The following is a 72,089-nucleotide window of genomic DNA, read 5'->3' on the forward strand; positions in this document are numbered from 1 at the left end:
ATTACCCAATCCTAACATGGGGAGGTAGTGACAATAAATAACAATACTAGGCTCTATGACTCATGTAATTGAAATGAGTACAATCTAAATCCCTTAACAAAGATCCATATGAGGGCAAGTCTTATGCCAACAAGCATAGTAATTCTAGCTCCAATAGCATATATTTAAGTTGTTGCAGGAAAAAAGTTCTTAGTTGGAACTAAGGTTGGGTCATTGTTACATCTCATGGTGAACATCAATCTACTTGTCCCTACTACAAATGATGCCCTCATGGCCTTGACTAGCCAAGTCATTCCTCTAACGTTGTTCCTTTGAAGAAATTAGAGTGCTTAAAGCAAGCCTACACTTTTATACATTAGCATGGGATAACATTATAGCATTTAGGTCCTATTATGTTGGCTCTCAGGATCAGAGTAATGATTAACATGGACAATTGAGAGCATTCATTTTTCATAGTTAGAGGTGGAATTATTTGATTTATGAAAGATGAATAACTATGAAAGCATTTGCCAAGGATGTTTTCATTAATTAAGAACGAATGTTAGGGGCTTGAAGATGATTAGATGCCATTCTAGTCTTTACCATAAATGATGCTGACCAGGGATCGAAGGATGTTATTTTTAGGACTCCACTAGCACCTTATGAGAAATCAAAGTCTTTAGGTTTTGAGGGTATGGTCCCAAGGTTGAAACTTAAAAGAATTAACTAAAGGGCACCACCAACAGTGGAGCATGTAGCTTAATTTGACTCAACATAAGGAAACTTACTAGGTCTAGACATAATAAGTATTAACTAATTGAGAGCTCTTTCTTGAATCTATGGGTGGTGGTGCATGGCCATTCTTAGTTGGTGGAGTGATTTGTCTAGTTAATTCTGTTAATGAACAAGACCTTAGCCTGCTAACTAGCTATGCAAAGGTGATCTTTCATGGCTAGCTTCTTAGAGGGACTATGACCACTTAGGCCAAGGAAGTTTGAGGCAATAACAAGTCTGTTACGCCCTTAGATGTTCTAGGCCGCAAGTATGCTACACTAATGTATTCAACTAGTCTATAGCCTTAGCAGACAGGCCTAGGTAATCTTTAAAATTTTATCATGATGGGGATAGATCATTACAATTGTTGATCTTCAACGAGGAATTCCAAGCAAGTGTGAGTCATTAGCTTGTGTTGACTAAGTCCCTGCCTTTTGTACACACTGCTTGTCACTTCTACTGATTGAATGGTCTGATAAAGTGTTTGGATCATAATGATGTGGACAATTTACTGCTTGTAACAACACAAAAAGTCCACTAAACCTTATCATTTAGAGGAAGGAAAAGTCGTAATAAGGTTTCTATAAGTGACCCTAAAGAAGGATCATTGTTGAAACCTATTTAATGAACAACTTGTGAATACATTAATGAAACATCAAAGGGGTGAGGCTACTTCTGTGCTCGAAGTCCCTTTTAGCCCTAGACGTGTATGATGGTTAATTTGTTTTGCCTTTTAGGTAGGTGAAATGATCGATATCATTTTCCATGACTGAATAATGAACCCTCGGCATGAATCGTGCAAAGGAACCAATACGTGCCATGACCATCCCATTTATGGTGCATTCATAAGTGTTGCCATGACTCTTTTTATGGTAAAAAACCAAAATGACTCTCGGCAAATGATATCTTGGCTCTCGTATCAATGAAAAACATAGCGAAATGTGATACTTGGTGTGAATTGCAAAATCTCATGAACCATCGCGTCTTTGAATGTAAGTTGCACCCCAAGCCATTAGGCCGAAGGCATGCCTGCCTAGGTGTCATGCTTTATCACCCCCTCTAACTCCCCACCCATCAGGCTTTGGGTGAGAAGGCAAAAGATGGCCTCCCGTGATCTCATCGATTTTGGTTGGCCCAAAAGTGAGTCCTCGACAATGATAGTGCCATGATAGTTGGTGGTAAAGCTTTTGACATGCCTCATCTTTGGTGATGCACATTCATCATCCATCCAGACCCTATCAGACCCTTTGATGCTTGTATTATAACCCTAGGTCAGGTGAGATTACCTATTGAGTTTAAGCATAATGATAAGCCAAGAAAAAGAAACTTACTAGGATTCCCTTAGTAACGATGAATGAACTAAGTAAAGCCTAGCTTAAGTATCAAGCACCCATGGCATTTGAATTGTAGTTGGAGAAGCATCCTCAGTAGTAGACTAGGTTGAACTCCTTAGAAAGGGGCACTAAGAGGGTGAGAGTCGCATTGTGCGGAGACCTTATCACACCACGACGCATTGTCTATGAGTCGGGTTGTTTAAAAATATAGCCCTAATCGGGCTATAAATTTTGTATGAGGCTAAATACACTCGAGAGATCGATAGTGAACAAGTACCATAAGTGAAAGATGAAAAGGACTTTGTAAAGAGAGTCAAAGAGTGCTTGAAATTGTAAAGAGATGGGTGCTTGAAGACACCCTAAGAATCATGTGTTAATTATGTTGATGGGAGGTGGGTTCCTCCCTACTAAGTTTGAAAATGTTGCACATGACCTTACAGGGTTCAAGCCAAGAAGGGATCACGAGTATGCAGCTTGTAAGATAAAAAATGATCTATCCATGGAGAACTAGACTCGAGAAAGACTAACCTTGACTAAGAGTAGTCTTAGCGCCACACAGATATGTGGTTTCAATCTAAAGAATGTGTAGCCCATGACAACCAGATTGCAAACCATGATACATGCACATGCCTTGACCACCATCAATATTGAATGACCCTTGATGCATGTGTCATGGTCCACAAGCTAGTCCAAGCCCAAAAGTTCTCTTTAAATCAAGTGATAGTTCCAGTTCTAGTATGATAGAGTTTGACAACCAAGAATACTAGACCCAAAGGCACATTAGAGTTCCAAGTCATAGGGAGTTAGCCTAAAATAATGGGGTGGGCAATGATCAAGACTCTAGAGGCTTAAGAAAGGTTTTCAGGTTTAGCAAGATTAAGCTAGACCTAGTAGCTGGCATTGGTGAGCAATGCATGGGCCCAATTGGACCCAAGCAAGAGCACTAATGATCATGGTGCAAGCACATATCAGGCCTAGGTGCAGGCATGCTAGGACACGAAAGAGTCCATTCCAATGTCCTAGACCCACACAAGCTTAGAGCTTGAGTCTCGACTCGTGACAAGTGATATCAGAGCCGAGTTTAGGGAAACCTTTAGAGTAGGTGTTAGAACCAAATACCAAGGGTTATTAGAGCCTAGATTAGACCAAAGGTGGTGACTAGAGCCTTGGTTTAAAGTGTGCAGTAGATCCCTGATCATGAAAAATGGAGCCAAAGTTGCCATGAGAGCTAAAGTTGGTGTGGGGAGCCAAAGTTTGCATTAGTATAGGTCTAGGGACTTACATACATGTATCCTAGTGTGGTATACGGGCATTATGGTGAGTTGTGCATGCATTCTACTGTGTGTGAAGACATTCAACTGTGTGGTGTAGGTAGTTTGTTGCTTGGTGTGTGCATCCTAGAAGGGCTACTATGTTCGTGTGCTAGTGAAACACTCTTAATGTGCTAGGTACGGGCATGTTAGAATGTAGGACAAGTGCTCGACAAGTTGTTGTTGTGTGTTATAGGTGTACTATGTAGATGTGTTGTACTGGTGTGCAGGCATGCACACTAGTGCCTAACCAAGAGGCTTATGTGTTGAGCTATTGTGTAGACTAGTGCCCAATAGTGTGTGCTATGTTGGTGTGCCATGTTGACAAATTGGTGTGCTAGCTTACGAGAACCAAAATTGGATTGCTTGAGTGCCTACTATAGTGGAGATAATATTTTGGTTTGTGCATTCATGATCTAATAGTTTGTATGTTTTGTGTTGTGGCTTGGCTAGGAAAAACTAGAGAGGGGGCCAAAGGGAGGTGCTCAAGGAACGCCTACCTATAGACAAGTGGGTGAATGCTTTAGCTAGATATGTGCCAAGAAGCACTTGATTAGCGAAGTGTGAGAAAACCATTCTTTAAATAACAGACTAGTTTAGAGACATTGAGGGATCTTTAAATAGGGCAATGGAAAAGCTCATGTAGCATAATGAGGCATTAGAATCCATGGTGACAACTTTATGAGAGGAGCTAGCCAGGCTCAAGGTTGACCATGCTGTATGACGAGTTATTATGGTTGTTGGTGCAGGCTTAGGACCGAGAGTGGAGGTGCCTAAGCATTTCATTCATGGACTAAAGCCGTAGGTAAAGGCCAAGCTACAATAAAGTGGTGTGCAAGAGTCAAGTTGGGATAGTAATGTTATAGAATCATTGACTCAAGTTAAGTGCACCAAGTCTCCAAGGCTGATGGGAAAAAGCCAAAGTGGGGGAGAGATCGATATTTGTTCCTTAGCGGAGGAAAGGGCTACAGGGAAGCCCAAATTTTACAAGACCAACAAAGATGCCAGTAAGGGCAAGGGGCCCTTGAGTTGTTATTTTTATGCCAATCCACATTAGGTCAAATAATGCCAGAAGCTTTCAACCATCAAGTAGGCAAAGGGGCTATCTGAAAGTAGGAGTGGCAATGGTAAATAGCATTAAAAAGAATCTAAAAAAGAATGGCTAGGTGTTAGTCAAGACTGTTGAAGGGTTTGAAACTATTGAGGAGCTAATGAGAGGAAACTAGTGGTAGCAGAGTACCATGTTATAAGTACCACATTATAAGTCCCATAGTGCAGCCAAAATCCTCACAAGAGAATGTGTCATAGAAAACTTAGAGGAAGCACAAGAAACATTAGCAGCACGGGTGGAACGAACCATTGTAACAGAATTCTGAGGAACATAAGATCAATAATAGTAGAAGGCAATAGAGTACATGTTCGAGCATGGGATCGAAATGTTGGATAATTGGTTTGTGAGGCAAGAGTCAAAACCAGCATGTAAGGTGGGTGCATCATCCCCCTAGCAATGAGGGCATTATAAGAATGAGTGGGGAGATTGTCATGCTCTGCAAGCTGGCCCAGGCCTAGTGGTTCTCTCCAAGTCAAGTGATAGTTTCAGTTTTAGTGGGATAGAGTCTGACAGCCATGAAGACTAGGCCTTCAGGCACACTGGAGGTCTAGGTCACGGGGAACTAACCCAGAACAGTAGGGTGGGTGGTGATTAAGACTCCAAAGGCTTAGGGAAGGTGTTCAGGTTCAGCAGGATTAAGTCAAGCCCAGGGATGGGCAAGCACTAATGATTGAGGTGCAAGCACATGGTCAAGCCTAGGTATAAGCACACTTGAACACACACATGGGAGGATCACATTTGGGGGCTTCCAAAAAGCTTGCTACTTAGCGTGATTTCAAGTCAAAGATTGCGCAGTAGCACCAAATCCCCTGGAATTAAGGATTATAACTTAGCTTCTAGAATCAAGGGATTGTAATCTCTAGAGTTTAGAAATGTATCTTAGGTACTAAATGTAAGGGGGGCTCAGCTCTAAATAGAGAGTCCCCCACCTCATTGTACATACAGCAAAACTATAGAGTAATAACATCCTTACTCTTGCCTTAAAACTTTTTATTATTCTTCTATTAGCATTTTGTCTAGCATTTGCTATGCCCTTTCATTTTACAGTGTACAGGGTGGCCAAGTCCTGTAATCTAGAGTATCCATGGACTATTTCTTATGTTAGGCTGATCTAGGATGCGAAAAAGTTCATTCTTGTGCCTTGGAGCTGTGCGAGGTAAAAGGTTGAGCTTGGCCCGTGACAAGTGGTGTTGTCTCTAAGTCGAGTGACAATTCTAGTTCTAGTGAGATAGAGTCTGATAGCTAAGGGTACTAGGCCCTAAGGTGCACTAGAGGTCCAAGTCACAGGGAACTAGCCCGAAACAATGAGGTGGGTAGTAATCAAGACCCCAGAGGCTTAGGGAAGGTGTTCAAGTTGAACAGGATTGAGTAAGGCCTGGGCCATGCATTAGAGACCAATGTGTGGGCACCATCTCAGACCTAAGTGGGAGCATTGATGATCAAGGTATGGTGCAAGGTCAGACCTAGGTATAGGCATGTTTGAACACAGTCTTGGAAGGATCAGATTTTGAGGCTTCTAGAAAGCCTAGTTCTTAGCATGATTTCAGCAAGTCAAGGATTGTGTAGCAACAATAAGTCCCCTAGGATCAGGGATTGTATCTTAGCTCCTAGAATTAAGGGATTGTAGTCTCTAGAGTTTAAAATTGTATCTCAGACACTAAATGTAAGGGAGACTCAGCTAAAAATAAAGAGTCTCGCACCCTCATTGTACACACACTAGAACCATTGAGTAATAACATCCTTACTCTTGCTTTAAACCTTTATGTTGTTTTTTCTTAGCCTTTTTTCTAGCTCTTGTTGTGCCTTTTCATTTTGTAGCATTTTATAGTGTACTAAGGGCCAAGCCTTGTAGTCTAGAATGTCCATGCACCATTTCTTGTGTTAGGCTAATCTAGTATGTGAAAGAGTCCATTCCCGTGTCTTGGAGCCATGTGAGCTTAGAGCTTGAGTATTAACCAGTGACACATGCACATGCCTTGACCACTATTAAGACTTGTTGTCCTTTTATCTTAGCACATGCTTTGACCACCATTAGCACATGCTAGCCATTGTATGGATAGTTCCCTTGAACATCATGCTAGGTTGCACACCACGTGTAGGTATCCTAGGCCTAAGCCATGCGCCATTCGCACCACAACTGGGTAGTAGGTGTGTTAAGGCACATCTTTATATTTTTGCCATGCTATGCCATTTTTGTGGTTTGTAAATTCATATAATGGTCCATTAAGCCTTCATGTGAAGTTTCTTGACAACATGACTCGTTTTCTATTTTTCATGATTTTCAAAATTTTTTATGATTCAAATTTTTTGAAAATGTTTTAGGAGTTTTGGCAAAATCTGGACTTGGTGCAGACACATTCCTCAATCAGCATTGGTAGAAGATGTCATTTGGTGTAGGTAGTTGCCTCGAACACAATTGGCACATGGTGGGTGTCACAGGCCATGAGATCCTTAGACCAAAACCACGCACTCGTGCTGCACCAAGACTACTCTTATTCGATGTCTGCCTTTCTGAGTCAAATCATTTTTAATCTTTCAAGCCACATACTCAGGAGCCTTTCTTGGCAGGAACCCCATAGGGTTGCACGCAACATTCTCAAACTCAGTAGGGAGGAACCCAACCCTCATCATCTTAATCAACCCATGATTTTTAGGGTGGCCCTGAGCACCCATCTCTACCCACAAGCATCAAGGTCTCGATTTCTGACCCACTTAGCTTATAAGGGGCCATAGCCTTAGTTCTCATGATATTATCTCATTCTGGTATGGGAAGAACCCAACACCATGCCCAGTTGGATCATACACAAGATCTTATGCCTTGAACTCAGAGGCACAACATAAAAGTTGGTCAGCAACCAATCCGAAGCCACTTTAGGCTTGTCTTATCCCACAAAACTTATATCTTAGGGCCTCAAGCCTTAGCCTCATTCCAGGCTGCTCGCATGCATGATGGACACTCTACATCATGCCTGTCCCACTTCGAGGACCTCAAGTGTGCTTCCCCAGCCATAGCGCACCTTTATTGATTGGACACAAAGGTTTAATAGCATGCTTGCTTGCTAGCTAGCTCATCCCTCAGACTTAATGGTGCCCCCATATACAATCACTGTCTCATGATCCTTGGTTACTCACTCATTGATCCAGCCCATAGTGGAAAAATTGAGGGGCATAGCAAATGCTACTATCTAACCTCATGGTTGAATGCAAAGGCATGATATAAGGCCCATTGGCCCCAACCATCCCTAGGTTTACTATGACTAGAGGAAACAATGTGCCATACTCATGACATGATGATGCCTATTCACCTAGACACTACGTGTGCCTAGGAGTAGCTTACTTCAGACAAGATAGGCCCCCTTGCCCACTAACCAAAAAGGTGGTGGAGAGCTGATACCAGTCATCCCATATAAAAGCATTAGAGATTCATCAGCCATCATACCAGGAACTGTACGAATGTCTAAAATGGGGACAGTTTTCTCCCCAGCCACTTCAAGGCCTTTCTTCAACTAACTTAGGGCCAAGTGACCTATCTCTTGGCCACCATAATTCTAACATTCCACTCGTTGCTCCACCAATCCACTTAAGGGTGCCTATGCATGGCTTAAAATTGGCATCTGACTAGCTACCCGGTTCTAGGGCCTTTGCCCACTAGCTCACACTTGCCCGCACATCTTGGGGCCTAAAGCTCACACTGCCCTCGCACACTATCAGCAACATGTTTTCAAGCTTACTCTGCCAGTGCACACTATGAGCAACATGTTCTCAGGCTTACACTGCTTGCGCACAACTTTAGGACCACTGTCCCAACCATAAGGCCTCGTCCGTTGCTCAACTCAAGGTTTGTCATGGTAGGACCAAGGCACACCTGGGCTTAACCATGACACTCTCCCCTAGTTATTATGTCACTGCCCTCATCCATGCTAAGAGCACACCTAACGCTCTTGTTGCACATAGTTGACATTTTTTCATATGTCTCACACTTGTGCCCTCGAGGATTGAGTCGTGATCTTATCAAATGAGGCATTACCGTGATTTTATCAAATGAGGCATTACCCATAGTACTCGTCCATTGTTGATGTTGATGGATCATCGTAGCTGCATTGCACCTCTATGCTATCTCCAAATCTCACCACCAGACCCTATCTCAATTACTCATGTGCCATTGCATGGCTTTTTCCATGATCTCATAACTTTGTGACTTTGAGTTACCCTTGTCAATCATGACCCTCAATTGAGTGAATGTCCACCTATTTTACCACACATTGGTATGCCCCTTTGGATGTGGTGCTTAGGTCAACTGCACTCATATGGCATCACCCACAATAGACGCTAGCATGGTGACAATCAAACACTTTGGTCATTTCACAACTTGGGTCCTCTCGGCCCCTCCAAGGTTACTGCTGTAGGTGCGGCCCTCTAGCCAACAACCCTCGTAATAACACCTTAATGCATGCTATCTTGAAGTCAATCACATACTCAATAAACTCGTAAGCTCCACTGCCTTGGCTTAGTTCCATAGGAAATCTCAAGTCTTCCCCACTTTTACTCAAACTCAACTCGACTCTACATGCAACCATGTCTCCATGATGGTTCCATAACTCGTCTGCCTTCATTTTGGTATAACTCAAAGGGCAACTCAAAGCCCACACAAATCTCAAGGACCCACCGATCCATTCAATCACATTGTTCACTAACTATTTAATCATAGGATTTACCAACCCACTCTATACTCATGGTCCACTAACCTACTCAAACTCATGGCCATCCTATTGGCCAGCATCTACTTAAAAAGGTTCCATATTTGGCTCAATTTTGCCTTGCTAAAACTCATCCAATCCACTAACCAGATCCATTTGAACACCAATACCATTAGATTACTCAATCCAATTAGTCCTTTGCCCATAAAACTCAAGGCCTTGTGTGCTTCCATGAAATGCACACTATTGTGGTATGCTAACCACCACATCTCATAAGGCCTTCTCTCTCGACCAACACAAGCACGATCCACTAACCGGCACATTCTCATGATCCTTTGACCACTAGAACTCATGGTCAGCTAACCATTATAAACTCATAGCTTCAATCCTCAGCCAACTCAAACTCATCTGCCTCTGTAGAATGGCTCTATGCTAGGAGCCCAAATACTTTGGTCATACCCCTACTAGGGCACCTGCACCACCTTGCAAGCACCCATATATTAGTAACTAATCTAAAAAAGCTTAACTCATGCCCCTAAGGGCCACACACATCTTAGCCCATAAGGCTTTGCTCAAACACCATTTCATGGTGTAGCCCCTTTCGCATTATGGTCTCAACATGGTTTTTTCCCATCGTAAAGGCATCACATACATGCACGCACCATTATCTTTTGCAAGGTAAGGGATGACTCCCATGTCTTTTTGATTGGCATCCAAAATCCACTCTAAGGCCTTCCACCTAGGCTAATTGTTACCATGTATTGCCTCGATGGCTCATTTTCGAGCCTACTTAGCCATTGTAACACTTTCTAGTCTTAATAGCCCTCTCAAAGCTTAGCACCACCTCATTTTCATGTTATCATGCCCATACCTAGGGCTGCATTAGTCTCACCACTAAGCCAACCATGGCTCTGACACCAAATGTCATAAGCTGTGAGATCCTTAGATCGAAAGCACGTGCTTGTGTAGTATCAAGACTATTCTTAGTTGAGGTTAGGTTTTCTTGAGTCCATTTCTCCATGGGTAGATCATTTTTTATTCTTTAAGCTGCATACTCGTGAGCTTTTCTTGGCTTGAACTATAAGGTCACACGCAACATTTTCAAACTCGATAGAGAGGAACTCATCTCCTATTATCTTAATCAATCTATGATTCTTAAGGTGGCCCTAAGCACTCATATCTGTTCGCAAGCATCATGATCCTAAGCTTTGACTCACCTGGCTTATATAGGTGCACAACCTTGGCTCTTGTGACACTACTCATTATGGCATGAAGAGAACCCAACACCTTGCCCACCTTGATCATACGTAAGCTTTCATGCCTTGAACCTAAAGACATAACACAAAAGCTAGTCAACAGCCAGCCCGAAGCCACTTTAGGCTCATCTCATCCCATGAAACTCATATTTTAAGGTATAAGCTACATTTTATGCTGCCCACATGCATGATGAATAGTCAACATCATACTCATCCTACCTTAAGGAACTCGGGTATGGCACCCCAACTATAGCACACCTCTATCGATTGGCCACATTTTTCTCTCTAACCACATTGAGGCCTTTCTTTAACCAATTAAGGGCCAGTGACCTATCTCTTGGCCACCATAATTCTGACATTCCACTCATTGCTCCACCAACTCATTTAAGGATGCCCACACATATCTTCCACTAATAGCACCTAACTGGTTACCTAGCTCCAGTGTACCACCCACTGGCTTGCACTTACCTATGCATCCTAAGGCCTAGGGCTTACGCCACCCACACACACTATCAGTAACATGTTCTTAGGCTTACTATGCCTGTGTAAAGTTTTAAAACCATTGGCTTGACTACAAGGTCTTATCCACTACTTAGCTAAGGGTCAGTCATGGTAGGACTAAGGCACACTAGGGCCTGACCATGACAGTGGGCCTTGGTATGGCCACATGCCTTGACTACCATTGAAACTTGCAAACCCTCGATGTGGGATTTTCCTATTTGTAAAAGGTGTCCACATTTTAGACACTTTAATGTCTACTGCTAGCATATTTGTAAAATCTTTCTTGCTCTTTAGAGGGTGGTTATCCAAGCTCTCCTTTCCCACCACAGTAGGAGTAGGTGTGCATGATGGGCTTGTCATTGCATACATCCATGGTAGTGTCCCTGGAGCAAAATCCAAGCCATGCATGCCTTCTAGCCATGTTGTTCGACAATTGGTTGCTTTGGTGACCCCTAGCACCTATGGCCTTGATCAGTGAGCATGTACGTAGAAAAGAGGCTCAACTGTGTCAAGCTCAAGCCTGTGTATCATAGGTTAGGCATTCTTTAGACTAAAACCATGCGTCTGTGCAGCAGTAAGGCTACTTTTAGTCATGGTCAACCTTTCTCAAGTCCATTTCTCTATGGATAGATCATTTTTGATCCTTCAAGCTATATACTCATAAGCTTTTCCTGGCTTTAACCCTATAGGGTCATACATTCCCAAACTCAATAGAGAGGAAACCAACTCCCATCAACTTAGTAGCCCATGACTATTAGGGTGGCCTTGAGCACCCATCTCTGCCCACAGACATTAATGTCTCGAGCACTAACCCACCTTGCTCATAAGGACACATAGCCCTAATTCTCATAATATTATCTCATTCTAGCATGATGAGAACCAAACACCATGCCTACCTATATCATCTGCAAGCTATCATGGCTAGATTATAAAGGTACAACATAGATGCTAGTTAGCAGCTAGCCTAAAGCCACACTAGGCTCATCTCATCCCATGAAACTCATAGTTGCAAATAGGGGTTTGGGACCTAGGGTGAAGGTGCCTAAGCCAAAGTCATTCACAGGGAAATCACTTGGCCAAAAAAGTTGACAACTTTGTATAAGGCATGGAGTAGTAATTTCAAGTGGTTGGTACAGCAAAGGAAGCCAAGGTAAGCACCACTGCCATGTACTTAGTTGATATGGCCCTATTATGGTGGCATCGAAGGTGCAAAGACATGCAGCAAGGGAGACTACAATCACCATATGGGATCAATTTGTGAGGGAACTAATAAGAAAATTTAAGCAAGAGTATGAAAAAAAAAAAGCTTAGGAAAAGCTTCGCTAGCTCACTTAAAGGGGAAGAGTGAAAGACTATTGTTGAGAGTTCTCAAAATTATCACTTATGGTTCCTAGCATTTGCAAGCAAGAAGCCTTGTTCTACTTCTTTGATGGGTTAAAGTCGTGGGCAAGAATCGAGTTGAAGTGGCATAGGGTCTAAGAATTGGGTCAGGCAATTGTGATTGTTGAATCGTTGGTCGAGTATGATCGCACTAAGTCTCTCAAGCCTAGGGACAATGCTTGAGTAGGGGACATAAGAGTAGTAGGTCTTTATCAAAAGATGAAGATGAAAAGAAGCCTTAGCATAGCAAGGCAAAGGCCAAGAAGCTTGACAAGGACAACGGTAAGAAAGACATTACATTTAACTACTTCTTATGTTTAGGATCACATAGGCCCAATGATTGCCCTTAATGAAAGAAGCTTATAGCCATTGTGAAAACTTATGAAGAGTCCAATGGCAAGAATAATGGTAGCAATTAGCACTTTGAAGACTCTAATGGTGTGTTGAGGCTTGGTGCTATTTGGTCAAGGTCTAAGGAATGAACCTCTCAAGTTCTTGATGAAGGTGATAATGGTGTGACCGTGAAGAGCCACCAATTAAGCAAACCAAATTAGTAGAGTATGGCCATGAAAAGCCACCAGTCAAACTAAAGAGATTAGCCAGATCCCTCACGTCAAAGTAGGCAACAAGTAATTTTAAGAAGGAAGTTGGTTTAGCAACAAACATATTGACATCAAAGCAAGAGAAAAGAACAACCATATAAGTGTGCAAAGGACCATCGAGATGAGGGACAGACATCGATCTAGCATGCATGTGTGGTGAAAAATCAACATTCCCATAGCCACAAAGGTGTTGCTAGCATGAAAAAGGGAGGATGTTATAGACTGTGCATAAGTTCAAGACCAAGAAGGTCATATGATGTGACTTGCTTGAGATGGTATGGCCAATAAACTGGAATGATCGAAACTAAAGCCCTAAAGGCACATAGTTAACCCAAGTGTGCATGTTAAGGCAAGAATACAAGAGTACACTCGAGGTAAGTTACATAGTGCCAGGGATAAGGACTGCTCATTAGAAGAAAGCCCCAGGATGTGGCATAGGTAGTCAAGCATAGAAAGGCCTAAAACCAGGCATGGGGGAATGAAAGCTTCTAGATCAGCTTGTAGATAGGCTAGGTGGGTGGGCACGGAAGGGTTTAGAGATGTCTAAAGGTAGGTCAGGTGCACAAGTATTGAAGGTTCCAGAAGGGCTAGGTATAGGTATAGTGATGGGCATTGTAGCACCCAGATGAAGAAGCCTTTAGGAAGACCCTAGCTATAGGTAGAGTGGCACCTAGATGGAGAAGGCTTTGGAACCTACTAGGCACAAGCACTCAGCAAAAGTGCCCAAACATTTCCATACTCAAAGCTCGACAGAGAGCCTAAAATCAGTAGAATTCTAGAAAGGTCTTAACTGACCTTATTAGAGCCTGGGCATCTTAAAACTATCTAAAATGCATATATTAGCCATACACTTGCATTCATTGTAACCACAAGTACTAAGGGGCTCACGTATAAATAAAAGAGCCTCCCCTTCATTTGTATATAAGCAATAATCCATAACCAAATGACAATATAGAAAAGCAAGAGTGTGAGCATTAAAGGCTTAGGCCATAAGAGCCTTTGTAGAGAAAACATAGGGACTGTGTTCTAAGGGCAAGTGGACATACCCTATCAAGTAAATAAACTACTCTTGCCTTAAGCATTTCTTTCATAGCTTTCTTCTAAACTCCTATAACGTTGGTCAAGTTCTAGCATAAGTGCATGTTATAGTTACTTAGTGTTTGGCACAAAGTCAATTTAAAGGTTGACTTAGGCATACAGATGGTAATTTTCTACCTAAGGTCGCATGGTAGCTAGGCTTAAGCTCTTGACCTATGACACCTACCCTAAACCAAGTCCATGAAACAAGCAACAGCTCCTTAGGGTGGTACAAGTAGAAGCTATGATCATGGGCATGGTTTAGCCTAGTCTCTCAAGTATATGGTAGTCTCGTGATCCCATCTTATCGACCATAAAAATGCCTCGATTTGGTCAAGCTCGTGTATGTGTCACACCCCATGTAAGCACCAATGAGGCTAAGTCTTGAGCACCAACGCATGGAGGCAAGACCCTAACTCAAGCACCAGGCCACAAGAATAAGTCCCTACATGAGTTACCTAATGCTAAGTTTGAGAACCATTTGGGAAAAGTTTCTAGAAAGCCCTTGAAAGGTGGTGAGGGTACTGTAGGTGTAAAGGCTTTAGATATGCCTAGACATAGGCCAAACAAGTAGGTGTAGAACTTTTTAGAAGAGCCAAACACGAAAATAGGTATGGTTACTATAGCACCAGGTAGGAAAGCTTTCTAAAGGCCCAAGGCATGAGCACTTTATGAGAGAGCTTGGAACTTTTTGGATTTAATGCATCGCAGAGTGTTTGAAACTACTTTTTACAAATTCCCTAATCGATCTTGTATATGTCTAGAGGCCTAGGAACCCTTTAGAATGTATATAAGAGCCACACACTTGGTGCATTGGTGACCACCTAGGCTATAGGGGCTCAAGTATAAAAAAAGGTGCCCCCTTTCTAATAGGTCCAACTTATGAGCTAGTGAACTTGTGAACCCACAAAGCTACTCAAGCACATTTATACATAAGCCATATTATTTTAGTAATAGAAAGGATCTTGTATTCTTTTACCAGTGCCTTCTTATTGTGTTATAGTGTTTAATTGTCTTAAGGGTTCGACTAGTCCTTGGTGAGTGGCACACTCATTCAACCTGGTTAAAGGCTAACATAGGCATACATGAATAGTAGTTTCCTGCCTAAGGTCGCTCGATTGCAAGCATAAGAACAAAGCCCATGATAGTTGGCATTAGAGTATGGTTTAGTGCGTAACCCTGATCCAAGACAATGTCTACTTCTAAAATAAGCCACTAGCATGTTGAGAGGCAATAGACTAATGAAACATGCACTACTAGAAAAGGCAAGAAAGGCACTGGTAGGGACATGATTTCAGCCTTTGATTCCTAGTTGGCCAAGGTGGAGTTGGCTATAGCTAAAATGTTGGACAACTATAAAGACCAAATGAAAGAAATGGTCTCGACTGAAAAAAAAATCATGGAAGAGTTAAGGCAAACTCTTTCCAAAAAAATTAAAAGCTTTACCTATAAGAACTATACCCTAGAGGCACTAGTTGAGGCTATGAGGCAGGAAATGAAGTAACTCAAGAGGAGGCTCTTCGAATGTGAAATAGATATAGGGGGAGGCATACTTGTAATAGCTCTTAAGACAAGGGTGGAGGTTCCCATGATAAAGAAGTTTAAGGGGACACAATTTGGAAAAGACGTAGACAACTTCTTATAAGGCTTGGAATAGTATTTCCATGTAATAGGAATTGAAGAGAATGCTACTAAGGTAAGCATCGCCTCTATGTATCTTGTAAACATCGCACTTTTATGGTAGTGTCATAGCTCTAAAGAGGCCATGTCTGAAGGTGCTATCATTGGAACATGGGAAGAGTTCCAAAGGGAGTTTAGGTAGAAGTTTTACCCATAGTACACCACGAAAGAGGCACACGCCAAGCTCTGATGGCTCACCCAATGTGGAAAGATGCAAAACTATGTCTGAGAGTTCTCAAAACTAATGCTCTAAATTGCTAACCTTGGGGAGGATAAGGCCCTTTTCACATTTATGGATGGTTCAAGCCATGGGTGAAAAAAAAGGTAAGAAGGATACTGAGCCATGACTACTACTAAATCTTTAGTGGAATTCAAGAAAAAGGATAAAGTCTAAGTTTTTTAAGCCCAAAAGCAAGGGCAAAAGTGGGGGAGACAAAGACAAGAGTAGTAGTAAGACACCAATGCATAAATGGATCTCCTCTAAAGAGGGAGACAAAAAAAAGGACAAATGCTCAGTGATTAAAGATGGACCCGTGACCTATTTTCTATGTGACAGTCAACATCGAGCCAGAGACTATCCTAATATTACCAAACTTATGGCCATTTTTAATAGGTATGAGAAGTAACACGAGAAAGAGGGACTAAAGCTTGGTTCGATCATGTTAAGATCAATATTAGCAAAGAAAGGGCACAAGAGAAAAGGGTTCATGTTCATCAAAATCTTTGTTGCAAATAAGCGCTTAAACACCTTAGTGGATATAGGTGCATCTGATCTCTTTATGTCTGAAAGAGTGGCCAAGAGACTAGGGTTCAAGGTTGAGATTAGGGTGGGATGGATCAAGATCGTCAACTCCAAATAGGTTTTAATTGTGGGCATGGCATAAGGAGTCGAGTTACAACTTATAGCATGGAAAAGTAAAGAATCCATTAAGCTTATCCCTTTTGATGACTATGACTTAGTTATTAGTGTAGATTTCAATGATAGGATCAATGCACTATTTGTTCCCTTCTTTAACTACATTTGCATTTTAGACCATTGGTGCCAATGGATTATCCTAGTGAAATGAGAGCAAAGGATTGGAACTAAGGCAATATTTGCCATTTAGCTCACCAAGGGCATACGAAAGGAAGAGCCCACTTTCTTGGTAGCCTTAAAGGAGGATGAGCCTCAGGAATTGAAGGACAATACCCCTTTTAAGGTGTTAGAGGTGTTAGAGTCCTTCAAGGGTGTCATGCCCATAGAACTACATAAGAGACTACGACCCAAGAGAAAGGTAAACCACAAGATTGAACTGGTGCTCGATGCCTAATCACCAACCCAAGCCTCATATAGGGTGTCACCTTCAAAGCTAAAGGAGTTAAAGAGATAGCTCAAGAAGCTTCTAGATGTAGTTTCACTCTATATGGTGAACTGGTCTTATTTCAGCAGAAGCACAATGGGTCTTTATGGATATGCATTAACTACTAGGCACTAAACAAGCTTATGGTGAAGAACAAGTATCTTATTCCCCTTATTGCCAACTTATTCAACTAGCTAGAGAAAGCACGATAGTTTACTAAGCTAGATTTAAGATTGAGATACTATCAAGTGAGGTTAGCTAAAGGTGATGAACTGAAGATGGCATGTGTGACTCATTATGCAATGAACGAGTTCTTAGTATTGCCTTTTGGTTTGACAAATTCTTTCGCATCATTTTGCAAGCTAATGAACAAGGTACTACAACCTTTGCTTAATGAATTTCTAGTAGTGTACCTTAATGATATTGTTATCTATAGTCGATTACTTGAGGAACATGTGGATCACTTGCAGTAAGTGTTCCAAGTACTAAGGGAGAATGAACTATATGTAAAGAAAAAGAAACATTCATTCACCTAGCATGAGGTCTCATTCTTAGGCCATATTAAAAGGAATGGTCATATTTGGATGAATGGTAACAAGGTCCATGACAACCAAGAATGGGAATTGCCAACCAATGTCATAAAGTTACAGTCATTCCTTGGTCTAGCAAACTGCTATCGACACTTTATAAAGGGGCATTCAATCATTACAACAGTCTTAACTAACATGCTAAAGAAGGGACGAGTTTGGGAATAGAGTCTTAAGAGCTAGGAGGCCTTCGATTGTCGAAAGCAAGCTGTTATAAAGGATTCAATCCTAGCTCTCCCCAACTACACCAAGCCTTATAAGGTACACACCGATGCATTCGACTTTGTTATTGAAGGTGTGGTGATGATAGACTAACGTGTAATTACCTTTGAAAGTGAAAAGCTTTTAAGACTGAGCTTTGATATACAATCCAAGAGAAAGAGATGACCACTGTGGTGTATTGCTTGCACATGTAGAGGCATTACTTGTTAGGAAGTAAGTTTGTGGTGATAACCGACAACATGGCAACTAGCTACTTCTAAAGTTAGAAGAAGCTTACTCCCAAACAAGCCCATTGGCCAAACTTCCTAGTCGAGTTTGATTTTACCATAAAGTACAAGCCAAGAAAGGCTAACATCATGGTAGATGCACTAAGCTATAAGGCTAAACTAGCAATGATTAATAGGCTAAAAGGTTTCCTGGTTACATGTATCAAAAATGGATTGATCCAAGATCCTATAGCCAAAACTTTGATCGAGTATGCAAAGCAAAAGAAGACTAGATGGTTTTAGCTTGAGGGTGATCCACTCTACTCCAAGGGAAACTGACTCTTTTTCTTATAGTTTGACAAGTTATGAAATAAAGTCATGAAGGAGTGTCATGACTCAAAATGGGTAGGCTATCTAGGTGTGCACTGCACCTTAGCCCTTATTAAAGACTGATATTATTAGCCTAGAATGAAAGACGATGTGGATACCTATGTCATAACTTGTCTTGTGTGCCAACAAGACAACATAGAGTAAAAGTTGCTAACTAGCCTCTTAAAACCACTATCAGTTCTTGAACACCCATGGAAGACTGTCTTTATGGACTTTATTATTAGACTACCTAATGTGGAATGGTATGGCAGCATGTTCATAATGGTGGATCGATTCTCCAAGTATAGAACCTTCATTCTAGCAACTAAGGAATTCCCAATGAAGAAAGTAACCTTATTATTCTTCAAGAATGTAGTCAAGTACTAAGGTGTTCCTCAATCCATCATTAGCGATCGAGATGGTCCATCTTTGGGCAAGTTTTAGAGTGAACTATTCAGGTTCCTTAGGTCAAAGTTAAAGTTCTCCACCACTGTGCACCCTCAAATAAAATGGACAGATCGAGAGGGTGAATACCTTATTAGAAGGGTACTTTTGGCACTATGTTAGTGCCTCTCAATGAGACTAGCCCAAACTATTGGACATAGCTTAGTTCTCATACAATATTTATCAGAGTGAGGCTATGAATCAAAGTTCCTTTGAGATTGTGATCAAACCCAGTAACTTACAAATTTGCCAACGCATGGCAAGAACAAGCTAATCTAATCAAATATGTCTACATAAGTCAATAAAGTGATCAAAAAATTGGGCTAATCCATAGTAAAGGGATATGTAGTATCAAGGAGAGGATTTGGTACTAGTCAAGTTACACTTGGTGCTATGATATCTGAGGATCACAAAGCATTTACTCATAGGTACGAAGGTCCTTTCAAAGTTTTTAAACAAGTAGGCAAGACCGTATATGAGCTTAAACTACCCTTATGGCTCAAGGTTCATCCAATATTCCTTGTAAGTATGCTCAAACCCTAGCATGAAGACTCAAATGATCCTTCTTAAGGCCAATCAAGGAGAGCATTAGTGGGCATTAAGGCCAAAGAGAGCATTAGTGGGCATTAAGGCTTTTTATGATTGAGAGGTTGAGCACATCATAGCAGACCACATGGTATTGCAAAAGTAACACATGCTTAGGCATAAGTACTTAGTATAATGGAAAGGCTAGTCGGATAGTGAGATAAGTTAGGAGCCAACTGAGGCATTGTGGTAATTTTAAGATCAGAATGATAGGTTTCATAAAAAAAGGTGACGAGGGTGTTAATGGAACAAGTAGGGGACAATGTCACACCCCATGCGAGCACCATCATGGCCAAGGCCTGAATGTCAGTGCACTAAGGCTAGACCTTCACTCAAGCACCAAGCCATAAGAATGAGTCCCTGTGAGAGTTAGTTGATGCTGAGCCTGAAGACCATTTGGGAGAACCTTCTAAAAAGCCTTAAAAAGGTGGCATGGGCATTGTAGGTGCAAAGGCTCTAGATAAGCCTAGACATAAGCCAGGCACATGTGTATAAAACCCTCTAGAAGAGCCAGATAAGAAAATAGGTATGGTTACTGTAGCATTAGGCATGAAAGCTTTTGGAAGGCCTGAGGTGCAAGCACTTTGTGAGAGAGCCTAGAGCCTTCTTGACTCGGTGTGCCATAGAGTGTCTGAAACTAGTTTTTTTCTAAAAATTTCCTAACTAACCTTGTATGTGCCTAGGGGCCTTAAAACCCTCTCGAATGTATATAAGAGCCACACATTTGGCTCTTTGGTTACCACCTAGGCCATGAGGGCTCAAGTATAAATAGAGGTGCCCCTTCTCTAATAAGACTAACTTATAAGCTAGTGAACTTATGAACCCACAAAGCTACTTAAGCACATTTATACATAAGCGACATTGTTCAAGCAATAGAAAGGATCTTGTATTCTTTTACCAGTGCCTTCTTAGTGTGCTATAGTGTTCGATTATCTTAAGGGTCTGACTAGTCTTTAGTGAATGGCACACTCACTCAACTTAGTTAAAGGCTAACTTAGTCATATGTGAATGGTAGTTTCCTACCTAAGGTTGTACGTGTCCCAAATGTGCCCCATGTCCTAAGTGTGCCATCCAAACCTTCGTGGCATATTGGTTCACTTGTGTTCAATTGTGCTCTTAGATGCAGAATATTTTATAGGCATAAGCTCTCAGCCCTTTTTCATCTAATGCTATGCATTTTACATGTTCGACGTGCATGATGCCTGTGTTTCATATTAGTTTTTTTTGTTGCTTAGTCTGTGCATTGAGGCCTATGTAGTGCTAATGTCCCGAAGGAATGCTACCTGGTTGATCTTGCCAGTAGTCATATGCATGTCTCAAAAATTAAGCCATGTATGTGTAAGTATGAACTAATTCAAACTATGAAACTATAAATGGCTTATTAAATCAGATATAGTTTGTTTGATGGTATCTACTACTTGAATAACCATAGTAACTCTATAGCTAATACATGCAACAAACCTTGACTTATGGAATAGATGCATTTAGGTCAATGCTGACTTTACCTATTGCTCTGATGATTCATGATAACTTGACGAATCATACTACCTTTGTGCCAGTGACACATCATTCAAATTTTTATCTTATCAACTTTTGATGGTAGGCTAGTGGCCTACTATGGTGGTAAAAGGTGATCGAAAATTAGGATTTGATTCTAGAAAGAGAGCCTAAGAAATGGCTACCACATCCAAGGAAGGCAATAGGCGCATAAATTACCCAATCTTGACATGAAAAGGTAGTGACAATAAATAATAATACTAGGCTCTATGAGTTTGGTAATTGGAATTAGTATAATCTAAATCCCTTAACAATGATCCACTGAAAGGTAAGTTTGTTGCCTGTAGCTATAGTAATTCCAACTCTAGTAGCGTATATTTAAGTTGTTACAATTCAAAAACTCATAGTTGGAACTAAGGTTGGGTTATTCGATATGCCTCACAATCAACATCAGTCTATTCGTACCTACTATCGACATTGCACTCCTAGCCTTATCTGGCCCGATTGGTTTTTTGGCCTTGTTGGTATCTTAGGCCATGCACCATGTGTGGGTATCCTAGGCTTGAACTATGCACCATGCACACCATGATCGAGCTGTAGGTGGGTCTAGGCAGATATTCTTACTTTTGCCATGCCAATGCCATTTTTATGGCTCGTAAATTCATATAATGGTCCCCTAAGCCTTCATGAGAAGTTTCATGGCAAGATGACTTGTTTTCTATTTTTCATGATTTTTAAAATTTTTCATGGTTTGGGATTTTTATAAAAATTTTTTAGAAGGAATTTTGGCCCCAAATTTGGTATACATGATCCTTCTATTTTTGTTGGCATCCACAAAAAAATTTAGCCAAAAAATCAAAGTGTAGAAGATTTTGTGGCCCTTTGAAAAAAGTGACACCATTTCATATACTTGCATGGCTTTTGGTTGCAAAACTGTATAACTTATCGTGCTTTTTAAGGAGGTGTGAGTTGTCAAGGTTCCTTGGAGGATAGGGGGCCAATATAAAGGCCAAGGACTAGCACTTATTGCACATTATGTGCACACACCCTTAAGCCCCCACCCTTGATTATCGAAACCCCTAATACCACATGCTAGGTTATTCAGCAACAATGCCCTAGGCAAAAAATTATGGCACCAGCACATGCTTAAGCCTAGCATATTCACTTAGCCTAGAATTGTACTTCAACCAAGGCTTCAACCATCAATGGCACATGCTGGTACATGGTGTAGGCACATGCCTCGACCATCATCGACACAATTTGGCCTTTGGTATGAGCACTTACCTCGACCACCATCAGCACAAGTTGGCCCTTGGTACAGGTACTTACCTCAACCACTATTGGCACATGCCTCGATCAACATAGGACCAGCACCTATAATACATCATGTGTGCACACCCCTTAGCCTTTCACCCCCAATGTCATATTTTAGGTTCTTTAGCAATAGAGCCTTAGGCAAAAAAATGAGGCACCAACACATATTTGAGCCCAACATGTGCACCATGGCCTATAATTGAACTTTAACCAAGGCCTCGACCATCAATGGTACATGCTAGCACATGTTACGAGCACATGCCTCAACCATCATTGGCGCAAGCTAGCTTTTGGTATGAGCACTTGCCTCAACCACTAATAGCACATGTTGGCCCCTGGTGTAGGCACATGTCTTGATCAGCATCAGCAGAAGATGGTTTTTGGTGCCAGCAATTGCTTCAAACATCATCAGCACATGTTGGCCCTATTGCGAGCACTTGCCTTGAACACCATTCGCACATGCTGGGCATTGGTATGTGCACATGCCTTGACCACCATTGATAATTGTGACCCTTTGTACAGGACATGCCTATTTGAAAAAAGTGTCCCCATTTCAAACACTTTAATGTCTACTGCTAGCATATCTATAAAATCTCTTATGCATTTTAGGGGATGGTTGTCTAGGCCCTTATCTTCCTTGATGAATAGGTGTAGTGATAGGCCTATCATTGCATACATCCACAGTAACATCCGTAAGCAAAATCTATGCTATGCATGCCATGTTGTTTGGTGACTTGTTGCTCTGGTGACTTATTGCTTTGGTGACTCACAGGCACCCATGGCCTTGAACGATTGGTATGTATGTAGCAAAGTCTAATGCTTGTGTCACAATCCATCCGTAAGTCCTAAGCTAAGAGGGTCAAGAGACATAACTTGTTTGAGATGGTATGGGTGAAGGACTAAGAAAGATTGAGACTAAGGTCCTAATGGCACATATGAGGCCCGAGAGTGCAAACCAAGGCTTGTGCTAATGTACGAGAGCATGGCAAGATGAGCAACCTAGTGCTAAGAATAAGGAGTACCTATTAGAAGGATCTAGAATACTCTAAAAGAGTGGCATAGGTAGATTCGCATAAAAGGCTCTAGATTACCCAAGAGACGAGCCAAGTGCATAGGCACTAAAGGTTCTAGAATGGCCTTGCATAAGAATAATAGTGGGTACTGTAGCACCCAAACAAGAAAGGCTCTAGAAGGCCCTAACTATGGATAAAGCAACAACCAGACGAGGAAGGTTTTCAAACCTGCTAAGCATAGGCACCCAGTGAGAGTGCTCGAGCTTTTCCAGAACTAAAGCTTAGCAGGGAGCCTAGAATAAGCTAGGTTTTATAAAGGCCTTAGCTAACCTAGAAAGTGTCTTGAGGCCATGGAAAAGGTCTAGAAGGCTTATAAATGCAACACACTTGGATCAATAAGGGCCATATGTGCTAGGTAGGCTCAGGTATAAATAAGGGCCCTTCCTTACATTTGTAGTGAATAAGAGATGCAACAAGAGAAAGGTAAGAGGAACCAAGTTATAGACTTAGCCATATTAAAGAATTAGGGTAGACATTAGGGTCATTGTATGGTCATTGAGCAATTGTACATAGCATCAAGTAAATAAAAATATAATTGCTTTAACTTTTTCTCTTCGATTTCTACCAAGCTCCTTGGAAGCCAGTGGCATGCACAGCATAAGTGTTCAGCAAAGAGTCAGAAAAGAGGCTAACTTATGTCCATGGATGGTAGTTTCTAGCCTAAGGCTACAAGGGTGCTAGGCTTAAGCCCTTGGCCCATGACAATTGGTATCAAAGCAGGTTTTGACTAAGAGGGATCAAAACCTTTATTATTACCAGTGTTGATGTTGCTTTGAGTTGTACAAGCAACATGTGTGCTAATGTGCTGCTTGTGATGATTACTTGCATGTGGGGTTGCATGGTGTGGGCATTGTTGGTTGTTGGTGCCAAGAGTAAGGTACAAGAACACTTAAGTGCTCATAAGTATGTATGGGAGATCTTTAGTTCTAGTTTCACATTTATGGTTAAATGAACCGGTTATGTGCATTAGGGCCACCCACTTATGTGTAAGGGGAGAAAGGCTAGTTCAAAAGAGAGGCTATCATCCATGAAAACCTACTTGAAGACACCAAAAATCATATGCAAGTGCTAAACTCAGTGTGGGAGGAGTCCGAAAAAAGGTAAAAGCCATGGGTAATAGTTGAGTAAAGTGGTAGGGTATGGAACTTAAAGTAGGAGTATTGCCATTACTAAATTGGTGGTCGAGGCTGAGTGCACTAAGTCTCCACAGCCCAATAGTAAGAGTTAAGCCTAAGGGTAAGGGCTTGAGTTAGAGAGATGAGAGTAGTAATTCCTCAAGGGAAGAAGAGGCTAATAAAGAACCACAGCATCGAAAGGCAAAGACTAAGGGTTTAGTCCAAGACAAAGGTACAGTGACCATGTCTTTTAACTACTTCTTGTGCTTAGACCATTGATGGCCAAGGAACACCCAGAGTGAAAGAAGCCTGGAGCCATTATGAGAACTTAAGGAGAGTCCAATGGTAAGAGTAGCAATGGTGATTAAGCCAAGAAGAGTGATCTCTTAGGCTCTTGATGAGGGTAAGGTAAGTATGGTTATGGAGAGCCATTGGTCCAGAAAATGGATAGTTTGTCAAAAAAAGTGTAACGGCGTAGCTGTGAGCATTACACACCTTGCACCATTGTGCCCTACACATCTCGAAGGGCCCATTAAGTATGGGACGAGGGTAAGGACCCTATGGTGTAGAGAAAAGGGTAATGGCACATTGAACATAGAAGTGCTACACTTTTCAACATGCCAAGATTTATGGAAGCCTACATGACATGAGTGTTACATGCCACAAAAGGTCCATTGAGTGCAGAAAGAAGGTAATGGCATGTCACTAACTAAGGCATTACATGCTTTAACAAGCATGGTTTTCATGGGAACCACATTAGGATCATGATCAGAGGAAGGGATGATTGTGAAGGTGTATCGAGAACCATCATGTAGCAATAACCATAATATACCAAAGACCATCAGAATAAAAGTGGGACATCGATCCAACATCTACATGCAGTGAAGGAATAAAATCCCTTAACAATTAGGGTGTTGTTAGAATGAGTAGGGGAGAATGTCATGGTCTGTATGCAAGTCCTAAGCTAAGAGGGTTAAGAGACGCAGCTTGTTCGAGTTGGTATGGGTTAAGGACTAAGAAAGATCAAGACCAAGGTCTTTAAGGCACATATGAGGTTAGAGTGTGTGGACCAAGGCCTAAGCTGAGGTACAAAAGCATGCTGAGGTGAGCAACCTAGTGCCAAGAATGGAGATTTCTCATTGGAAGGATCTAAAATAGCCCAAAAGAATGGCACTGGCAAACATGACAATAGGCTCTAGATTAGCTTGGAGACAAGCCATGTTCATAGGCACAAAAGAGCCTGGAAAAACCTGAAGGCCAACCAATTGCACGAGTACCAAGGGTTTCAAAATAGCCTAGCATGGGAATAGTTATGAGTACTGTAGCCCAGATAAAGAAGGCTATAGAAAGCCCTAGCTATAGGCAAAGTAGTGACTAGAAGGGGAAGGTTCTGGAACCCACTAGGTAGGCCACTCAGCAAGAGTGCTTAGACTCTTCCAAACCCAAGACTTAGCAGGGAGCTTGGAATAAGCTTGATTCTACAAAGGCCTTAGCTGACCTAGGAAGTATCTAGAGGCCATGAAAGGCTCTAGAAGGTTTATAAAGGCACGGTTGGATCAATAAGGGCCATATATGCTGGGGAGGCCTAGGTATAAATAGAGGCTTCCCCCTTATTCATAGTTAACAAAAGAACGAACAAGAGAAAAGTAAGAGGAACCAAGGCATAGACTTAGCCATATTAAAGACTTGAGGATAGACATAAGAGTCATTGTAAGGTCATTGAGCAATTGTACATTACATTAACTAAATAAAAATTACAATTACTTTAACTCTTCTTCCTAGCTTTCTTCCAAGCTCTTTGGGAGCCAGTGGAATGCACGGCACAAATGTTTAGCACAAAGTTAGGAAAAAGGCTAACTTAGGCACATGGATGGTAGTTTTTAGCCTAAGGCCATATGGGTACTAGGCTTAAGCCCCTGGCTTATGATAATTGGTATCAAACCAGGTTTCAATCAAGGGGGATTAGAACCTTCATTATGAGCAGCGTTAATGTCAGTTTGAGTTACGCAAGCAGCTTGTATGCTAGTGCACCGCTTATGATGATAGCTTACATATGGCATTACATGGTATAGGCATTGTTGGTTGTTAGTGGTGAGAGTAGGGCACAAGGATGCTTGAGTGCTCATAAGGATGTATGAGAGATCTTTAGTTTGAGCTTCACATTTGTGGTTGGGTGCATGGGTGATATGCATGATGGCTACCCACCCATGTGTAAGAGGAGGAAAGTTAGTTCGAAAGAGTGCTTGTCATCCATGAAAGTTGGTTTGAGGACATCAAGGATCATATATAAATGCTAGACTCTATGTTAGAAGAGTGCATAAAAGTGTAAAAGCCATGGGTAAGAGCCGAATGAAGCGATAGTGTACAAGACTTGAAGCAAGAGTATTGCCATTGCTAAGTCGATGGTTAAGGTTGAGTGCACTAAGTCTCCATAGCCCAAAGGTAACAACTGAGCCTAAGAATAAGGGCTTGAGTGAGTGAGATGAGAGTAAGAATTCTTTAGGGAAGAGGAGGCCAATAAAGAGATACAGCATCAGAGGGCATAGAACAAAAGTTTGGTCTAGGATAAGTATGATGACTATGTCCTTTAACTACTTCTTATGCTTAAGACTACATGAGGCTAGGGAACACCCATAGTAAAAGAAGCCTAGAGTCATTGAGACAATTTAGAGAGAGTTTAATGGCAAGAGTAGCGATAGTGTTTGAGCTAAGAAGAGGGGATTTCTCAGGCTATTAATGAAGGCAAGATAAGTTAGCTGTAAAAAGGCATTGGCCCTATAGATGGAGGGTTTGTCAAAGAAACGATAATGGCCTAGATGTGAGTGCTGCATATCTTGCACCTATGTGCACTGTACACCTCAAAGGGCCCATTAAGTGTGGGAAAAGGGTAAGAAATGCATAGTGTAGAGGAGAGGTAATGGCACATCAGACATAGAGGTGTTGAACACTTCGACAAGCCAGGATTCATGAAAGCCTATGTGACGTGAGTTCTGCATGCCACGAAGGGCCCATTATGCACGGGGAGAAGGTAATGGCACACCACCAACTAAGGCACTACATGCTTTGAAAAGCATGGTTTTGTGAGAACCGCATTAGGATCATGACCGAAGCACGGGATGACTATAAAGGTGTACTGACAACTATCATGTACTAAATACCATCATGTGCTAAGGACCATTAGGACAAGATAGGACATCAATCTAGTGTGCATGTGTAGTGAATGAATTACATCCCCTAGCAATAAAAGTGCTGCTAGAGCAAGTGAAGGACAATGTCATGATCCATGCGCAAGTCCTAAGTTTAAAGGATTATGGACACAGCTTGTTTAAGTTGGTGCAGCCGAAGGACCAAGAAGGATTGAGACCAAGGTCCTAAAGGCACATATGAGGCTTGAGTGTGTAGACTAAGGCCTAGGCTAATGTTTGAGAGCATGGCAAGGTAAGCAACCTAGTGTCAAGAATGGGGACGGTTCATTAGAAAGATGGCTTTAGATTAGCCAAGAGATAGGCTAGGTGCATTGGCATAAAAGAGTTTGGAGAACCTTGGAGGCTAGCCTAGTGTGCAAGCACTAAAGGTTCTAGAATGGCCTGAAGCAAGAACAATAGTAGGTATTGTAGTGCCCAAATGAGGAAGGCTCAAGAAGGCCCTAGTTATGGGCAGAGTAGTGACTAGGTGGGGAAGGTTCTAGAACTCATTAGGTATGGGCACTTAACGGGAATGCCTAGACTCTTCTAGACTTGACGCTCAGCAGGAAGCTTAGAACAAGCTAGATTCTACAAAGGCCTTAGCCAAACTAGGATGTGTTTAGGGGTCATGGAAAGGTTTAAAAGGATTACAAGAGCCACACACTTAGATCAATAAAAGCTATATGTGTTGGGAAGGCTTAAGTCTAAATAGAGGCTTTACCCCTCATTTGTAATTCATAGGAGAAGCAATAAGAGAAAAATAAGAGGAACCAAGTCATAGACTTTGTCATATTAGAGACTTGATGGCAGACATAAGAGTCAATGTAAAAGCATTTGTACATAGCATCAAGTAAATAGAAATACAATTGCTTTAACTCTCTTTCCTAGCTTTTTTCCATGCTCCTAAAGAGCCAATGGAGTCCATAGCACAAGTGTTTAGCATAGAGTTAGAAAAGAGGCTATCTTATGCACATGCATAGTAGTTTCTAGCCTAAGGCCATATTGGTGCTAGGCTTAAGCCCCCAGCCTATGACACCTACTGTTGATGCTACCTCAGACCTTTGACCTCTGACCAAGTCCTTGAATCGAGCAATGGCTACCTAATATGGTACAAGTAGAAGCTACGATCATAGGCTTGGTCTAGCTAAGTCTTTTAGGTATTTGGTAGTCTCATGGCTTTTTTTCATTGACCACAAAAATGCTTTTGTCTAGCCAAGCTCATGCATGTGTCATGGCCCAGGGCTTAAGCCTAAGAGTGGGAAAATCCTATGTTAATAGCACTTGCACATGGGTTAGTCGATCCTAAGAGATAAGGGAAGCCCATCTAATAGTACGTCTAGCATGAGCTTCGAAAGGGAATCAGATTAAAATTCCTAAACTAGGACATAACAGTTAATGGCAATGTTAGGTAGTCTAAAGACATCAGTAGGGGCCTTAGGAAGAGTTATCTTTTTTGTTTAACAACCTGCCCACCCTAAAAATGGCTTTGTCAGAGGTAGGGTCCAATGGCTAGAAAAAACACCGCATGTTGCATAGTGTTCAGTGCACCCCTAACAGGTTTTGAAAATCTGGAAGACTAAGTGCTATCTGCACTCGATGGTACTTATAACCACATCAGGTCTCTAAAATGAATAGCTTCTTATCAATGGAATACTGTTGGCAAAGAAAGTTAGCAAAATGGATCTGTAACCTTGACAAAAAGATTAGCTCTAAGGGCTAGGCATGGAGGTCCCAGTCCTAAACCCATTTGGTGTTGGTGCACTCTTCAATCGCTCCCACAAGCATGGAGGTCCCATGGTGCACGCTCAGAGGCCTTTTTTAAGTGATAAATAGTTGACTTAAAATTGGTACAGACAAGGGAAATTTGACTGTTTAATTAAAACAAAGCATTATGATGGTCCCTATGGATGTTCACGCAATGTGATTTCTACCCAGTGCTCTAAATGTCAAAGTGAAGAAATTCAACCATGCACAGGTAAATGGCGGGAGTAACCATGACTCTCTGAAGGTAGCCTAATGCCTCATCAACTAATTAGTGATGCATATGAATGGATTAATGAGATTTCTACTATCCCTGTCCATTATCTAGGGAAACCATAGCCAAAGGAATGGGCTTGGTAGAATCAACAGGGAAAGAAGACCTTGTTGAGCTTAACTCTAGTCCAACTTTGTGAAATGACTTGAGAGGTGTAGGACAAGTGGAAGCCCTCGAGAAAAATTGAAATACCACTACTTTTAATGTTATTTTACCTATTGGATGAATCAGAGGCAAGGCATGACCCCTTCTTTTGGACCTAAGGCTAGCCTTGCTCGATTGTTCAGGGTAGAAGACAATGTTAGGTGGGTAGATTGGCTGGGGCAACACATCTATTAAAAAATAATGCAAGTCTCCTAAAATGAACTTAACGAGAATAAAAATATCATGTGGAACAAAAGGGTAAAAGCTTGTTTGATTTTGATTTCTAGTATGAATATGAACTATGAAAACATAGCCTATCAATCATTTGAAATTTGAAGCTAGAGATGTTAGAAAAGTTAACACAAGGATAACTAGCTTATGGTAGCCAAGTGTTCATAGCGACATTGCTTTTTGATCCTTTGATGTCTACTCTTCCTATCATTGTGAAGCATAACTCACCAAATGTTGGATTGTTCACATAGCAATAGAGAACGTAAGTCAGGTTTAGACTGTCATAAGACAGGTTAGTTTTACCTTACTAATGGTAGTGTCACAATAGTAATTCAACCTAGTATGAGAGGAACCATTGATTCACATAATTGGTCATCGCACTCGGTTGAAAAGCTAGTGGCATGAAGCTACCAAGCTTTGGATTATGACTAAATGCCTCTAAGTAAGAATCTAGGCTAGAAGCAATGCACATGCCCACCACTCAATTGCCAACCTATAGTAGGGGCCTATGGACCATAAGAGCAAATGTCGTAGGTGCAGCCCTCATGGTAGACAAGCCATGTAGGCCTCCTGGAGCTAAAGTCCCATTGAGCAATGGGTGGAATCCTTTGCAAATGACTTAAATATGTACTGGGGTATTGTAAGGGGTAGAGTGGCCTTGTTACCACAATCCACTAAGATTCAACCCTTTGTCACTTAAATTCATCCCTCCCCCCCACCACACCCATCGAAGTCCTTTCATTTCATTTTTTTACACCACACCCTTTTGGGGTTGGGATGAATGGTGTTCTCCATTGCAACTGATTTAGCCAAGTGATGAAATCCCTAGTAGACCCAACAGAGCACAAGCCTAAACAGACATAACAGATAAAACTTTCTATAAGGATTTAGAGATTACTAAGGATAGTATAGTTCCCTATACAATTGAACTTTCGATATATATCTCATGTAATCTCTTTGTAATCTTGGACTTTATAATAGCCATTGGATTGAGTCAATCCTAGTTATGGGGGCTTCAACTATAAATAGAGGGCCTTCCCAACCTTATTTGATGTACACACCATAACTTGAATAATACAAGTTTTCTTTTTCCTATCTCTATTGTTCTCTTTAGCTTTCTATTAAACACCTTATGTGTATCCTTGTCTAGCAACAACTTGGCCAGTCGACCCTAGAGTACTAAGTGTCCATGCACTAGTTCAATTGAAGGCTAATCTAAGACACCGAATAAGTCCATTCTCGAGTCTTAGAGTTGCATGAGTCGAAGCTTAAGTCTTAACCCATGATAGTTGGTATTAAAGTAGATTTTCCTTCAAGGTTGTGTTTAGTTCACACTCAAAGTGTTCAAGAAAATGGCATCTCAAAGAGATGTTGGTAGCTAACAACTAGAGGTCTAGGAGCCAACCCATGGAAAGGGGAAAAAAGCTACCTTGAAAGACATGATGTCAACCATGACTGGCCATTAAGCCAAGTTGAAGGTGATAGTGTCAGACCTTATGAAGAGGTTTGAGGAAACTAAAAAGGAGATCAATGAAGGATTTCATGGTGCACTCAACAAGACCATCAACATGTTCACCCAGAAGAATGAATCCTTAGAGTTCATGGTTAAGGTGATGTGTAAAGAGATGAATGAGCTCGAAAGGGAGCTCACAACATGCAAGGCAGCCATTGGGAATGGTGTGTTAGCTATAACAACTAAAGCTTAAGTGGTAGTTCCCAAGCCAAAATAGTGTAAGGGAGCTAAGTCCACAAAAGATATGGAAAACATTCTATGAGGAATGGAGCAATACTTTCAAGCCATGAGTATTGATGAGGATGCCACTAAAGTAAGTATAGCCTCTATGTATTTGGTTGACATTGCATTGCTATGGTGGAGATGTAAGTGTAATGATACAAGCTATAAAGATGTTGTTGTCTAGACTTAGAAGGAGTTCAAGGTAGAGTTTAAGCAGTAGTTCTACTCTGAGTATGCTAATGATGAGTCAAGGGTGAAAATTCATAAGCTTAGTCAAAGAGGCAAGGTATGGGAGTATGCTTGAGAGTTTTTAGAACTAATGCTTGAAATTTCAAACCTTGAAAAAGAGGAAGGTCTTTTTTGTTTCATGGATGGACTCAAATCATGGGCCAAGAATGAGTTATAGTGAAAGTGTGTTAAAGATCTGGCCAAAGCCATGATAGCTACTAAATCTTTGGTAGAGATTTGGCTATAAAGGAAGTTTGAGTCATTCAAGCCAAAATGTAATGGTAGAGACCGATAGTCCAAGGAGGGAGACAAAGACCAATAATCCAAGGATGGGGACAAAGGTCGAAAAACCAAGAATGGTCAAGGTAGGCCACCAAATGGAAAGTGAAAGCCAAGGCAGTGGAACAACAAGGATCGTGAGCCACTGACTTGTTATATTTGTGAAGGTCCACACTTATCGAGAGTTGCCTTAAGAAAACCAAGCTATCTACCATTAACAAAAAGGATGGTGATAAGTCAAGGAAAGAAACCATGAAGCTTGGCCTGATAGTGCTAAATTCAATCCAGGCCAAAAGGGTGCTGTAAGTAGAAAGGATTGATGTTTGTAGAAATGATAATTGAGGGCAAGAAACTGAATGCACTTATGGACACAAGAGTATCTCATTTGTTCATATCTAGAGATACAACCCAAAAGTTAAACCTAAAGGTACAAAAATAGGTTATTATGACAAAATAGTTAACTCTAAAGAGATCCAACAATTGACATAGCATATGGAGTGGAGCTATAACTTGAGGAATGGAAAGGTAAGGAATCAATTGAGGTAATTCCTTTAGATGATTATGATCTTGTTGTTGGTTTAGAATTCCTTGACCATATTAGTGCACTTGTGGTGTCTTTTGCCATTTGTATTTGCGTATTAGATAGTTGATACCCATGCATCACGTCGATGAGACAAGAATCAAGGTTAAGGATCAAGATGCTGTTTGCTGTACAGTTGGCTAGGGGAGTGAGTAGAAAAAAAAAGACACTTTCCTTGCAGCCTTGAAGATGGAAAAGTATAAGAAAAATAATGTTGACTACCCCTTGGAAGTACTAGAGGTGCTAGAGTCATTCAAAAACATGATGCCCATTAAATTACCCAAGAGGCTATGACCAAAAAGAAAAGTGGATCACAAAATTAAGCTAATGGAATGCATGGCACAAGCATTTAGCATAGAGTTGGAAAAGAGGCTAACTTAAGCACATGGATGGCTGTTTCTACCCTAAGGCTGTATGGGTGCTAGGTTTAAGCCTTTGTAAAATGACACTTACTGCTAATGCTGCCCTATACCTTAAACCAAGTCCCTAAATCAAGCAATGGCTCCCTAGGTTGGTGTAAGTAGAAGCTGTGGTTGTTGGCTTGGTCTGGCCAAGTCCCTCAAGTATTTGGTAGTCTCATGGTCCCTTCTCATCAATTAGAAAAATACCTTGGCTTGGCCAAGCCCATGCATATAGCCGATGCTACCTATGACCCCAGGAACAAGTCCTTGAATCGAGCAATGTCACCCTAGGGTGGTGATAGTGGAGTTTTTGTGTGTAGCCCCAAGTAGATCAAGCATTGGTGTTGTCATGCCATTGTTGCTTGTTGGATGGTAAGGGTAGTCTCATGGCCCTTGCTTGTGTTTTTCCCATGCTAAGCAATTGTGGCAAGGCCTCATACTTCATTTCCTATACTCACTCATTAAGTAATTGAATGGGTGGGTTGTGCATCAGTGTGCATGGATGTTGTTACTTATACGCAATGGACATATGAGTGGTGCTATGGTTATGCATGTTGGCAAGCTCTGTGCTTGATGCATCAAACTATTGACCTATCATCCTTTTCAATCTCTCTATCTATGTGGTCATCATACTGTGAAGGCACAATTAGGATTTTATGCTTCATGCCTAAATTGCTGGAAACTAGATGTCTTGCCATCCCTCATCCATCTTGTGTCCTTAGAGGCTATGGGTTGAACCTTAATTATGTCCCATGTCCTAAGAGTGACACCTAAACCTCTGTGGCTACATTGGTGCACAAGTGTTTGATCATGCTCTTGAATGAAAAATGTTTTGTGGGCACTAGATTTTGACCCTTATTCGTCTGATGCTATGCATTTTATGTGCTCGACACGCATGACACTATGCTCTATGTTGGCCCTATCTGCCACTCAATCGATGTGTTGAGGTCCATGTAGTGCCAACATTCTGAAGGAAAGTTACTTGGTTAATCCTACCAGTAGTCATATGCTTGTCTTAAAGATTAAGCCATGCATGTGTAAGAATAAAGTAATTCACACTATGAAATTGTGAATGGCTCATTAAATTAGTTATAGCTTGTTTGATGATATCTACTACTTGGATAACCATAGTAATTCTAGTACTAATACTTACAACAAACCCACCTTTAAGAAAAGATGCATTTAATAGATAAAAGTTTGACATAGGATTGGTTCATTGCTTTTATGATTCATGATAACTTGATGGAATGCAAGGACTTTGTGCCGGTGATGCATCATTCAAAATTTTACCCTATTAACTTTCAATGATAGGATAGTGGCCTACTATGGTGGTGACAAGTGACAGAGAATTAGGGTTCGATTCTAGAAAGGGAGCTTGAAAAATGGTAACCATATCCAAGGCAGCAGGCATGCAAATTACCTAATCCTGGCATGGGGAGTTAGTGACAATAAATAACAATATTGGGCTCTATGAGTTCGGTAATTGAAATGAGTACTATCTAAATCCCTTAACAAGAATCCATTAGAGGGCAAGTTTGGTCCCAATAACTATGGTAATTTTAGCTCCAATAGCGTATATTTAAGTTGTTGCAGTTTAAAAGCTTGTAGTTGGAACTAGGGTTGGGTCATTTGGTCCACCTCACTATGGGCACCAGTTTACTTATCTCTACTACTGGTGATGCACTCATAGCCTTAAGTCACTGGGTCATTCCTTCAATACTATTACTTTAAAGAAATTAGAGTGCCTAATGTAGGCCTATGCTTGTATACATTAGCATGGGATAACATTATAAGATTTTCGGTCCTATTATGTTGGCTTTTAGGATTGGAGTAATGATTAACAGGGACAGTCAGGGACATTCGTATTTCATAGTCAGAAGTGAAATTATTGGATTTATGAAAGATGAACAACTACGAAAGCATTTGCCAAGGATGTTTTCATTAATCAAGAATGAAAGTTGAAGGCTCAAAGATGATCGAATACCGTCCTAGTCTCAACCATAAATGATGCCTACCAAGGATCGACGGATGTTACTTTTAGGATTTTGCCAACACCTTATGAGAAATCAAAGCTTTAGGTTCTGGCACAAGTATCGTCGTAAGGCTGTAACTTAAAGGAATTGATGGAAGGGCACCACTAGGAGTGGAGCCTACAGCTTAATTTGTTTCAACATAGGGAAACTTACTAATTCTAGATATAGTAAGGATTGAAAGACTGAGAGCTCTTTCTTGATTCTATGGGTGGTGATGCATGGCTGTTCTTAGTTGATTGAGTGATTTGTCTGGATAATTCCTTAACGAATGAGACCTCAACTTGCTAATTAGCTACACGAAGGTGATCATTCATGGCTAGCTTTTTAGGGGGACTATGGCCATTTAGGCCAAGGAAGTTTAAGGTAATAACAAGTCTGTGATGCCCTTAGATGTTCTGGGCCTCACATACACTATATTGATGTATTCAATAAGTTTATAGCCTTGTTCGATAGGTCCAGTTAATCTTTGAAATTTCATCATGATAGGGATAGGTCATTGCAATTATTGGTCTTCAATGAGGAATTCCTAATAAGTGCGAGTCATTAGCTCACATTGACTACATCCCTGCCTTTTGTACATACCACTATCACTCATTCCAATTGAATGGTCTAGTGAAGTGTTCAGATCATGGCAACGTGGACAGTTCGCTACCCATGATGCTGTGAGAAGTCCATTGAACCTTATCATTTACAGGAAGGAAAAGTAGTAATAAGGTTTTTATAGGTGAACCTGTGGAAGGATTATTGTTGAAACTTGTACAACGAATGACTCATGAAAGCATTAAGGGAACACTGAGGCGGCAAGGGTGATTTCATGCCCTGAGTCCCTTCAAGCCTTGGGCATGTATGACAATTGATTTGTTCTACCTCCTGGGTGGACGAAACGATTGGTATCATCAGCCATGGCCAAATAATGAACCCTTGTGTGAATCGTGCCAACGAACCAGAATGAAAAAAAGTGCATGTGTTATTGCCATCCCATTCACAATGCGAGCACGGGTGGCACTGTGACTCTTTTGTCATGAAAAACCAAAATGACTCTCAGCAATAGATATCTTGGCTTTTGGATTGATGAAGAACATAACGAAATACGATACTTAGTGTGAATTATTGAATCTTATGAACCATTGAGTCTTTGAATGCAAGTTGCACCCCAAGCCATTAGGTCGAGTGTCATGCATCATCGCCCCCTCCATCCCCTTGCCCATTAGGCTTTGGGTAAGGGGGTGAAAGATGGCCTCCCATGATCTCATCGATCATGGTTGGCCCAAAAGGGAGTCCCCTGCAATGATAGTTTCATAAGCATTGGTGGTAAAGCTCTTGGCGTGCCTTATCTCTAGTGATGCATGCTCATTGTCCATCTAGACCCCATTGGACCCTCCACATCGCTCAATCGATGCTTGCATCATGGCCCTAGGTTAGTTAGGATTACCTACTGAGTTTAAGTATACCAATAAGCAAAGGTCAAGAAATTTACCAGGATTCCCTTATAATAACGAGCAAATCGAGAAGAGCCCAGCACAAGAATTGAGTGCCTATGACATTCGAATTGTAGTATAAAAAAGCATCCTCCATGGTAGACCTGGCCTAAGTCTCCTGGAAAGGGGTATAAAAAGGGTGAAAGCCCCATTGTGCTTGGACCCTATCGCACCATGAGGCATTGTATGTGAGTTGGGTTGTTTGGGAATGCATCCCCAATTAGGAGGTAAATTCTATCCAAGGTTAAATATAGGCAAGAGACCAATAACAAACAAATATCGTGAGGGAAATATGAAAAGGATTTTGAAAAAATAGTCAAACAATGCATGAAATTATCAAGAGGGAAGCTGATAAAGGCCATCGATGCACCCTAGTTGGATGTGGAATGATGAAAGTTGATCTATCGATCGACTTGAGGTGTGGACCACATAGGTTATGGCAGTGGCCCGAGCCTAGGCTTCTGATATGTCCGTAGAAACATCGTCACTATAATCATGGAATATAGCATGTATTGTCTTACCATGCCTCAACACCTACTTGCTCCTAGCATTGACCTATGGGTTCCCCATCTGGCCTGTCTTAAAACATGGACCAAAGAGTCTAACATGTGTGTGAGTTAATAGGCTAGAAAACTCATAAGGCATAAAGAAGCTGATTGGCAGGATCCCTCGTAGTTGCACCATTGATCGACCTTGATATTCTAAAAAGGGTTTGAGTGTAAGCATGCCTATCGAGACTTGAAAGATGGTGAACTATGTTTGAACCAGATGAAGCTAGAGGAAACTCTGGTGGAGGCTTACAATTATATTGTCAAGCAAATCATTTGTGTGACTTAGGTATAGGGGTGAAAGACTAATCAAATTGGCTAGTAGCTTGTTCCCTTTGAAGTTTCCCTTAAGATAGCTAGAGTCTTTAGTGAGTTCTATAACCTAAAGCCAATTCATAGCTAGAGCCCTTGACCTATTCTCAAACTTGAAATAGCTAGGGTGGTGCAGTTACTTCATTGAGTAGTACCATAGAATCGAGAGCACCAAGTAAGCCATTTTTAGTAAGCAAAACTGGCAATGTAAGATGAATCAAAAGCTGGGTTATGGTGCCTAACTGTATACTAGTCATAAAAGTCAAAATCTACTAAGGAGTGTTAACAACTCACTAGCCAAATCAACTAGCCCCAAAAATGGATGGCGCTTAAGCGTGTGATCTATGCTTGGATGTCGAGGCAAGGGCCGAGCCCCGATAAGTAAGAGGGGTAACGGTGCCACAAAACCCAAGGTGTGAGCCCAAATGGAGTAACCATTAGTGTGGATCTTGGTGGTACTAGCAAATATTGAAATGAGAACCTTGAAGGCCAAAAAGGAGAAAGGTTATGTGAGTGGGTCCAACAAGAGCTTTGAAAGTCATTTGAGGTTAAAATTCATAAACCAAGATGCAATGATTGCTGGCAACATTAGGGACTCTAGAGACATTGGTGCCTTTTTGTTTAATAGGCTGCCCACCTTAGAAATGGCTTAATTGAAGAGAAGGTCTAGTGGCTAGAAGAACACTGCATGTCACTTAGTGTTTGTTGCACCCCTAGTAGCCCTTGAAAATTTGAAGGACTGAGTGCAGTTTGTGCTTGGTCATACTCATAATCATAATAGGTCTCCAAGGTGAACTGGCTCTGGTTGATGGAATGTAGGCAAGAAAAGTTGGCAAAATGGATCTGTAACCTCAGGAAAAGGATTGACTCTGAGGGCTGGGCATGGGGTCTCAGTCCCGAACCCATCAGCTATCAGTGTACTATTCAAGCTACTCTTGTGGTAAGAGCAGGTTGATGCATGCTGGCTGGAGGATGAACTGGGAATGGCTCCCTCAAGGCCCTTCCCTGGGTAATGAACAGTCAACTCAAAATTAGTACAAACAGAGGGAATCTAACTATTTAATTAAGCATTGTGATGATCCTTGCGAATGCTTATACAATTTGATTTCTACCGCTTTGAATGTCAAAGTGAGAATTCAACCAAGCACGAGTAAACGACAAGAGTAACGATGACTCTCTTAAGGTAGCCAAATGCCCCATTATTTAATTAGTAACAAGCATGAATTGATTAATGAGATTCTTACTATCCCTATCTACTATCTATCAAAACCATAGCCAAAGGAACGGGCATGGTCGAATTAGTGGGGAAATAAGACCTTGTTAAGCTTAACTCTAGTCTAACTTTGTGAAATGACTTAAGAGGTGTAGTATAAGTGGGAGCCTTCAGAATAAATTGAATTACCACTATTTTTAACATTATTTTATTTATTCTATGAATTGGAGGCAAGGCACGACCATTTTTTTGGACCCAAGGCTAGCTTCAATCAGTCAATCTAGGCAAAAGACATCGTTAGGTGGAGAGTTTGGCTAGGCGGCATATTTGTTAACAGATAATGCAATTGTCATAAGATGAGCTTAATGAGAGCATAAATCTCATGTGTAACAAAAGGGTAAAAAGCACTTTTGATTATGATTTCTAGTACAAATACGAACCATGAAAACATGGCCTATCGATATTTTAAACCATTGAAATTTGAAGATAGAGATGTCATAAAGGTTACCACAGGGATAACTGGCTTGTGGCAGCCATGTGTTCATAGCAACTTGCTTTTTAATCCTTCGATGTTGGCCCTTCCTACATTGTGAAGCAAAATTCACCAAGTGTTTGATTGTTCACCCACCGATAGGGAATGTGAGATGGGTTTAAACCTTCAGTCGAATGAATGGCCACCTACTTTGCCACACATTAGTACACCTTACTGGATGGGACCCTTCACACCAATCGCATGCATGCAGCCTGACTCTTCAATGCACCTTTCTAGACAAGGTGTGTAGGTCAATCGCACTCAAGTGGCTCCACCCATAATAGACCTTAACATGATGGCATTCAAACAATTCGATCATCTCACAAGTTGGGTCTTTTTGGCCCTTCCAAGGTTACCTCTCTAGGTGTGGTGCTCTAGGCAATGGCCCTCGTCGTGACACCTCTCGTTATCTCATACTTAAACTTAATGCTCAAATATCTCATGGGCTTCATTACCTTGGCTTAGTACCACCAGAAATCACAAGTCTTCCCCACTTTTACATGGTCTACATGCAATAATGTCTTCACGATGGTTCCATAACTTGTTTACCTTGACTCTAGCATAGCTCTTAGGGCATCTTAAAGTGCACTCAATGTCGAGGATCCATTGATCCAACTGTAAACACAAGATCTCTTAACTATCTTTATCTTAGGGTTCACCAACCCGCTCGGTAGTCAAGGTCCACTGACCTACTCTAACTCATGGCCATCCCACTCACCGCATCTACTCAAAGATTCCATATTTGGCTTAACCCAATTGACTTTTCTTTGCCTTGCTCAAAGTCATCTAGTTTACTGACTGGATGCAAACTCAAATGCCAATACCATTTGCTTTGTTCAACTTAATTGGTCCTCACCCAAGGCCTTATCAACTAGCCAAATCCCACTTGCTCGTTCCACTAAACTGCACAATGTTTGTGGTCCGTTGAGCACCACACCTTATAAGGCCTTTTCATCATACTCTAGTGATCCTTTGACCACCAGAACTCATGGTTCACTGACCATTACAAACTCATGGTTTTAATCCTCAACCAACTCAAACTCGTCTACCTCTATAGAATTGCTCCATACTTGGAGCCTAAATACTTGGCTTGTACCCCTGCTAGGGCATCGGCACCACACAATAAGTGCACACGTTAGTCACTGATCTCAACACCTAACGCATCTCCCTTAGGACCACATGCATCTTGGTCCACATGGCCTTGCTCAAACACCATTTCAAGGTGTGAGCCCCTTTTGCATTTCAGTCTCATCTATTGTCCACCACTCAATGGGCATCACATGCTCACACGAGCCAACACCATTCACTAGATGACGCTAAACTCCCATGCCTTTTTGCTTGGCATCCAAGAGTCCACTCAAAGGCTTTGCACCTAGGCCAGTTTTGTCCATAACACACATCAATGGCTCATTCCCTAGTCCGAAGCCACATTATCTCAATGGCATTTCAATAGCTCTCTTTGAGCTTAACACTCCTTAGTTTATAATTATCATGCTCATACCTAAGGCCACCTTAGACACACTACTAAGCCAAACATGGCTCTGATACGAAAATGTCATGGGCCACATGTTCCTTAAATTAAAACCATGCATCCATGTGGCACCAAGACTACTCTTAGTCGAGGTCAACCTTTCTCAAGTCCACTTCTCCATGGATAGATCATTTCCAATCCTTTAAGCCACATACTTGTGAACATTTCCTAGTTCAAACCCTATAAGGTCACCCACAACATTCTCAAACTTAATAGGGAGGAACCTAACTCCCCTCATCTTATCAGCCCATAACTCTCAAGGTGGCCACAACCACCTATCTTTTTCCACAGGCATCAAGGTCTTGAGCATCGACTTGCCTTGCACATAAGGGCTTACAACCTTAGTTCTTATGATATTATCTCATTTTGATATGGTGAGAACCCAACACATGGCCATATCATACACAAGCTCTCGTGCCTAGAACCCAAAGGCATAACACCAATGCTAGTCAGCAACCAGCCTCAAGCCACATTAAGCTCATCTCATCCCCTGAAACTCATATCCTAAGGCTTCAGCCTTTAGCCTCATTTTAGGTTGCCTGAATGTGTGGTGGACACCTGACATCATCCCTATCAAGCCCAAGAAAAGCTTAGGTGTGCTACCTACCTGTAGCACACCTCTACTGATTGGCCACAAGGGTTTAGCAGCATGCCTGCCTACTAGCCCACTCATACCTAAGGCTCAATGGTGCCCCTCCTACCCAAACACCATCTCATGGTCCTTTCACCTCAAAGAGGGGAAACTGAGGCATATAGCAAATGATATTGCCCAACCCTATAGTTTTAAGCAAAGGTACGATACAAGGTTCACCAACCCTAACCATCCTTAGATTTACCATGACTAGAAGAGACACTATGCCACACTCGTGACCTGACAATGCTTGCCTACCTAGACACCATATTTGCCTAGAAGTAGCTCACTTTAGACTAGCTAGGCCCCTGCCTATTCACTAGCTAAGGGGGTGGTGGAGAGTTGACACTAGTTGTCCCCCTATAAAGAGCATATAAGATTTCCTAGCCATCCTACTAGGAACCAAAAAATTATTTGAAATATGGACACATTTTTCCCTAGCCATCTGAGGGCCTTTTTTCAACCAACTTAGTGCTTGGTGACTTGTCTCTTGGCCAGCATAATTCCAAGATTCTACTTATTTCTCCACCAACCCACTTGAGGGTAGCCACTTATAGCTTTGACTGATGGCACCTCACTGGCTACTCAACTCTAGGGTGCCCACCCATTGGCTCATACTTACCCATGCATCATGGGGCCTAGGGCTCACACCCCCTATACACACTACCACCAACATGTTTCAAGGCTTACACTGTCGGTGCATAGCTCTTGGACCACTATCTCAACCATAAGGCTTTGTCTATTACTTAGCTCAAAGTCAGTCATGATAGGATAGAGGTACATCAGGGCTAGACCATGACACTTTCCCACACTTACTATGTCAATGCCTTCATCGATGCCACGACCACACCTAACTCTCTTATTGCACATAGTTGACATTTTCTTATATGTTTCTCACTTATGCCCTCAAAGATTAGGTCAAGATGCCATCACATGATGCACTACCTACAATACTCATTCATTGCCAATGTAAATGGGTCCCATCCCTACTCCATGCAGCTCTTGTGCTAGTTTTGTTTTTGCCTATAAAGCTTAATCTCAGTTTCACATTAAATGCCATTACATAGTTTCACCCTTGATCAGTCTAAGTTGTGACCTCGAGGTAACCTTGTCAATCATAACCCTTAGCAGAATGAATGGCCACTTGTTTTGCCACACATTGGTGAACCCCACTGGATGTGACCCATCACACCAATTGTATGCCTGCGGCCCTGAACCTTTAATGCACCCTTCTAGATGTGGTGTTTAGGTCAACTGCACTCATGAGGCACCACCCACAATAAACTTTAACATGATGGCTTTAAATGCTTTGGTCATCTCACAACTTGGGTCTTTTCAGCCCTTTTAAGGTCACCTCTCTAAGTATGGGTCTTTGGCCAACTACCCTTATGGTGGCACCTTAACGCTACTATCTTAGACTCAAACTCAATCTCAAATATCTCATAGGCTTCATTGCCTTGGCTTAGTACCATTAGAAATCACAAGTCTCCCCCCTTTTACTTAAACTCAACTCAACTTTACAAGCAACCATATCTCTATGATGGTTTTATAACTCATCTGCCTTTACTTTAGCATACCTCATAGGGCATCTCAATGCCCACTATGTGCTTGAGAATCGAATGATCCAACTCTAAACATAAGGTCTTCTATTGGCTTGATCTTAAGGTTTTCCAACCCACTCGGTACTCAAGGTCCACTACTCAAACTCATAGCCATCCCTTTATATGCATCTACTCAAAGCCTCCATATTTATCTTAACTTAATAAGCTTTTCTCTAACTTGTTTAAACTTATCCAATCTGCTGACTGGAAGCAACCTTGAATGCCAATACCATCAATTTTGCTTAACTCAATTGGTCCTCTAACCCACAAAACTTAAGGCCTTATCAACTAGCCATCTCTTGCTTGCTTGTTCCACTGAATTGCACACTATAGTGGTCTATTAAGCACCACATCTCATAAGGCCTTCTCTTTTAGCCAACACAAGCATAGCCCACTAACTGGCACACTCTCATGATCCTCTGACCACTAGAACTCATGGTTCATTGACCACCACAAACTCATAGCAATCTTTGGCCAACTCAAACTTGTCTACTTTTGCAAAATGGCACCATTCTTGGACCCTAAAGACTTGGCTCATACCCTCGCTAAGGTACCTGCATGCCATAACAAGTGCATATGTTAATCACTAATCTCAATGCTCAACTTGTGCCCCTCGAGACCGCATGCATCTTAGCCCACATGGCCTTGTTCAAACACCATTTTAAGGAGTGTGCCCTTTTTACATTTTGGTCTCATCTATTGTCCACCACTCAATGGGCATCGCATGCTCGCATGAGCCAACTTTATTCACTAGGTGAGGCTAAACTCTTGTGCCCCTTCTTTTGGCATCCAAAAGTCTACTCGAAGGCCTTTCACCTTGGCAAATTTTTCCCACAGCACACATCAATGGCTCATTCTCTAGCCTATATAGGCACATAATCACAATTGTGCCTCGATAGCTTTCTTTAAGCTTGGCATCACCTAAGTCTATCATTATCATGCCCACTCTTAAGGCCACCTTAGTCTCACTGCTAAGCCAAACATAGATCTAATACCAAAATGTCATAGGCTATGCATTCCTTAGATTACAACCATATGTCTGTGTGGCACCAAGACTACTCTTAGTCGAGGTCAGCCTTTGTCAAGTCTACTTCTCTTTAGATAGATCATTTATGATCCTTTAAGCCACATACTCATATGTTCTTTCTAGGTTAGATGTTGTAGGGTCACCCATAACATTTTCAAACTCCATAGGGAGGAGCCCAACTCCTTTCATCTTATCAACCCATGATTCTTGATGTAACTCAAAGCACCCATCTTTGCCCATAGGCATCAAGGTGTCGAGCACTGACCCACATTGTACATAAGGGCTCATAGCCTTGTTTCTCATGATACTATCTCATTTTGGCATGGTGAGAATCCAATACCATGCTTACCCACATCATACGTAGCTTTCATGCTTAGAACCTATAGGTACAACACCAATGCTGGTCGCAACCAGTCTTAAGCCAAATAGGCTTCTTTCATCACACGAAACTCATATCTTAGGGCCTCAGCCCTTAGCCTGATTTTAAGCTACTTGTACGCATCAATGACACCTGATATCATGCTTATCTCACCTTGGGAAACTCAAGTGTTCAACTCACTTGCAACATACCTCAATCGATTGGCCATAAGGGTCTAGCATCATACCTGCCTGCTAGCTTGCTCATCCCTCAGGCTCAATGGTGTCCTTCACCCGATGGTGCCCTTCTACGTAAACACCATCTCATGATCCTTCTTACTGAATGAGGAAAAATCAAAGGGCATAGTGAATGCTACAGCCTAACCCCATGGTTTAATGCAAAGGTGCGACACAGGGCCCGTCGACCTTATCTATACCTAAGTTTATAATGACCTAAAAAGACACAGTGCCATAATCATGGCCCAATAATGCCCGCCCATTTAAACACCATAAGTGCTTAAAAGTAGCTCACTTCAGACTAGTTAGGCCCTTACCTACCCACTAGCTATCGGGGTGGTCGAGAGTTGACACTAGTCAGCCCTTTATAAAGAGCGTAAGAGTTTTCCCAGCCATCATACCAACAGTTGTAAGACCATCTAAAATGGAGACACTTTTTTCCCTAGCCACTTTAAGGCCTTTTTTCAATCAACTCAATGCTTGGTGATCTGTCTCTTAACCACCATAACTCTAACATCCCACTCATTCCTCTATCAAATCGCTTGAGGGTGCCCATGCATGGCTTCGACTGATAACACCTGATTGGCCACTTGGCTTCGAGTGCCCACCTATTGGCTTGCACTTGCTTGTGTATTTTAGGGCCTAAGGCACACATTGCTTGCATTCACTACCACCAACATGTTTCAAGTCTTACATTGCCCACACACAGCTCTTAGACCATTGCCCAGACCATAAGGTCTCATTTACTACTTAGCTCAAGGTCAACCATGGCAACACCAGGGCACACCAAGGCCTAACTATGACACTCTCCTACACTTACTATGTTGATGTTCTCATTGATACCAAGACCACGCCCAACTCTCTTATTCCACATAGTTGACATTTCTCATTTGTCTCTCATTTGTGCCTTCAAGGTTTGGGTTAAGATCCCGTCACATAAGACACAACCCAAAGTACTTGTTCATTGTTGATGTTTATGGGTCTCATCTTTACTCCACTGCACCTCTTGTTTTGTTTCCAATTTTGCCTATCAAACTCAATCTCAGTTTCTCATTAAGTGCCATTGTACTATGTCACCCATGATTACACGAAGTTGCAACCTCTAGGCACCCTTGTCAATTATGACCTTCAGTCAAATGAATGGCCACCTACTTTGCCACACATTGGTGCACCTAGCTGGATGTCACCTATCACACCAACCGCACGTCGATGGTACCAACTTTTTGATGCACCCCTCTAAATGTGGTGTTTAGGTCAACTGCTCTCATGTGACATCACCCACAATAGACCTTAACATGATAGCATTTAAACACTTTGGTTATTCCACAACTTGGGTCCTTTCAGCCTTTCCAAGGTCACCTTTCTAGGTGTGGCCCTCTGGCCAACTACCTCATGGTAGCACCTTAGCGGTTGCTATCTCAGACTCAAACTCAATGCTCAGATATCTCATATTCTTCACTACCTTGGGTTAGTACCACCAAAAATCACAAGTTTCCCCCATTTTTGTTCATACTCAACTCAGCTCTGCACGTAACCATATCTCCATAATGGTTCCACAACTCATCTACCTTGATTCTATCATAGCTCATAAGGCATCTCAAAGCCCACTTAGTGCTCAAGGATTCATTGATCCAACTTTAAACATAGGATCTCCTGATTGGCTACGTCTCATGGTTCACCAACCCACTCAGTACTCAAGGCCTACTGACATACTCGAACTCATGGACATCCCATTGGCTGTATCTACTCAAGACTCCATATTTGGCTTAACTTAATCAGCTTCTCTTTGCCTTGCTCAAACTTGTCTAGTCTACTAATGGATGCAAAGTTGAATACCTATATCATCAACTTTGCTTAACTTAATCGATCTTTTAACCCATAAAACTTAAGGCCTTATCAACTGGGCAACTCCTACTTGCTAGTTCCACTAAACTACACACTATCATGGTCCATTGAGCACCATATCTTATAAGGCTTTCTCTCTTGGCCAACATAAGCACAGTCCACTAACTAGCACACTCTCATGGTCCTCTAACCACTAGATTTAATGGTTCATTGACTATCACAAACTTATGGTTTCAATCATTAGCCAATTTAAACTTATCTGCCTCTGTAGATTGGCTACACGCTTAGACCCCAAATACTTGGCTTTTACCCCTACTAAGGCACCTACACCACATAACAAGTGTACATGTTAGTCACTGATCTTGATGCTCAATTCATGTCCCTTGCGACAATATGCATCTTATCCAACATGGCTTTGCTTAAAAACCATTTCAAGGTGTGTGCCCTTTTTGCATTTTGGTCTCATCTATTGTCCACCATTTAATAGGCATCGCATGCCTACATGAGCTAACATCATTCACTAAGTGAGGCTAAACTCCTGTGCCCTTTTGCTTGGCATCCAAAAGTCCACTTAAAGGCTTTTTACCAAGGCTAATTTTTCCCATAGCATGCATCAGTGGCTCATTGTCTAGCCTATATAGCCACATTACCACAATCACACCTTGATAACTCTCTTTGAGCTTAGCACCCCTTTGGTCTATCATTACTATGCCCACAACTAGGGCCACCTTAGTCTAACCACTAAGCAAACATGGCTCTAATACTAAAATGTCCTGGGCTATGTGTTCCTTGGACCCAAACCACACATCCGTGTGGCACCAAGATTACTATTAGTTAAGATCAACCTTTCTCAAATCCACTTCTCCAAGGATAGATCATTTTTTATCCTTTAAGGTGCATACTCATGAGCTATTCCAAGCTTAGACCTCGTAAAGTCACCCGAAGTAGTCCCAATCTCAATAAAGAGGAACCCAACTCTTTTCATCTCATCATGCCATGATTTTCAAGATGGCCTCGAGCATCTATCTTTGCTTGTAAGCATCAATGTCCAGAACACCAACCCACCTTACACATATGGGCTTACAGTCCTAGTTCTCATGATATTATCTCATTCTACCATGGTGAGAACCTAACATCATGCTCGCTTTCTTCATAAGCAAGCTCTACCCAAAGGTGTAACACTAATGCTGGTAATAGCCAAGCCCAAGCCACACTAGGCTTGTCTCATCCTATGAAACTCATATCTCTAGGCTTTAGCCCTTAGCCTCATTTTAGGCTACCAGCGCACATGATAGAGACTTGACACCATGCCTATCCTGCCTTAGGGAACTCACATGTGCTACCTTCCTATAGCATACCTCTACCCCTTGGCCATAAGGGTCTGGCAACGTGCTTGCCTGCTAGCCCACTTATCCAACAAGCTTGACATGCCCGTCTTATGCAAACACCATCACATGATATTTTTAGCTTATAAAGGAGAAATTAAGGGGCAAAGCAAATGCTACCACCAAACCTAATAGTTTAACATAATAGCGTGATATGAGGCCTATCAACCCTAAACATCCCCAAGTTTACCATGACCTAAAGAGACACCATACAGCACTCGTGACCTGATGATGCCTACCCACCTAGACACTATATATGCCTAGGAGTAGCTCACTTCGAACTAGCTAGACCCCCACTTGCACACTAGCTAATAGGGTGGTGGAGAGCTGACACCAGTCATCCCCTATAAAGAGCATAAGTGATTTCCCAACCATCCTACTAGGAACCATATGACTATCTAAAATGGAGACACTTTTTCATAGCCACCTTAAGGCCTTTTTTCAACCAACTTAGTGTAAGGTGACCTATCTCTTAGCCACCATAATTCCATCATTTCACTTGTTGTTCCACTAACCCCCTCAAGGGTGCCCGTATTTGGCTTCGATCAATAACACTTGATTGGCTATTTGGCACCAAGGTGCCCACCCATTGGCTTGCACTTACCCATGCATCTTGAGGCTTAGGGCTTACACCACCCGTACACACTATCACCAACATGTTCCAAGGCTTACACTACTTGCACATAGCTCTTGGACCATTGTCCTGACCACAAGGCCTCATCCATTAATTAGCTCAAACTCAGTCAGGGTAGGATTGAGCATACCATGGCCTGACCATGACACCAAGCACATGGGCATAGAACTTAATAGAAGAGCTACATACAAAAATAGGTATGATTACTATAGCACCAAGCAGAGAAGCTTCTAGAAGGTCTAGGGCATGGGCATTCTACAAATGAGCTTAGAACCTTATGGACTCGATGGGCCACAAAGTGTCTAGAACCAACTCATTTCTTGAAATTCCCTAATTAACCTTGTATGTATCTAAGGGCCTTGGAACCCTCTAGAATATATATAAGAGCCATATACTTTACTCTTTAGTTTGGTTTCTTAGTGACCATGTAGGCCATGAGGGCTCAAATATAAATAAGGGTGCCATCTTCCCCCTAAGACCAATTTATGAACTTGTGAACTTTTGAACCAACAAGCTATTCAAGCACATTTGTACATAACCACATTATTCTAGCAATAGAAAAGATCTTATGATCTTTCACTAATGCTTTCTTAGTATGCTATAGTGTTTGATTATCTCTAGGGTCTTACTAGTCTTTAGTGAATGCACACTCACTTGACTATGTTAAAGGCTGACTTAGGCATATATGAATAGTAGTTTCCTATCTAAGGCCACATGGTTGCAAGGATTGATGCCTATGACAATTGGTATCAAAGCACAGTTTGGTATGCGACCCTAATCCAAAACAATGTCTATTTTCGAGATGAGCCACCAACACATTGAAGGGCAAAAGGCTTGTAAGACATGCACTATTGGAAAGGGCAAGAAAGGCATAAAAAAGGACATAATCTCAGCATTTGATGCTTAGTTGGCCAAGGTTGAGTTGGTCATGGCTAAAATGTGAGACAAGTATAAAGACCAAATAGAGTAATTAGTCTCAAAAGAGATCATGGAAGAGTTAAGGCAAACTCTTTCCAAAGAGATTGAATGCCTTACCTATAAGAACTTTACCCTATAAGCCTTGGTGGAGGCCATGAAGAAAGAGATGGACTCAAGAGAAGGCTCTCCACATGTAAGACAGCCATAGGGGGAGGCATACTTACAATAGCTCCTATGACTAGGGTCAAGGTTTCCAAGCTAAAACAGTTTAACGGAACATGGTTCATAAATGATGTATACAACTTCTTATGGGGCATGTAATAGTATTTCCATGTAATGGGCATCAAAGAGGATGCTATTAAGGTAAGCACCACCTCTATGTATCTTGTGGACATTACACCTCTATGGTGGCATTACAAGTTTGATGATGCCAAGCACAGAAGTGCTACCATTGGTCTTGGCAACTGCTTCGACCATTATCAGCACATGCTTCAACCACTATTGGCACATGCTGAACGTTTGTGAAGGTAGTTCCCTTAAACACCATCGACACATATTAGGCCATATACCACATACAGGTATCTTAGGTCGGGGCCATGTACCATGTATACCATGACTAGTAGTAGGTGGGTTCAGGCATATCTTCACACTTTGACCAAGCTAATGCCATTTTTATGGCTTGTAAATTCATATAAGTACTCACTAGTGCCTGTATTTTAGCCTTGCTTAATGCTACCAAACATGAACACCAGGCCTAAGCATCTAAAGTCTTGATCACTACTTTTACTACTATTCTAGGCTAGCTCTCCATGACCTAAGCCTCCATTACACCTCAAGTCCTAGTCCTTCTAGCTGTTAGACCTTATCCTACTAGAACTGGAACTACTTCTTAACTCAAAATGAACTTTTAATCCTAGATCAGCTTATAGATCATGACACGTGCACATGCCTTGACCACCATCAACTTCTAATGACCCTTTTGACCACCATCAAGACATGTTAGCTCTTGGTCTTAGCACATGTATCAACCACCATTAGTACATGATGGCCCTTGGTGCAGGTTGTTACCTTAAACATCATTACCAAATGCTAGCAGTTGGTGTGGCATGTGTACCATAACCCTTCAATCACTCTTTTATCCCTTTCAAGGCATTTGTCCACTCATCAAGCTTCATCGACACCAAATGATGCTTGTTGGATGTGTCATAAGCTTTGGTCTTAAGCCAAACTTTGTATGTCTTTAGATAGGGAATTAACTCAATATGCTTGAGTCAGCCTATAAAACTCAAGTGCTCAGCATAATTTTATCTTATCAAAAATTATGTTGCAATATTAAAACTTCTAGAAGCCCTCAAATCTAATCCTTTCAAGATTGTGTTTAGGCATCTTCCATTGGGTTTGATCGTGCACTCGTACCTTAATCATTAGTGCCCTTGTGTCATGGTTAGGCCCTGGTTTACCTTGGTGTTACCATGATTGACCTTGAGCTAAGTAGTGAATAAGGCCTTATGGTCAAGATAGTGTTCCTAGAGCTATACATAGGTAATGTAAGCCCTCGAACGTGTTGATGATAGTGTGTATAGGTGGTGTGAGCCCTAGGCCCCAAGATGCATTAACAAGTGTGAGCCAATGCTTAAGTGCCTTAAAGGTAGATAGCCAATCGGGTGCTATTGGTCAAAGCCATACACAAGCATCCTTAAGCGAGTTGGTGGAGTAACGAGTGGAATGCCAAACTTATGGTGGCTAGAAGATAGGTCACTAGGCCTTGAGTTGGTTGAAGAAAGACCTTGAGGTGGCTAGGGAGAAAAATATCCTCATTTTAGATAGTCTTATGACTTCTGGTCGAATGGTTGGGATATCTCTTATGCTCTTTATAAGCAGACACTGGTGTTGGCTCTTTACCCATTTTGGTTGGGATACAGATGGAGGCTTGGCTAGTCTAAAGTGAGTTACTAGGCACATGTGATGTATAGTTGGAAGGGCATTATCAAGTCATGAGTATGGCATAATGTCTCCTCAAATCATTGTAAACCTAAAGACAGTTGGGGCTAGAAGGCCTCGCATCATGCCATTACATTAAACCATGAGTTAGATGTTAGCATTTACTCTACCCCTCAATTTTCCCTCTTTAAGTTAATTTTATGAGTAATTGGGGATCATGAGATGGTGTTTGTGTAGAGGGCACCATTGATCCTATGGGATGAGTGGGCTAGTAGGCAGGCACATTACTAGACCCTTAAGGCCAATTGATAAATGTGTGATGTAGCTAGGATAGCACACTGGATTCCTTTGAGGTGGGATGAGCATGATGTAAGGTGTCCATCATATGGAATGGCAGAATGAGGTTAAGGGCTAAGGCCATAAGATATGAGTTTCATGGGATGAGATGAGCCTAATGTGGCTTTAAGTTGGCTGCTGACTAGCAATTATGTTATGCCTTTAGGTTCAAGGTACAAGAGCTTGTGTACGATATGGGCTAGCATGGTGTTGGGTTTTTACCAAGCCATAATGAGATAAAATCATAAGAACAAGGCTGTGTCCTTGTGAGCAAAGTGGGTCACTGCTCTAGATCTTGATGCATATAGGCAAAGATAGGTGCATGGGGTCACCATAAAACTCATAGACTAAGAATTGTGATGGGAGTTACATTCTTCCCTATTAAGTTTAAGAATGTGCATGTGACCCTATAGGGCTTGAGTCAAGAAGAGTTCACAAGTATGCAGCTTGAAGGATTAAAAAATGATTTGTCCATGGAGAAAAAAACTCATAAAAGGTTAACCTGAACTAAGAGTAGTCTTGGTGCCATATAAATATGTGGTTTCTATCTAAAGAACACGCGGCCTATGACACATTGTATCAGTGCCTAGTTTGGCTCAACTATGAGACTAAAGTGGCCTTAGGCGCGAGCATGTTAATGATATATTAAAATGGTACAAAGCTCAAATAAAGCTATCGGGTTGAGAATATGATATAATGGCTATATGGGTTCAAGAAAGAGCCATCAATGTGTCTTATAGGAAAATTAGCCTTAATGTAAGGTCATCGAGTAGGCTTTTGGATGCCAAGTGAAAGAGTATGAGAGTTTAACCTCACCTAGTAAACGACGTTAGCTTATGGAAGCATACGATACCCATTAAATGATGGCGAATAGATGAGACCAAAACGTGAAAGACATATAGACCATGGAATGGTGTTAAGCAAGGTCATGTCGGCCAAGATGTGTCTGGTCTTGAGGGATTTAAGATGAGCCTTTTAAGATTAATTAATAAACTAAGTGCACTTATTATGTGGTGCAAGTGTCTTAGCAAGGGTACAAGCCAAGTATTCGGGTCCAAGCATGGAGTCATTCTATAATGGTAGAGGAATTTAAGTTGGTTAAGGATTAAAACCTTGAGTTTGTGATGGTTAGTGGACCACGCTTATGTTGGCCAAAGGAAAAGACTTTATGGGTGTAGTGGACAGTGAACCATGATTGTGTTTAGTTTGTGAAGCAAACTAGCAGGAGTCAGCCAGTTGACAAGGCCTTATGACTTGTTTAGGTCAGAGGACCCAATCGAGTTGAGTAAGCCAATGGTATTGGCAATCAAGTTGCATTCGATTAGTATACTGGATGAGTTTAAGCAAGTTAAAAGACTTGGTGTTTAGAGTAGTAAAGTGGATCTTGGAGTTTTGTGTGGGCCTTAAGTTGGCCCTTTGAGGATGAGTTATGGAACTATTATAGAGACATGGTTGCGTGTAAAGATTAGCTGAGTTCAAGTAAAAGTTGGAAAGATGTGTGATTTCCTACGAAACTAAGATAAGGTGGTGAAGCCTATGAGATATATGAGCATCCGTTTGAGTTTAAGATAACGAGCATTAAGGTGCCACCACAAAGATGGTTGGCCAGAGGGCCACACCTAGAGGGGTGAACATAGAGGGGCCCAAATGACTTGAGTTACGAGATGACCAAATTGTTCAAATGCCACCATGCTAAGGTCTATCATAGGTGGTGTCGTATGAGTGTGGTTGACCTAAACACCACATCTAGAGGGGTGCATTGAACAATTGGTGCCATAAATATGTGGTTAGTGTGATGGGTCACATCAAGTAGGGCATATCGATGTGTGGCAAAATAGGTGGTCATTCATTCTACTAATGGTTATGCTTGACAAGGGTGCCTTGAGGTTAGAACATGATGTGATCATGGGTAAAATAGTACAATGGCACCAATGACATGAAACAACTGTCAGCTAGAGTGGAATTAATACAAAGATGCATTGGAGCTATGATGATCCCTTTACTTCGATAATGGATGAGTACAGTAGGTGGTGCCTTATGTGATGAGATCTTAAACCAAATCTTTAAGGGCATAAAGGAGGGACATATGAGAAAATGTCAACTATATGCAATAAGAAAGTTGGGTGTGGTTTTTCCATCGATAAAGGCATCGACATAGTAAATGAGGGAGAGCATCATGGTCAAACCCTATTGTGCCTTGGTCCTACCATGATTAACCTTAAGCTGAGTAGCAGATGAAGCCTTATGGTCAAGGTAGTGGTTCTGGAGCTATGTGTAGGTAGTGTAAGCCCTGGAACATGTTGTGGATAGTGTATGCATGCAGTGTGAGCCCCAAGCCCTAAGATGTACGGGCAAGTGTGAGCCAATTAACGGGTGCCTTGAAGTTGGGTAGTCAATAGGATGCTATCAGTTGAAGCCATAGACGAGCACCATTGAGTGGGTTAGTGGAGCAACGAGTGGAACACCAGAAATATGGTGGCCAAAAGACAAGTTATTGGGCCTTGAGTTGGTTGAAGAAAGGTCTTAAGGTGGCTAGTCCCTAATTCAGACAGTCTTACAGTTTTTAGTAGGATGGCTAGGAAATCTCTTACACTCTTGATGGGTAGGTGAGGGCCTGGCTAGTCTGAAATGAGCTATTCCTAGGCACATATGGTGTTTAGGTGGATGGGTATCATTGAGTCACGAGTGTGGCACGATGTCTCCTTAAGTCATTGTAAAACTACCGACGGTCAGGGTTGGCAAGCTTTGTATTGTGCCATTACAATAAACTATAGGGATAGATGTTAGCATTCGTTATTCCCTTCGATTTCCCCTCATTAAGCTAGTTTGATGTACAACCAAGGATCATAAGATGGTATTTATGTAGGAAGGGCACCATCGAGCTTGAGGGATGAGCAGGCTAGCAGGTAGGCACACTACTAGACCCTTTTGGCCAATTGGTAGAGGTGTGTTGCAATTAAGGTAGCACACCTGAGTCTTTTGAAATGGGATGGGCATGATGTAAAGGGTCCATCATGCATGTAGGTAGCCTAGAATGAGGCTAAAGGCTAAGGCCCAAAAATATGAGTTTCATAAGACAAGAGCCTAGTGTAGCTCTAGGCTTATTGCTTACCAACATTTGTGTTGTGCCTTTAGGTTCAAGGCACGAGAGCTTGCATACATATAGGCAAGCATGGTGTTGGGTTCTCACTAGGCCAGAATGAGATGAAATCATAAGAACTGGGGCTATGTACCCTTATGAGCAATAAGGGTCACTGTTTGGGATTTTGATGCCTACAGGTAAAAATGGGTGTTGGGGCCACTTAGAGATTCATGGACTAAGAATTATGATAGGAGTTGGGTTCCTCCCTATGGAGTTTGGGAATGTGCATGTGACCTTATGGGTTCAAGCCAAGAAAGGCTCATGAGTATGCAGCTTGAAGGAGTAGAAAATTATCTATCCATAGAGAACAAGACTTGCAAAAAGGCTAACCTAGACTAAGAGTAGTCTTGGTGCCATATAGACATATGGTTTCAGACTAAGGAATGTGCAATGTGTGACACCTCGCTTGTGTCCGATTACGTGCCTACACATCACTCACTAGTGCCTATACGTGGGTTTGGTTCAATTATACCAAACCTAAACACCTTGCTTAAGCCTTTTTGAGTCTTAATCACTGCCCATAACACTATTTTGTGCTAGTTCCACATGACCTAGGCCTCAAGGCCTAGTCTTGTTGGCTATCAGCCCTATCTCGCTAGAACTAGAATTGCTCCTTGACTCAGAGAGAACCCCTAGGCCTGGAATAGTTTGTGGATCATGACACATGTACATTCCTTGACCACCATTGACACCAAATGACCCTCGATGCATGCACATGCCTTTACCACTATCAGGACATGTTGGCCTTTTGTCTTGGCACATGTTTTAACCAATATTAGGACATGTTAGCCCTTAGTACGGACAATTCCCTCAACCACCATAGGCACATGTTGGGCCATGCACCATAAACAGGTATCTTGGGCTTGAGCTGTACACCATGCATTCCATGATCAAGTAGTAGGTGGGTTCAAGAACATCTTCATATTTCTACAATGCCAATGCCATTTTTATGGCTTGTAAATTCATATATTGATCCCTTAAGCCTTTATGTGAAGTTTCATGTCAAAATGACTTGTTTTTTATTTTTCACAATTTTCATAACTTTTAATAGTTAGGGATTTTTTGAAATTCTTTTAAAAGTTGTTTTGGCCTTAAGTTTAGTATATTTGATCCTTGTATTTTTGTTGGCATCCACAAGAAAATTTAACTAAAAAAATTGAAGTGTAAAAGATTTTATGGCCATTTGAAAAAGGCATCCCTACTTTAAGCACTGGAATGGTTACTGGCTGCAAACTTGTAAAAGCTCTTATGCTCTTTAAAGGGGTGCTACTCATCGAGGTTTCTTGGAGGATAAGGGGCCACTATAAGGGCCAATGATGAACACTTATCATACATTATGTGTATAGTACCCCCTGACCCTCCACTTCCAATTGTCAAAACCCCCAATGCCACCGGTCGGGTTCTTTATTAATGCTCCAATGACGGTACCCTAGGCAAAAAAATGTGACACCAGCATATGCTTGAGCCTAGCATGTCCACCATGGCCTAAAATCAAACTTTGATTAGCGTGTCCACATACCTCGATCAGCAATAATAGAAGATGGCCCTTAGTGTGGGAAGTTACCTTGAACACCATCGGTACAGGCTGACCCTTGGTGTAGGCACTTACCTTGAACACCATCAACACATGTTAAGCCTTGGTGTGGGCACATACCTTGACCACCATTAGCACCTGCAGACCCTTGATGCAGGATATGCCTGTTTCAAAAAAGTGTTCCCATTTTACACACTTTAATGTCTACTACTAGCATATCATAAACTGTTTCATGCTCTTTAGTGGGTGTTGTTCGAGCCACCTTCTCACCCATACTAGGGGAATAGGTGTGCGTGGTGGGCCTATCATTGTGTATATCCATGACAATGTACATGGAGCAAAATCCAGGCCGTCCATGCCTTCTGGCCATTTTATCTAGCCATTGGTTTCTCCGGTGACCCATAAGCACCCATAGCTTCAACTGATTAGCATGCATATGGAAAAGGGGCTCAACTGTGCTAAGCTCTAGCTCATACACATGGCTGATGTTACCCTAAACCATAAACCAAATCCCTATGTCATAGGCCAAGACTCAAGCACCAAGCTTGTGTGACTCCAAGATATGGAAATGGACTCTTCCACATCCCAGATTAGCCTAAGACAAGAAATAGTGCATAGACACTCTCGACTATGGGGCTTGGCTACCTAGTATGCTGTAAAATGAAAGGACATAACAAGTGCTAGAAGAAAGGCTAACAAAAAAACAACAAAAAGGTTTAAGGTAAGAGTGTACAATAAGGGTGAGGGATTTTTATTTATAACTGAGTCCCTCTTACAATCCCTTGATTCTAGGAGCTAAGATACAATCCTTGATTCATGGGGATTCAATGCTACTACACAATCTTTGACTTGTTAAAATCTTGCTGGGCACCAAGCTTTATAGAAGCCTTTAAATTTGATCCTCTCAAGATTATGTTTAGGCTTGCCTGCACCTGTGCTCGATCGTGCACCCACACCTCGATCATTAGCACCTTCCACTAGGCCTAGCTTAATTTTGTTAAACCTAAACACCTTCTTGGAGCTTATAGAGTCTTGAACATTACCTGCTCCATTGTTCTCGACTAGTTCCCCATGACTTGGACCTTTAGTGCGCTTTAAAGCTTGGTTCACTTGGCTGTCAAACTTTGTCCTATTAGAACTTGAACTGTCACTCAACTTAGTGAAAACCCCTAGGCCTAGACCATCTTGGAGACCATGACATTCTCCCTATTTATTCCAACAATGCCCTTATTACTAGGGGATAATGCACCCACCTTGCATGCTAATTCTGACTCCTACCTCGTAAACTAGTTTTCCAACATTTTGATCCCATAATCAAACATGTACTCTGCTAGCTTTCACTATTCTCAATCTTTTGTTCCTCAACACTCTACTATAATGGCCTTTTTCACATACACTACCAATGTTTTTGGAGTTTCCTTTAAGTTATCTATGGCACACTCTTTTGTAAAGAATCTGGCTACACTATAGCACTCATGCTATGGCACTCAACTACCATTGGTTTCCCTTTAATGGCTTCTCTAGAGGTCTTAACCCCTTAGTAGTCTTGACTAGCACTTAGTCGCTCCTTCTTAGGCTCCTTCTAGTGCTATTTACCATTATTACTCTTGCCTTCGGATAGCCCTTTTGCCCATTTAATTATTGAAAGCTTCGGGCATTCCCTGACCTAATGTGGACTAGCACAAAAATAACAACTCAAAGGCCCCTTGCTCTTACTGGTGGCTCTATTGGTCTTGAGAAATTTGGGCTTTCTTAAAGCCTTTTCCTCCTTTTAAGAACAAACATTGGTGTTTCCCCTACTCTGGCCTTTTCTTTTTGGCCTTGGAAACTTGGTGCACTCAACCAAAGTAATCAATTTTGTAGCAATTCTAGCCTGACTCGACTCATGCACACCTCTTCGTTGTAGCTTGGCCTTTATCCATGGCTTTACTTTATTAATAAAATGCTTAGACACCTCTACTCTAGGTCTTAAGCCCACACTAGCAACCATAGTAGCTCGTAATATACCATGGTCAACCTTGAGCTTGGCTAACTTCTCTTGCAAAGTTGTCACCATAGACTTCAATGCCTTATTATGCTGCATAAGCTTCTCCATTACCTTATTTGAGGATCTCTCAATGTCCTTGAACCAATTTGTTTTTTGAAGAATGGCCTTCTTACACTTCACTAATTTAGTGCTTATCGGCATATATCTTGCTAACACTTTCTCCCACTTGTCTGTAGGTGGATGCTCTTTGAGCACCTCGCTTTGGCCCTTTGTCTGGCTTTCCCTAGCCATGCCATAACCTAAAACACACAAACTATTAGACCATAAATGACAAACCAAAAGATTACCTTAACTCTAGTAGGCACTTAAGCAATTTGGTTTTGGTTCTCACAAACTAGCACACCAGTCTATCAGCATGGTACATTAGCATAGCATGCCTAGCACACCCACAGCATATAGGAACAATTTGTCGAGCACTTATCTTGCACTCTAGCATGCATACACCTACCACACTAGAAGTGTTTCACTAGTACATGAGCATAATACTTCTTTTAGGATGCCTGCAGCAAGCAGTAGACTGCCTAAACCACATAGTCAAATGTGCACACACACATTAGGATGCCTACATAACTCACCATAATGCTCACACACCACAATAGGATGCCCTTATGCAAGTCCCTTAACAAGTATCGACACTAACTCTAGCTCTCCACACTCTAAACCAAAGCTCTAGTCACCACCTTTGGTTTGATCTAGGCTCTAATACACCCTAGTATTTGGTTCTACTACCTACTCTAAAAGCTCCCTCAAACTAGCCTCTAATACTACTTGTCATAGGTAAATACCCAAGTTCCTGGTTTATCAAGCTTCAAGACATGGGAATGGACTATTTCACATCCCAAATTAGCTTAACACAAGAAACCATGCATGGACACTCTAGATTGCAAGGCTTGGTTGCCCAATACATTGCACAACAAAAGGGCACAGCAATTTCCAAAAGAATGGCTAACAAAAGAATAATAAAATGGTTTAAGGCAAAAGAAAGATGTTATTACTTAATGGTTCTAGTGTGTGTATAATGAAGGTAAGGGACTCCATTTATATGAGTCCTCCTTACAATAAGTGCCAGAGATTCATTCATAAACTTTAAAGATTACAATGATTTGAACCCTTGATTCTGAGAGATAAGTTACAATATTTGATTCTAAGAGATTTGGTGTTGCAGATTAATCTTTGACTTGCTAAAATCATGCTAAGCATCGGGCCTTCTAGAAGCCTCAAAATCAAATCCTCTTAGGATTGTGTTCATGTGTGCCCACACCTAGGGCCAATCATACATTGCACCTTGATCATCAATACTTTTTTAGGTCTGATTGGGTGGCCATGCACTGCTCACCAGTGCTGCCTATGTGCCTGGCTCAATCTTGTCAAACTTTAACACTATCCTTGAGCCTCTAGAGTCTTGATCACTATCCGTCCCACTATTTTGGGCTAGTTCTCCATGACCTAGACCTCCAATGCACCTTAAGGCCTAGTCACCTTAGCTGTTAGACTTTGTCCCGCTAGAACTTGAATTGTCACTCGACTTGGAAAGAACCTTTAGGCCTAGACTAGCTTACAGATCATGATACTTAAATTGGGCAATGACTCCTCAAGATGGTGCAAGTAAAAGCTATAGTTGTGGGTTAGGTCCGACCAAGTCTCTTAATTATTTGGCAATCTTAAGGTCTCTTTTCATTGACCACAAAAAATGCCTTAGCTTGGCCAAGCCCGTTCACATGTCATGGATCAGGTGCTTAGGCCTAGCACCCGTGTGGCCTTGGGCTGGAAACTACTATCCATGTGCCTAAGTCATCATTTTTTCTCACTCTATGCTAAACACTTGTGCTATGCACTCTATTGGCTTCTTATGAACTTGGGAGAAAGCTAGGAAAGAGAGTTAAAGCAATTATAACTTTTATTTACTTGATGCTATATACAATTGTTCAATGCCTAAGTCTATGACTTGGTTCTTCTTACTTGTGGTTACAATGAATGTAAGTGTATGGCCATTAAAGTCCTTCTAGACAATTCTAGGGTGCGTAGGCTCTAACAATGTTGACTAAGGCCTTTCTAGAGATATGCTGGTTTCAAGCTTCCTATCAAGCCCCTAGGTTTGAAAGAGTCTGGGCACTCCTACTAAGTGCCCATGTCTAGCAGGTTCCAGAGCCTTTTCTATCTAGGTGCCCATAGCTAGGGTCTTTTAGAAGCTTTTTCATATGAGCGCTACTTTGCCCATCACTATGCCTGTGTCACAAGCTCTGAACTTAAACCTGAATCTATGCAACTTTAGGGCTTAGAATTAACTCTGTATGCCTAGGTTTAGCCTTAGCAACTAACGTACAGGCAAACAAGAACAAGAAAGGTGGAATATGCAAGTTAGAGAACACAGTAAAATGCTATAATATGCTCTATGTATTATTGAAATAGAATGTGAAGATGTGTGTACAATTGAAGGTGGGGTGACCTTCTATTTATAATTGAGGCCCCCAACTCTACTTTTAGCTATCTCCTAAAATAAAAGGATTTACAAGATTCCTAAAACTTAGGGATTACATAGATTACATAGATTACATGAGCCTTATCCTGATTTTCAGGGTCAACTAGATCCTTGTACTAAATACTATTGATCTTAGATGCCTCTGAAAGATTTTGGATTAGCATAGTTCTCCTAGGTTCACCTAGGAGAGGTGTGGGCATGTTGTGAGCCTAGTCCTAGCTGTGCTGGTAGGCCTGTATGCTATGCGGGCAGTCTAGACACTTCTCCCATGCTTATTGTACCAACCTTCATAACTGTCCTTGGTGCTCGAGCTTTGGTCTTTAGTGCTCGGGCCTGTGTGCGTGGTGTGCCCACTCAAGGTATAACATTTTCCCCCATCTAATTGTGCAATGCCCTCATCATATCCTCTTTGTGGAACTACCCGATCTAGTCCTAGAACTACCATAAGTCCTCTACTAGCTCCCAACTTACCTTACTATCTAGAAGTCTCTTCTAGCACACCAAGCACTCCTATCTTGGTTGGTAGTTTTTCTGTCTTACCTCTTAGTCAGTAATGAAGCTATGGACCTCCAACTCATATAAGACCTTGGCTCTTAATGGTGCATGCTTTAACTCTACTTGTCTTAGATCTCCCTCTTATTCATGGAATGGCTTGAGCATGATAACATGGAACACCAAGTGTACCCTCAACTTGGGTGGCATATCTAGTTTGTAGACAACCTTGCCTACCCTTTTAAAAACTCTGAAAGGTCCCTAGTACCATTAGACTAAGCCTTTGTGCAACCTTTTATGATGCATAATCGGGTGCAGCTACACCAAAACCAAGTCCTCTTCTTCGAATTGCATGTCCTGCCTGTTCTGGTCTGTCTAGTTTTTTAACCTCTTTATGGCTTTATGTAGATAGACTCTGACCAACTTGGCTTGCTCCTACCAAGCCTTGGCAAACTTGTATGTTGCTAGATTTGGCCCTGTATAACCTGCAACAATTGAACCATGTGTTAGCAATTGCTGACCTATCACAATTTCAAATAGACTCTGGTTCATTGCCTCACTCCTCTGCAAGTTGTAGGAAAACTGGGTGACATCAACAGCTTTGGCCAATCCCTTTGCATGGCACTCACATAGTGCATGAGATAGACTTTCAACAGTCTATTCACTTGCTTAATCTATCCGTCGATCTATAAATGCATGCTAGTGGAAAAGTTCAAGTCTGACCCCAAAAGCTTGAACAACTTAGTCTAGAACTACATTGTAAAATACCAGTCTTGATCACTAACAATGGTCCTTAGTACTCCTAAATACTTCACAACATTTTTCAAGAACAAACAGGCTGCCTTCTCAGTTGGGCACTCTTTGGTTGCTAGAATGAAAGTCCCGTACTTAAAAAACCTATCCACCACTACCATGATGCTTTGAAATCCTTTTGCTTTTGGTAGACTGACTATGAAGTCTACAGTGATGCTCTCCTATGGTCACTTTGGTATCGACAATGGCTCTAAAAGATCACCTAGTTTTTTTAGCTCCACTTTGTCCTATTGGCATACAAGACAAGTCTTCACATAGGCCTTCACATCGTCCTTCATGTATGGCTAGTTGTATCAGCCCTCCAGCAAGGCTAAGGTGCGGCTCATTCCTAGGTGACCAGCCCACCTTAAATTATGGCACTCTTGCAAAACTTCCCTGCAAAGCTTCCCATGTTGTGACACAAACAACCTACTACCCTTGGTGTACAACAAATCATCTTGCAACCAAAACTGCCTAGTCTTACCTTGCTAGGCATAATTAATGAGAGCCTTGGCGATAGGATCATGCATGAGCCCCTCTTTGATGCGTAACACTAAAAACCCCTCTGGTTGGTGAATGGCAGCAAGGTTTTCTTTCTTGCTTAGGGCATCAGCCACTGTATTCACCTACCTTGGCTTGTACTCCAACTTGAAATCAAATTTCACAAGAAAATCCTACCAATAGGCTTACTTGGGGGATAGTTTCTTTTGCATCTGGAAGTAGCTGGTTGCCATGTTATCTATTCTGACCATGAACCTTGACCCAAATAGCTAATGCCACCAAGTGTGCAAACAGTGCACCATTATTGTCATCTCTTTCTCCTGGACCATGTACTATGCTCAATCTCATTAAGCTTCTGCCTTTCAAACATAACTAGATGGTTCTCCTACAGTAGCACTCCCTCTATTGTAATGTTTGATGTGTTCATATGCACCTCATATAGCTTGGCATGGTTTAGCAAAGCCAATACTGGCTTCTTAGTCACTATCCATTTCAACTTATCAAAGGCATCCTGGTATTCAATGCTCTACTCTCACGTTTTTCTTTTCTTAAACAAATCTATCAATGATGTGGCTATGGTTGATTGGCCTTTAATAAAGCATCGATAGTAGTTAACCAACCCATTGAATAACCTCAACTTAGTAACCTTAGCCAGAGGCTCCCACCTTAAAATGGCATAGACCTTGCCCGTATCCATGTGTATCTGGCCACATACCACTATGTGGCCTAGAAACGGTACCTTTCACTAGGCAAATGAGCACTTCTTCTTCTTGACATATAGTTGATGCCCTCGTAACACCTCGAACACCTATCTCAATTGGTCTACATGCTCTCCTAATGTCTGGCAGTAGATCATAATATCATTAAGATAAACCATAATAAAAAGATCAAGGAACAATTGATGTACCTTGTTCATGAGTGTATAGAATGTTGTTGGGGCATTGGTGAGTCTGACCAAGAACTCATATGAACTATACCAAGTGACACATGCTATCTTGGGCTCATCTGCCTTTATGATCTTGACCTAGTAGTAACCTAACCTCAAATCCAACTTGGTGAACCACCTTGTGCTTCCAAATTGGTTGAACAAGTCTGTAATGAATGGGATAGGATACTTATTCTTAATAGTCAGCTTGTTCAATGCCCTGTAATCCTTACACAACTATAAAGCCTATCATGGTTGTGTTGGAACAACACTAGGGTACCATATGGGCTCTTTAAAATCCTGATACAGCCCACATCAATTAACTCTCTAAGTTGCTTTCTTAGTTCTTCTAACTTTGGGGATGACATCTTGTAAAGGGCCTTGGTTGGTGGCTTGGCCTTGGGCACTAGCTTGATCTTGTGGTCCACCTCTCTCTTTAGTGGTAGCTTGTTTGGTAGCTGTGCAGGCATCACATCGCTAAAGGTCTCCAACACCTTTAGCACTTCCAAAGGGGTGTTGGTCTCTCTCCCCCTTAATTTCTTATACTTTAGAGTAGCCAAGAAGGTTTCATCATTTTTGCTCACTGCCTTGGCAAATTAAATGGCCGACAACACTTTGGACCTAACCTAGACCCTTGCCTCAATGATATAAGGCATTGGCACCATGCATCCAAAATGCATATACAATTGGCAAATGGCACGATTAGGGCATTAATTTGAATAGGGAAATCTAACCCAATCACAAACTCATAATCATCCAAGGGTATTACCTCGATGGTTTCCTTGCCCTTTCAAGCTCCAAGTTGTATCTTTATTCCCTGCACTACTTCAAAGGCTGGAACCTCTTTGAAGTTCACTATCTTGATGGTACCAATCCCTTTTTGCACCTTCAGGTTGAGTTCTTGGGCTCTATCACCAAAAATAAACAAATGTGAGGTACTTATGTCCATTAGTGCACTCAGTTTCTTGCCCACAACCATTAGATCTACAAACATCAAGCCCTTTGGCTTGCAGTTCCTCTTAATATGGACAACATTAAGTAATAATGACCCAAGCTATGCTATCCTAACCTCTAGCTCTTCATCTGACTCCTTGTCTATGGCAGCCAGCTTACCCTTCTAGGGGTAGTTTTATGCTATATGGCCTTCTCCATATAGGTAGCATGAGATCAGCTCTTGGTCACCCTTAGCCTTTCATTTCCTTATTAGTGGTTTACCTTGGATGCCTTTGTCTGAATGTTCTCAATCTCCATCCTTGGACTATTGGTCATGGTCCTTTCCCTTAGACTATTTCTTCTGGTCCCTCTTATCCCTACCTTTCCCATTGGTTTTGGTAGACTTTGACTTGCTCTAAAGCTTGAAATCCACCAAGGACTCAACGATGGTCATGGCCTTGGCTAGCTCACAAACTCCCTTTCTTTATAACTCGTGCTTCACCCATGGCTTGAAGCTATCCATGAAGGCAAATAAACCTTTGGTCATTAGATTGAAATCTAAAACATCAATTCAAAGAACTTCTGGACATACTCCTTTATGTCCCCTTACTGAGTAAGTCAGCTTAACTTCACTCATGTCTCATCATTGGGGTATTTTAGGTAGAACTGCTCTCTGAACTCTTTTTGGAATACATCTTAGGTTCCAATCATGGTGCCTCGATACCTCACATCATCACACTTATGCCTCTACCACAATAAGGCAACATCAGTAAGATCTATAGAAGTAGTGCTTACCTTATAAGTATCATCCTGCATGCTTGTGGCTTAAAAGTACTACTCTATCCCCTATAAAAAATTTTCATTTCCTTTATAGCTCTAGTCCCCTTAAACTCTTTGGGCTAGGGGATCTCCATATAAGACTTAGACATTCTAGTGAACATGCCATTTCCAATGGTAGTCTTATAAGCAATGAGCTGCTATTCAAACTTTTTATGCATGGTCTCTATCATGGCCTCCAAGGCTTCATTCCTCTAAGTGAGCATGTCAATTATCTCATTTCAGGTAGCCTATATCTCACCTTTGAGCTCCTCCTCGTTGGAGTCCATATCCTTAAAGCGAGCTTCTATCACTTTAAGCTTGTCCTTTACATCAGCTACTGTCACCTCCACCTTGGCCAACCTCCCATCCATGGTAGACTAAATGTCTCTTGAACTAGCCTTCTTCCCCCTTTCATGACCTTGCTCCTAGGCCTCTAGTTGTTGGTGAGCAACATTACTTTGGGATGCCATCTCCTCGATTGTGATCTAGCAACCTATACATAAAACACACAAGCAAAACCTGCCTGATACCAACTACCATGGGCTTTAGACTTAAGCCTAAATTTGTGTGATCTTAGGGCTTGGAATTAACTCCATGTGCCTAAGTTCAACTTTTGCAACTAGCATGTGGGTAAATAAGAACAAGAAAGGGTGGAATACGCAAGTTAATGAACATACAGAATGCTAGAATATGCTCTATGTATTACTAAAATAGAATGTGAATATATGTGTACAACTAAAGGTGGGGTGACCTTCTATTTATAGTTGAGGCCACTAACTCTAGTTTTGGCCATCTCCTAAAATAATGGGATTTACAAGTAAAAATCAAAGATTACATAGATTACACAGATTACATGAGGCTTATCTTGATTTTTGAGGTCAACTAGATTTTCTTACTGAATGTTACTGATCTTAGATGCCTCTAGAAGATTTTAGATTGGCCTAGCTCTTTTAGGTCCACCTAGGTGTAGTGCGGGCATGTTGTGGGCTTGGTCTTGGCTATGCGGGTAGGCCTACATGTTGTGCAAGTAGTCTGGACACTTATCCCATGCTTATTGCACCAACCCCTACAACTATCCCTAGTGCTCGAGTCTTAGTCCTTGGTGGTTGGGCCTGTGCACTTGGCGCATCTGACACACCTGCCCAGGGTCTGACACCTGCACTTGACCCTTCTAAAACCTTCGGTGCTTGCACACCTGGCTTGCCTTTAGGCACCTCTACATTTTTTTATGCCTGCCCATCTAACTTATCTCTAGGCTGATGTAGAAGCTTCCATGCCAAAGTGTTTGGCTTATGTCTAGGCAGTTCTAGGCCTTTTTATGCTTGACTACCCATGCCACATCCTAGGGCTTTTTGTAGCCTTCTAATGAGTAGTCCTCATTCTTGGCACTATGTAGCTCACTTTAAGTGTACTCCTGCACTTAGCCTTGGCCTTTGCCTCCATACTTGGGTAAAGTATGTGCCTTTAGGACCTTGGTTTCAATCATTCCTAGTGCTTCACCTGAACTATCTTAAGCAAGTCTCATCATATGACCCTCTTGGTCTACGATTCATGCGTAGTCCATAACATTCCCCCCACTCATTCTAGCAATACCTATACATGCAAGTTGGATCGATGTCCCACTGTCATCCCATCATCCTCTTTAATCACCCTCATGTGGTCATGGTACCCTGAGGGCACAATTAGGATCCTGTGATGTATATCTAAATTGATGAAAACTAGATGTCTTGCCATCCCTTATCTATCTTATGCCCTTAGAGGCTATGGGTTGAACCTCAATCATGCCCTGTGTCCCAAGTGTGCCACCTAAACCTTTATGGCCACATTGGTGCACTAGTGTTTGATCATGCTTTTGGATGCAAAATGTTTTGTGGCATTTAAAACATCCCAACTCTTTGGTGAGTTCCCAAAATTTTGAACAAATTTTAAAATTATCCTGACTCTTCGATGAAATCTAAATATTATGGTTATTTTAAAATTTTGTATTATTTATTCTCTAATTATTTTTATAAGAAAAAAATTTAGATTATCCCGACTCATGTTGAAATCTAAATATTAATCTCTTGTTTGTATTGGAGAAAATCGAACTCTTTCAATTTTCTATATTTTTAACTATTCAAAATATCAATTATTATTAATTTCATTTTTACTATTTTTTATTATTGTTTTATATTGTTTAAATCAATCTTTATTTTAGTAAAAATAATTTTGGATTATCCGAACTCTATGGTGAAATTCGAAAAATTATTTTTACTTGCAACAATTAAAGAAAACTAAACTCTTTTAGCTTTCTCTAAAAATTATATTTAAAAGATTCATTTAAACAATTTATTTTTTTATTTATCAATTTTTATTTATTTTTTAGATTATTTTTTAAAATTATCCCAACACTTTGGTGAAATTTAAATAATATTTTTTCTTGTAATAAATTTTATTTCCTTTAAGTCGTTATTACTATTAAATTTTTTTATTTATATTTTTTTAGGTATTTATTTTATTTTAGTTTCATTTTTTATTCTATTTATTTATTTTTTTAAAAAAAATTATTACCAGTAATAATATAAAATAACAATAAAAAAACATAAAAATTAACATAAAAAATCAAAATCAAAATCAAAACGAAAAATAAAAAGAAAAAGAAAAACCAGCGAAACGGTTAAGTTGGCGTGTGGATCCTGTGCGAGTTGGGTTCGATCCAAACGTTCAAAAAGATGTCACTTTGAAGGGCCTATAAAAGGCCTGTTTCTGGTTTTTTTCTTTATTTTCTCCTTTCTCCTTTCTCTCTCTACCCAAGAGGTCCTCTCTATAAAAAACCTAGCCCTTATGTCGACCATCGTGGAGCCCAATTTCCTGTTGATTGTTGTCATGCACCGATGGCCGAAAACTTCAACGGCGCTAGAAAATTTAATGATCCCCAGATTTCGATGGCAAAAAAATTCAATGGTCATCGAAAAATTCAAACTTTTTTAGATTTTGGTGTCAAAAACTTCAATGGTCGTAAAAAAATTCAAACTTTTCCAGTTTTCGACAGCCTAAATATTTTTTCAAAAATTCACCCAATGATCTTTGTTGCTTTCTAAACACCTTTCCAAGCCTAGATTTTTCAAAAAAGAATCTACAACTTCCTGGACCGATAATTTCATTCTTAAAAAAAAATTTTTATGTGTTTTCTATTTTTTTTATTGTATGTGTTCCCTCTTATTGTTCTTTTTTTTTATTTGTTTCTTGCAAAGATTAGCTCTATTTATAGAGCTTTTGAGATTCAAGATCCCAGATCTTCTGGGATCCTTTTGTGAAAAATTTGAGTGTCTAACCAGTGACTTTCGATCACCGAATTTCATGCTGTCATGTTAGGCAGTGTCAGGAAGAAATTTGGACAACTCTGGTAGCTTGATTTCGGTTGCTAGAGTTAAAATCAAAGACCATTTTTTTTACTTTTTTTTCCTTTTGTTTTAAAGATTAATAATAATAATAATAATAATAATAATAATAATAAACAGAATTAATTAATAAAAAAAACAAAATTATATAATAATAATAAAAAAGAATAACAAAATTGATGCCCATAGCTGCCTCTCTTTGCTTATTTCTGACAATCAGGAATAAAGCAAAGACAAAAAGACACTAATTTTGTTTAGATAAACACATACAAAAAATGAAACATTGAACATAAAGTTTTTTTTTTAAAAAAAAATTTGAAAGGCTCATCTCACCAGAGGCAACAAACATTAAATTCAAAAGCTCTTTTAACCAAAGGCAACAAACTTTAAATTCAAAAGGCTCCTCTCATCAGAGCCAACAAACTTTAAATGTTAAAAGGCTCCTTTCATCAAAAAGCTCCTTTAACCAAAGGCAACAAACTTTAAATTAAAGATCTGAGAGGCAATGGTATTTGAAAGATTTCTCTAAACATAGGGTTCACATCTTTCCTACTTTTGACTTTTTCTTTTGTTGGTCTTAGATTGTCCTAGACCCACATCTATAATGTCACATGAATACGTGAATGACATTTTCATGTTTTTGCAATGCCATGCAATAAATGATGATCATGATGCAAATGCACTTAATATGCAAATGAAAAGACCATTTTCTTTCTCTTTTTTTTGTTGTCATTTTCCTTTAACTCAAAATTTCTCAAAGTTTGTTTCCTTTCTTCTTCTCTTGAATCCTAAGCATTCTAGTAGTTGATTAAGCTCAGATAAAAAAGGATTTCTCTTCATATCCCATATTCCATGTCAACCATTTTATGACCTATAAGACACTTTTCTCATTAACCTTTATTCCTTACTATTTTGCTTATCATTTTAAATCACCTTCAAAATAATGTGTGTCTTTTATGGTCATTGTTATTCCTTCATCATCTTTTGAATTTCAAACAATTATAACACATTGCACATTTCTCTTTTTAATGAGAGGGATAAAAGGAAGGATAAACAAAATGATATTTTATTTTGGTAAAAGGGAGAGTGTTTCATGCGTTATAAAAAAGGATAAAATAAGGACAACAAGTAATCACATAACAAATATTCATATCATCATGAACTAATTCATCATGGATTCTTTTCTAAAGACTCTTAATTGGTGCCCTTGACTTTTCAAAAATGCAGCAAACCAAACTAGCCCAAAACCATTGAGATATTTTGGCACATATTGAGAATTGAGCCACTCTATTCACTATCCCCTTTTATTTTTATCTAAGCTGCCCTTTTAGGTTTTTAACTCAGATATCTTTTAAATTCATTTTTTTTAAGCATAATACTTTTTTACTGCACCGACATTGACTGGATTTGGCAAATCATATCCATCCATTCTTGCCAAGATCAGTGCCCCACCAGAAAAAACTTTTTTCACCATATATGGGCCTTCCTAATTAGAAGTCCATTTTTCTCAAGGATCCTATTGGTTAAGAAGAATCTTCTTCAATACTAATTCTCCCTCTCAAAATTGTCATGGGTGAACTTTCTTGTCATGAGCTTGCATCATTCTTTTTTGATACAGTTGGCCATGGCAATGTGCAGTTAATCTATTTTTTTTAATGAGCTTCAATTGTTCATATCGAGGCGAACACATTCAGATTCTTCTAACTTAACCTCCATGAGAACAAAAGAGGAAGGAATTTCAACTTTAATGGGTAACACTGCCTCCATCCTATATACCAATGAAAATGGTGTAGCTCCCGTAGATGTGTGTATCGAAGTTCGATAAGCATGTAATGCAAATGGTAGCTTTTCATGCCAATCTTTATACATATCTATCATCTTTTCAATAATTCTCTTTATGTTTTTATTGGCCATTTCAACTACCCCATTCATCTTTGAATGATAAGGTGCTAATTTTTTGTGTTTGATTTTAAACTAGGCACAGACCTCAGTCATCATTTTATTATTTAAATTAAAAGCATTATCCAAAATGACCATTTCTAGAAGGCCAATTCGACATATAATCTCTTTCTTGATGAACTTGCAAACCACCATTCTTGTCAAATTGGCATATGAAACCGTCTCTACCCACTTTGTGAAGTAATCAATTACCATTAAAATGAATCGATGTCCATTTGAGGCTTTTGGTGTAACGGGCCCTATCACATCTATTCCCAGATAGAGAAAGGCCAAGGTGTTGACATAACATACAAGGACGTTGGAGAAACTTGAATCTTGTCTACATAAATTTGACATTTGTGGCATTTTCTAGCATACTCAATGCAATCTTTTTCCATTGTCAACCAATAGTATCCTGCTCTTATTATTTATTTAGTCATCATATGACCATTTGCATAAGTTCCACAAACACCATGAATTTCTTCTAGTAACTTTTTGGCTTTAATAGCATTCACACATCTCAATAGTGTTTGGTCTCAAGTTCTCTTATACAAAATTTCTCCATCTAGAAAGAAACTTATAGCCAACCTTCTCAACATTTCTTATCATTCTCTGATATGTGCTCTGGGTACTGTTGATATTTAACATATTGTAATATGTCAAAATACCGTGGTTTGCCATCAATCCTTTTTCAACATTTGAACAGTGAGCTGGTTTCTTTCACAAGCTTAATTTGATGGGTTGAATTTCAGCATTTTCATTTAATTTGAACACTGCTACCAATGTAGCCAACGCATCAGCTATCTGATTCTCTTTTCAAGGTAAATGATGAAACCAAATATTCTCAAATTATTTGATCAAATTCGATATGTACTTTTGGTATAAAATCAATTTTGAGTCTCTAGTTTCCCATTCTCCTTGCAATTGGCATATGACTAAGGTAGAGTCCCTATAAACTTTTAAAGCATGGGCCTTTCTTTCAAGAGTAGCTTGAAGACTCATAACACATGCTTCATATTCTACCACATTATTGATGCAATCAAAATTTAGTTTTGCAATGATTGGGTAGTAATCCCCTTCTAGAGATATCAAAACTACTTCAATACCATATCCCAAAGCATTTGATGCACCATCAAAATACATTTTCCATATATCTTCATTATGCTCTTCTTTATCTATGTGTAGTACAAACATTAAGTCTTCATCTAGAAAATTAAATGTCACAGGCACATAATCTTCATGAGCTCATTCTGTAAGAAATTCAACAATAGCACTTC

At 40.9% G+C, this 72,089-nt stretch overlaps 1 protein-coding gene, 1 non-coding gene and 5 pseudogenes across 2 annotated transcripts; 6 read left to right on the top strand and 1 right to left on the bottom strand.

Annotated features, from left to right (window-relative positions):
* The window catches only part of LOC149512406 (18S ribosomal RNA), a 1,800-nt pseudogene extending 437 nt beyond the window's left edge, over positions 1 to 1,363 (top strand).
* Positions 1,364 to 1,640: 277 nt separating this feature from the next.
* Positions 1,641 to 1,796, top strand: LOC149512407 (5.8S ribosomal RNA). Its single transcript, XR_016332219.1, has one exon. It is a non-coding gene; the product is annotated as a 5.8S ribosomal RNA (ribosomal RNA).
* Positions 1,797 to 29,283: 27,487 nt separating this feature from the next.
* Positions 29,284 to 30,752, top strand: LOC149512408 (25S ribosomal RNA; annotated as a pseudogene).
* Positions 30,753 to 34,250: 3,498 nt separating this feature from the next.
* On the top strand, positions 34,251 to 36,051 carry LOC149512409 (18S ribosomal RNA; annotated as a pseudogene).
* Positions 36,052 to 36,340: 289 nt separating this feature from the next.
* On the top strand, positions 36,341 to 36,480 carry LOC149512410 (5.8S ribosomal RNA; annotated as a pseudogene).
* Positions 36,481 to 36,712: 232 nt separating this feature from the next.
* LOC149512411 (25S ribosomal RNA) lies at positions 36,713 to 39,795 on the top strand (annotated as a pseudogene).
* Positions 39,796 to 67,087: 27,292 nt separating this feature from the next.
* On the bottom strand, positions 67,088 to 71,178 carry LOC149512412 (uncharacterized). The gene is made up of 4 exons (XM_089751986.1): positions 70,861 to 71,178; positions 70,561 to 70,719; positions 70,254 to 70,360; positions 67,088 to 67,184 (listed from the first exon to the last, which is right to left on the bottom strand). The coding sequence occupies exons 1-4, from the start codon at positions 71,176 to 71,178 to the stop codon at positions 67,088 to 67,090; spliced, it is 681 nt and encodes a 226-aa protein (XP_089608112.1).
* Between the last annotated feature and the right edge of the window lie 911 nt (positions 71,179 to 72,089).

Source organism: Durio zibethinus, chromosome 22 (genome assembly GCF_047325235.1).
Source record: "Durio zibethinus cultivar Kanyao isolate XHJ-2024 chromosome 22, ASM4732523v1, whole genome shotgun sequence".
Taxonomy (NCBI): Eukaryota; Viridiplantae; Streptophyta; class Magnoliopsida; order Malvales; family Malvaceae; genus Durio; species Durio zibethinus.

Excerpts from the sequence above, each read along its gene's own strand:
- LOC149512412 (XM_089751986.1), bottom strand. The coding sequence starts at position 71,178 with ATGCCACAAATGTCAAATTTATGTAGACAAGATTCAAGTTTCTCCAAC. Across the intron at positions 70,720-70,860 it reads ATAATAAAATGATGACTGAG|CTACCATTTGCATTACATGC; the intron begins GTCTGTGCCTAG and ends TGGCATGAAAAG. Across the intron at positions 70,361-70,560 it reads AGTTAGAAGAATCTGAATGT|GAAGGCCCATATATGGTGAA; the intron begins GTTCGCCTCGAT and ends ACTTCTAATTAG.